General features: G+C 38.3%; 3 protein-coding genes across 3 annotated transcripts; 2 read left to right on the top strand and 1 right to left on the bottom strand.

Moving 5' to 3' along the window:
* Positions 1-13,273: 13,273 nt before the first annotated feature.
* Positions 13,274-15,316, bottom strand: LOC148880837 (E3 ubiquitin-protein ligase Os04g0590900-like). Its single transcript, XM_088962896.1, has one exon. The coding sequence runs from the start codon at positions 14,719-14,721 to the stop codon at positions 13,612-13,614; it is 1,110 nt and encodes a 369-aa protein (XP_088819022.1). The 5' UTR covers positions 14,722-15,316; the 3' UTR covers positions 13,274-13,611.
* A 32,811-nt stretch (positions 15,317-48,127) lies between these two features.
* Positions 48,128-52,727, top strand: GNL2 (GNOM-like 2). Its single transcript, XM_088962895.1, has 2 exons — positions 48,128-49,432; positions 49,531-52,727. The coding sequence occupies exons 1-2, from the start codon at positions 48,357-48,359 to the stop codon at positions 52,610-52,612; spliced, it is 4,158 nt and encodes a 1,385-aa protein (XP_088819021.1). The 5' UTR covers positions 48,128-48,356; the 3' UTR covers positions 52,613-52,727.
* An 11,321-nt stretch (positions 52,728-64,048) lies between these two features.
* On the top strand, positions 64,049-65,692 carry LOC148880835 (protein TORNADO 2-like). Its single transcript, XM_088962894.1, has 2 exons — positions 64,049-64,743; positions 65,190-65,692. The coding sequence occupies exons 1-2, from the start codon at positions 64,246-64,248 to the stop codon at positions 65,499-65,501; spliced, it is 810 nt and encodes a 269-aa protein (XP_088819020.1). The 5' UTR covers positions 64,049-64,245; the 3' UTR covers positions 65,502-65,692.
* Positions 65,693-72,089: the final 6,397 nt, after the last annotated feature.

Raw genomic sequence — 72,089 nt, 5'->3', positions numbered from 1 at the left:
CTTTGGATCCTTCCTTGGGCGTGAACACCTTCATTAGGGGATACTATTTCTCCGTATCAGGTATAATCCTCTTCGACTCCTTTTGGTTCAGATCTGGTTCAGTTTATGGTTCAAGAATTATCATTGAAAATATGATTTTCTAAATAGGGAATGCGATTCCCAGTTGAAGGGAGAGAAAAATTTTGAAATTTGCCCCTTTATTCCGCAAGATTTGGGCGTCCATACGATGGATTTCTCATCCCTTCAGTAGTATCAGAGCCAGGTTCAAATCTTGAACCAATTCATTTTAGATCTGAACCTGCGCAAATGGGCAGAAGGCGTTCTACCCGATTTGCGCAGATATGGGTTTTGGAAAATTTGTTCCCAAAATTAATGAGCGAATAATCTAAAATTAATTTTATATAAATCTGATTATTATTTAGAAGTGTTCTTTATGATTTTTTTTTTATTTATGGGCTGTTCGTACAAGAGGAGATTGAAATCTTGATTTGCGCAAGGAACCTGTGATTTTGCAGGTTTTGGATTGCTTTATTACATTTGGTCTGTAAAATATATTTTTTTTATTTTTTAGACTGAATGTATAGGTATTTGATCTAATGTAATTATTAATAGAAATTAGGATTTCTATTTATTTTATTTTTTGATGGAAGATGGCGGCGCAGAAAAGGAGATTTCGCAAAGAAAGAGATTTTGCAGATTGGAGAATTACAATCTGCGATTTGTAGTTTATGAAACTGCAAACTGTGATCTAACCTTTGTTTTGTAGGATGGATTGTGCGAACAGCCCTGTTTGACTGATTCTTGATTTTCTTTTATCAGTATTTAATTTTAGATTATTTTATTGAATTAAAGATTTAATTAAAGATCAAACCCTAGACCCATTCGAACCAAGATTGGTTCAAATTGTTTGGACCGAATCTAGGGTTTAATCAAGGCTGAAAGTCAGCCCTAATTTTCCCACTAAAGGGCCTGAGGATTGATGTTTAATTAAATGGTTAATTCGGCCCAACCTGTAAAGGCCTAGTTTTAAAAAGTTAAAATTGCTAAAAGCCCACTTAACACAAAGCTATATGGGCAGAACCATTCGGCCCATATACCTAGATAATATTAATGGTTAATATTATGGATTTCAAAATGGGCTTTACAGATAATTAATTGATTGGATCAATTTATCCTTGCATGTGATGTTTGGATGTGTGATGTGCTACGTACATGGGCCATAAGCACTTGGCCCATGCTCAATTGACAGTGGCTCTTGCGCACACCATGGCTGAATGTACATCATTTCCATGGTATCCCTTTTGGTCATTGGATGACCTCCCTCGGTGGTGGGCCCCACACTTCATCAAGAGGTTACGTGCAGAACCCAAGCCGATTTAGGCCCACTGAAATCTGACTTTATGAAAGTTAGTGGGAGCCACTTTGGTTTGACCTAAATCAAATTAGGGCGTAATTAACTATTCCCTCTAGCTAATATGAGTGCATGTGATAGGGAGATTCATATGATGAACTCTCTAAAGGCCTTCCATCATTAGCATTGAGAATGAGTCCTACAGTAACGAGGAAACACACCAGAAAATGGGCTATCCATTTGTTGTTGGGCTTGTCCGAGTGTTTCATAAGATGATAGGGGAATCATAGACTGATGTGGGAGGGGCTTCACCAGAAAATGGGAACTCTCTCACGGTACCTTGACGTTCACGAATATGATGGGTGAGCACTCACTGGACAGAAAGGTTTACCTGAATATGGATCTGAACCTTGTCTAACAGAGGCCAAAGGGAAAACTCATATGATGAGTGGATATGATCCTTCACAGAAAGGTGGTGGGGTTATGTAGCTAAAACAGTTGGCTCCATGCACCCTATGTGATTTCCCACATTTCCAGAGACAACCCGTACTCTCCGTCACTGAGAAAGGAGGGAAATCTTAGAGATGAATAAATGGAAATGGAACGTAGATTAAAATCCATATCTATGAAATGAACATGAATCAAATTAGGTTGTGGACTGATGTTTGCTCTTTTATCAGAAAATGACAAATGGATCATTTGCAAAATTGCTTGATGATAACAAGTTGAAGGGCCTAAACTTTGCTGACTGGTACAGGAACCTTATGCTGGTTCTAGCTTCTGAAATATTAGATAAAGTGGCAAAGAATCCTGCCCTGGAGCGTCCGGGTGATAGGGCTTCTGAGGCCCGAAGGAGAGACTATGAGGAATGGGAGAAGAAAAACTCCCTTGCCCGGTGTTACATCATTGCCTCCTTGGACAACCCAATACAGAGGTAGTTCGATCAGATCGAACATGCCAAGGACATATTGGACAGTCTCAGGATGATGTATGAAGAGCAAAATCATTCTACTCGACAAAAGGTCTTGAAACAGTTCATGACCGCACAAATGACCAAGGGCCAACAAGTTCACGACCATGGTCTTCGGATGATGGGATACATCAACAAACTGGAGGATCTTGGATCCGGGCTGGACCTTGCGACCCAAATAGATGCTATCGTTAATTCTTTGCCTCCTTCCTTTAATCCGTTCATCATGAATTATAACATGAACAAGCTGAATGTCAGCCTGCCAAAGCTCAGCAATATATTTCAAAGAGCTGAAGAACTGATTAAAAAGAATGAGCCCGTAGCTATGCTTGTTGAAGCTAGCAAGACAGGCAAGAGAAAGAGGAAGGCAAAGAAGCCTCAGAAGAAAGCCACTAAGGGCAAGAAGCAGAAGAAAGACAAAGCATCGGATGCCTGTCACTTCTGCAAGTAGACTGGCCACTGGAAAATGAACTATACTGCCGACCTGGAATCCAAGAAAGGTAATTTCGAAACTTGTGTTATTGAAGCCAATCTGTTGGTAGCTTCTGCGTCCTAGTGTATTGACTCCGGGGCTTCAACTCATGCGTGTAACTCACTGCAGGGGTTCAAGGTAAGTAGAAGGCTGAGTGAAGGAGAAGCCATACTCTACTTGGTAACTACTGCAATTGTTGCAGCCGCGGCCATAGGAACCAGGGAGTTACATTTTAGAGAAGGAACAATTGTACTGAAAGATTGTCTTTATGTACAAAATTTAAGGAGAAATTTGATTTCTGTCTCAAAACTGTGTGCAGATGGTTATTCTGTCTATTTTAGTAATACGATTACTATTAAAAGAAATAACAGATTCATCACATACGGGGAACTGGAGAACGATCTCTATGTTCTACACCCTTGTCTAGAAACTAACATAACCGAAACTACGTCGGCTGAAATCCCCAAGAAGAGAGCCCGTGATACAGTTAATCCCACGTGTTTGTGGCATTTCCGACTTGGCCACATCGATGTTGACCAAATCACAAGGTTGGTAAAAGATGGTCCTTTGGATTTTCTAACTGTAAAAGATCTTCCCACCTGTGAGCCTTGCCTACAAGGCAAGATGACGAAACGATCATTTAATGGTAAGCCTAAAAGATGTACAGACACACTTGACCTAATACATACTGATGTATGTGGTCCCCTAAGTGTTAGGACACAGAATCAACATGTGTATTTCATCACTTTCACAGATGATTTTTCACGATATGGTTACGTGTACCTAATGAGACACAAGTCTGAATCTTTTGAAAAGTTCAAAGAGTTTAGACAAGAGGTCGAGAAACATTTAGGGAGAGAAATTAAAGCCCTTCGATCAGATCAAGGTGGCGAGTATCTCTCTGACGAATTCATGGACTACTTAAAGGATAATGGGATAGTATCACAATTAGCTCCTCCTACTACACCATAACTTAACGGTGTTTCAGAGAGGAGGAATAAAACCTTATTGGATATGGTCCGGTCCCTTTTCATACACTCAGAGTTACCCACATCCTTTTGGGGTTACGCATTAGAGACTACGATTTACGTGCCGAATCGGGTTCCAACCAAATCAATTTTGAATACTCCATATGAACTTTGGACCATAAACAAACCAAGTGTTAGACACTTGAAGATTTGGGGTTGTCCAACACACATTAAAAGAATGAGTGTAGACAAATTGGAATCCAAGACTAGTCATTGCCTATTTGTAGGCTACCCAAAAGGCTCTATAGGTTACCTATTCTATGACCCAAGTGAGCAGAAAGTGTTCTGCAGTTGAAATGCACAATTCTTAGAAACCGACTACATCCTGGTTATCCATTGTCAGAAATTTGTTCTTGATGAGGAGAGCTCAGGAGCAGTGGGAGATGTCCCACAAGTTCCAGGTAGTGACTAACCAAGAAGATCCACTCGGGTATCTAGGCCACCAGTCTGTTATAGTTATGACCAGGATAGTTACCGGGTGGAAACCTTGACTAGTGAGGACCCCGTGATTTACGCGGAAGCTATGTTGGACATAGATTCCCAGAAGTGGGTGGAGGCCATGAGATTAGAGATGGACTCAATGGAGACCAATGGAGTCTGAACTCTAGTAGATCCACCCTCTGGGGTAAAAGCAATCGGTTGTAAATGGATTTACAAGAGGAAGAAGGGCCCCAATGGTAGAGTTGAGACCTTCAAAACTCGTCTGGTGGCAAAAGGGTACACTCGGAAAGAGGGCGTCGATTGTGAGGAAACTTTTTCGCTTGTGGCCATGCTTAAATCCATTAGGATCCTACTAGATGTAGCAGTATACCATGATTATGAGATTTGGCAGATGGATGTCAAAACTGCATTTTTATCTTACTGAAGATATCTATATGTAGCAGCCACAAGGTTTCATTGCTGCAAGTCAGGAAAAAATGGTATGTAAACTTAATAGATCCATATATGGACTTGAGCAAGTTTCTAGAAGTTGGAACATCCGTTTTGACTCTGTTGTCAAATCGTTTGACTTCGAGTAGAATCTAGATGAACCCTGTGTCTACAGGAAGTACAGTGGAGATAAGGTTACCTTCTTGGTTCTGTATGTAGATGACATTCTACTCATTGGAAATGATGTAGGAATGTTAACTACGGTGAAAGTATGGATTTCACAACAATTCTCCATGAAAGATCTTGGAGAAGCCTCCTATATACTAGGTCTTCGACTCTATAGAGATAGATCAAAGCGGATAATAGGGTTATCCCAATCTGCTTACATTGACAAAATAGTCAAAAGATATAGCATGAAAAACTCCAAGAAAGGATATGTTCCTTTCAGGCACGAAGTCACTCTCTCCAAGAAGATGTCTCTCAAGACTTCTGAGGAGATTGATGGCATGAAAGACGTTCCCTATGCCTCTGTCATAGGGACCATCATGTATGCCATGCTGTGCACTCGTCTTGACATTGCTTAGGCAGTGAGTGTAGTAAGCAGATTTCAGGCCAACCCAGGACAGGAGCATTGGATTGCTGTGAAAAACATACTTAAGTACCTTCGAAGGACAACAGAGTTTTGTCTAGTATTTGACGGTAGCTCACTACAGATCCAAGGGTATACAGATGCCGATTTCCAGTCGGATCTAGATGATAGAAAGTCTACATCTGGATATGTTTTCACGATAGGATCATGTGCTGTTTGCTGGAAAAGCAACAAACAGGGGTCTACTGCAGACTCCACGACCGAGATCGAGTACATTGCCACAAGTGAGGCTGCCAAAGAATCTATGTGGATGAAGAATTTTGTTCATGAGTTGGGAATAGTTCCGTCCAGCACATCACCCATCCCATTGTTGTGTGACAACAATTGAGCCATTGCTCAGGCTAAGGAGCCACGAGCCCACTCGAAGTCGAAGCACATCGAGAGGACGTACCACATACTCTGGGAGATTGTTGGTAGAGGGGATGTCCTGATTCAGAAGGTAGCGTCAGCGGAAAATGTAGCAAACCCATTGACAAAGCCACTATCACAGAAAGTGTTTGAGAAACACATGGAAAGCATGAGACTCCGGCTTGTACCTGATTGGACCTAAGTGCAAGTGGGAGCTTTTAGACAGTTTTGTATGCTCTTAGCTTCAATCAGAATTATGTACTTTATAAGTTTATTGTAAATGAATAAAAGTGCATATTTGATTCATGTTCCCTTGGTATGTTTTTGTGTAATACCCTTAAATTGGACACTTAATGAGATTCGTGTTAGTTTAGAATGTTCACAGCCAATGGGTCGGTCTGGGGAGACCTATCCTGATAAGGCTGACACTGTGGTGCCACCAAGTCGGTTGGGGTGGCCTATCTCAGCTGCCAGGGTGAGACTCTAGGCACATATAGTGTAGGATTAATTGAATTTATGAACTGGACTAGATTTCCAGTATTGCCTTGGACCTTGGAGATTGATGGCCAAAACTGGAAAGTTACACCCGACCCCTAGACTCGATTGTGATACTGCATTAGGTGTCGGATTGGGCTGTCTTTGATATACCAATCAGTGAGATCCTTAGCGGGGGTCAAAACCTGGGTATGTTGGGACAGTCTAAGAATTCATCTGAGTCGGTGATCATAATGACAGGATCAGCCCCTTTGTCGGACAAAGGTAATGATTGGGGATGCACTCTCACTGATGGAAACCAAGACTACCGGCAGTCGAGAGTGCAACACTGTTCCTTGCAGCCGAGGGAGAGGTCCTCTCTTGTCGGGCAGTGTATGATCATTATGGGCTGAGAGGTTAAGTGTAAGACCATTGAGAATAATACCTAATGGGCTAATCTTGTATCTGCCCACAGTCCTTGGGTGTTACAAGGTGGCTTGGCCCAGGGACCGCTTAGGGTAAGTGTTGGGCCCATAGAGCCCATTTGATGGGTTTCAGGGGGTGCACTGTTCAAAGCAATGTATTCGACCAGGCCTTGTAACAAAGGCTGGGCCGAACCCATGTGGCTGATGTGTAGATCAATGCTTGGGTCCCATGCCATACAAGGAAACCCAACTGGGCAACAGTTAGGAAGGTTAAGTGAGTACATAAGCTTAATGGGCCTAAAGCCCATTTCGAACTAGGCTATTTAATTAGTTAAATATGAGGTGAATTCTGAGATGTATTAGCAGATAGGATAGGGTCTTAACCCTATCCACTCAGAGAGCCCAGATCTGAATGTGATTCAGATCTAGAAACCTCCTAATGAGATTAGGAGAAAGCTAATCTAATATGCAGATAAGATAAGGGTTTATCCTTATCACCTAAAGAGAGGGCTGATCCAAATATGATTTGGATAAGCAGATCCTAATTGGATTAGGAGCTGGTCTTTTAGGTTAACAAAAGGAGGGGGCAGCAGCCTTTAGAAGACACACATAATCAGATCCTCTTGAGAGCTGAAATTATAGAATAAAGAATTAAGCAACCCTGCAGAATTCTTTCTTGCCGCCTCCTTGTTCTTGCCGCCCTGTTTGCCAGTTCGATCTCCAGTTGTGGGAAAAGTCAAGATTCGATCTTGACATCAGTTCTTTGAAAAAGAATTGATAGGAATTTGTGCTCACGTGCCATCCTGTTGTTTCTTGCGAAAGACAGATTTCTTGGAGAAGAACACTGCTGATTCTGCTCCATCCTGCACTACGCCATCTTCAGTGGGAGCAGTCTTTGGATCCTTCCTTGGATTCTCTATATCAGGTATAATCCTCTCCTACTCCTTTTGGTTCAGATTTGGTTGAGTTTATGGTTCAAGAATGATCCTTGAAAATATGATTTTCTAAAGAGATGGAATTTGAATTCTGATCACCGTAACTGGGTCAAATTCATCCAAAAAGGAATACCATTTGTAGTGCATTTTCAGTAAATGAAAATGAATTCCATTGACACATTTGCATGGAGTACTGATGCAGCTTCATTGGTGTATTCCATAAGGACAATAAAGGCAACTTTGCTACAGAAATTGCACCACCTTTTAAGTGATCAAGTAGCAGAGACCGAGGCAGAGGCAAATAGCAATAATGAACTATTCCCATTGTGCTGCTTGGGTTGTTGGATATGGGCTATTCCAATTTTAACTGTTTGGTTGGATGGAATCAAAATCCCATTTCTATTTTTATTGGAATGGTATTCTCCTATTTGAGAGAATGGTCATTTCTCTGTTTTCTCTTGAAAATAAAATCTCATTCCTGTTGATTTCAATTTCCATTCCTATTCCTGTTTGAATCAAACAGACTATAGAAACAGACTATTCCATTTCCAATTCCAGCTATGAACCAAACGGACCCTAAAATAAAAAGCCCATAGCTACATAAATGGTATTCAAATGGATCTTAAACTGGTTAGACATCAGCTCAGATATGTCCCAAAGGACAAAAACAGACCGGCTCACAGTGGTATAAGAGGCACCTCAGGCACTGAGGTCTGAGCTGTATGATCCACCAAGCTGGTTGATTTGACTCTCTACTGCTGACAAGAGGACATGCAGTAGGAACAAAATATATGGTTATCACAGGCTGGAGGTAGTATCTTTTTTCCTTTGTTTTTTCTCTGTAAATACTGTTCTTGCGTGGAGAAGATATATGAGAACATGAAGGGCAGAACTAACCTCAAGATACCCATGAGCTCCATGAGTTTGTAAGGGCCTCCATCTCTGACGAGGAGGCTGGAGGAACAATGCGTGGACCCCAGGTTTGTGGTACAGAACCATAAGGCTAGAGTTACTTTTTTAACATACTTTAGTGGCAGTGGAATCAAGCAAGTCCAGACCCCGTCTGAATTTCATTGCGTCTGGGCTTTTATAAATTATTGTGGCCTATCTTGATATTAACCCTGTCCCACACATATTCGTGGAAAGGACTCAGTCACTCTAGGATTATATTCATTCATTAATTAAAATGCTACTTTGAGCTGGAGAAATAATAATATGACAACAGTCATAATAACAAGTAGCTGAAAATTCTAGATTGGTACCTGTACTTTGGTTTCATATTGCGATAATGTAGTATCTAAACTTTTGAAATGCACCCATTGTTAATTAGACATTAAGTGGCTGTTATCTAATTTTTTATCCCTTTTAATTTTTCCCTCTAAAATCAAATTCTGATCTTCACCATCACATTTTGTATCTCCTCTCGACAGTTTCTTCACCTTTGTCTTCATCTTTAGTACTACTTGCGTTAGCCTGAAGAGACCAAACTGAAAAGTCCTCTTCATTGATTGATTTCTTTGGAGGATCATTACTCCCTTCTTAGTATGTCAACAAACGGATTTTTTTTTGGATCCTGCAACATAGAATGATTACCAGATTCCAAGAATACAAAGTTGATTCACATAGCTCTAACCTAGACTCCAGGTTTTGTTTACTTATTTAATAGTGAGATAGATCACCATAATCTGAAGCTCGTATCCCATGGCATATTTCTGCATCCAGGAACGAGCAGTTGCCTCATACTTTGCTCTATTTGTCTTATACATGTGGGCAATCTTAGGAACCAGGGATCAGTTAGCAGAGAGCAAATTGACAACACCGTCGATATTGTGAGGGAAAGATTCCATTGCACTTTTAGAATGTTAATACAGATTTTCCCATTGTTGTTTGGCGGCTTGAACGGGTAATCTGGTGGAAAATGAATGGTAACAAGGTAACTTCGCTTCTATCCGAGGGCGAGGGTGTCATCTAACTGTTTTGAGATGCCACGTGTTATGATGTCAGTGGAGGGCCAAATCTGCCCTCATCAATTGCCCCCCACTCCTGAGCTGAGGTCAGCTCAGCGAAGGGGATTAGCTTGTTGTAGGTCCTTTGGCCCGGAGTGACTAGTTCGATGAGCTCATTATATTGGCCCAGGTCGCCAAAGCGGTTATAATTTCAGCTGTCAAAATGATGCTAAGCTGGATAAATGGGGCCCGACCTGCATAGGTCAGCCTACCTGTTACAAAGGCATTTTGAGGCCGGCTTAGGGGGTTTTGATGTTGAAAGCGGTTTGGCTTCCCCTTGTGATACATGCGTCGCTATTGGCATTTGAATAGTAAGTCGATGCCACAGCTGCACTATGTTAGTCCCCGAAGGTGCTTGTCTACTCCTACAATAAGTCACTGGGAGCTCAACTTGCGGGGGCAGTTCTACTAATTGCAAGTTGCCAATTCACATGGGAATCGTGAAAGGCTTGACCTGCAAGGGCGACTGCAGTCCGTTGGCCATTGACTCCTGTAGGAGCCGTGAAGAGCTCGACCTGTAGGGGAGACCTTGCGAACAGGGCTGATGAGGCTCATCCAGGCTTGCTCGTTCAAGTCGCCAAAGTGAGTCTTCATCAGGTCGTCAAAATTTGAACAACCCATTTTGCTCTCAGCACCTCGTTCTACAAACACCTCGTCACCTTAGCAGGGCTGACCTGTGAGGGCGGCTTCACAACCTGCTGGCCGTTAACTCCCATGTAGAGAATGGAGGGCTCGACTTGTGGGGTGGCCTCACAATTTGTTGGCTATCAACTTCCACGGGAACCATGGGGGGCTCGACCTATGGGGGTGGCCTCACATTCTGTTGGCCATCAACTCTCGTAGAGAGCATGTAGGGCTCGACATATGGGGGTGGCCTCGTAGTTAGGGAGATTCTGTTCGAGAAAAACTGTGAGAACTTGTTTGGGCTAATCATTTTGATTCTGCCCCCTAGGGATTCCTTCAATCAAGGCGTTATTGTTTTTTGCTTGAGGATGCCATTATTTGAGGCTCAGAGAATGGGTGAGGACTTAGCTTTTGTGTTGGTTTCCCATAGACGATGCCAATTGATGGTGCTCGAATTTGGCAGATCCTCTGCTGGTTGATGACTCAGAAGCTGATTTGTATGGTTCCCTTGTCTGGGCTGAACTAGATGTGGCCGTGCTATATAACGGAGAGCTGTGTAATTTTTTGAGAAACCTACAGGGAAACAATATTAGCCGAGCTGTGCTGGATGGAGCTGGAGATGGCCACGTTGTATTGTTCTGCAAGAGAGACAAAGTTAGAGTGCCCGAGTGTCTTTACCCAGGGATGGCACTCTAATGCTTAAGTCAGAGAGTGTTTTGAAAGTATTTTAGAAAGTGAGAGAGCTTGAGAGCTTGTAATCACGCATACCTTCTCCCGGGAAAATTGTGCATTTATATAGGTGTGAGGGATTAGAGACCTCCTGTAATGGGTCCCATCTTCTCATGGAGCCATTTCCGCATAGTTAGCTAAGTTATTACGTTGGTTACGTGATTTGTGCGGACATTACGGCTTGCCCAAATAACTCTAGTGCAGGTAGGTCAACCTAATGGTCGAGCGTTATTAATCTAGAGAACTTGGTCTTGATAACAGATCTGTGTAATAGGTCGACAAGCACACCTTATAGGTCATCACTTATACCCTACTTAGCTCGGCCGATCTCCAAAGGAGGTCACTCCTTAAGTGGATGTCCTTGAGGTCGGCCATAGGCGAGGTACTACTAGCCGACCTGCTAGGGTGATTTGCTTATTCAATGTCGTGGTGTTACTTGGATGCCATGTGTCTTTGGAGGTAGGTTTTCAGGTAGGTCTCCAAAGGTAGGTCGCCAGGTCGGTGAAGGTAGGTCTCCAGGTCTCCAGTAGGTCTCTGGAGGTAGGTCTCTAGGTCTCCAATAGGTCGCTGGAGGTAGGTCTCCAAGTCTCTAGTAGGTCTCTTGAGGTAGGTCATCAGGTTCGCGAAGGCTGGTCTCTGGAGGTAGGTCGCTAGGTCTCTAATAGGTCTTTGGAGGTGGGTCGCTAGTCTGTAGTAGGTCTCTGGAGGTAAGTTTCCAGGTCTCCAGTAGGCCTCTGGAGGTGGGTCTCTCTAATAGGTCTCTGGAGGTGGGTCTCTCTAATAGGTCTCTGGAGGTAGGTCTCCATCATTTTGGCTAAGGCAAGTCATCGCCTATGTGGTGTTGGGGTGTCATCCAACTGTTTTGAGATGCCACGTGTCATGATGTCAATGGAGGGCCAAATCTACCCTCATCACTTCTCATGAGGGTTTATAGGGAGGAACAAGTGCATTGCGCTGCTAGGGTTTTCATGGAGAGATCAAGTGGAGTGTTCGATAGTTTTCCAGAACTTAGATTAAGAGCTGCTCTAGGAATCTACCTTGATCTCACGAGGGAGGGAGTAGAAATCTACTCAAGTCACATTTGTTTGGAATCTACCCCGCTTTCTTTTTCTTCTCCACTTTTTCATTTGAATGTTCCATATGCACAAAACTTACCTCTGTTTCATCGATGATGAACAGTGTTTTTTTTCATGGGTAATTTTAATATTTTCAAAAGTCTTAAGTAGCACATGATGTCACATGATACATGTACTGATGGCTGGTTAATGGTAGGTACTAGATTGCAACGTTTTGAAAGCTCGGGTATTGGATTGTCATAATTCTCGAAACTGTTCACCCTAAAAGCTTAAACTGTTGGGCGAGGTCATTAAAAAGTTTTCTTTATTCTCTAACAGGTTTCGGCCTGACTCTAATGCCATGGTAGTTTGTCTTGAAGTAAGAGTAATTTGTTAAATGATTTGCACTGATTTTGAGTTTGGAGTTGAAGTCAATTGTTCTGTTTAGGCCAGTTTTGAATTAGCTCTCATAAATTTGGGTAAGACTCTGTTTCATTCTTTAAACCACAGGGATAATCAAACTTTTTTATGAATTTCTTAGGTCAATGCATCAGGTGAATGAAGCCTGGAGGGTGCTTGTTACTGGGATATAGCTCTTGTTCATTATTGGCTCAAGATTCAGTAGGAATATCTCCACTAAAGCTTCAGCAGAGGACGCAACCTAGAGTATTCTTGTACATTGTTTTTTGATAGAATCAAGATAAAGACCCCTAACTGGAAGTTAAAAAACATGCAAATCCAATCTATAAAGGGAGCTTCTGAATGTATTTTAGACCATAAACTTATCATATACCAAAATTGGACTGAGGTCAGTTTAGGATTTCAGGATCGAACTCTCTCTTAAAATACTCTGGTGATAATTCCATTTTAACTCATGCATGAGTACATGAGATCAAATGACTATAAAAATTAAAATAAAATTGTTTCATTCCTGAACAACTGAATATCAACTTGAGTTGACTCCCGAGTTTAGAGGCTGTCAGGAGGATGTTGTCAAACTTGCTCTAGAAAGGCATCAAATGTGTGGTTTGTTGGGACTTGGGAGGTTGGTTCTAGAATGAGAAAGATGTTTGCACTTTGCACCATACCTATCATAGGAAATCAGTTCCATCCCACCATTTCCACCAATCAACCTAATGTCTGCTGGGCCTGATTTGCCATTTATCTGCCATAAGGCTTTTGGCGTATTGGTTGGATACATAAAAGTTGAACTTGAAAGCAAATATGATAGGTCAACAAACAATAGGAATTTCGTAGCTAAGAGGGGAAGCAAACTGTAGCTTCACCAAATCTGCCCAACTTTCATTAAGAATGAAAAAAAAAAGGAAGAAATAGAATAGAGGGAAAAACAGAGAAAGATAGAACACTGTATTACTGTAACATGGAAGCAATTGCATCCAAATCTACATCGTCACAAGCTCAAATAAGGAGAGACTGAATTTAGAATGTAGAACCCAAGAACATATTTCAAAATCTAAAGCTACAAGGGGTTCTATCATTCTTTACAGAAGAGTAACTCCAACGTCCTTGAGTATCAACGTAAGAACACAAACTCATCTGGATGTCCCAAGTCATTTTCCTTTGCTTCTTGCTTACGATTATACTGAATAAAAGAACTCAATTATTTCACCGTGAATCTGTGCTGTCATCTTTCATATATTAAAATATTTTTTTTTCACATGGAAATAATTGAATTTTTTCCCCTTCCATGTCTAGTTAACATGAACCTCCCACTAGAAAATGATCTCTTCATAGCAATGGGACTCGTAACACAGAGCAAGACTTTGTTTTTGCTGTTAGACTTGCTAAGTTCTCCCCAACTTTGCTTTGATGATCCGACCTCCGCTGGAAGCTGATTATCCTCTTCTTGAGAGTCTTCATCTTGGCTCATGCACAACATATCTGCAATTGACAAACGGCCTTGACAAGACGAATCCATTGAAACAGATCGTCTGATCTTCTGAAAGCCTTCATCCCTGATCTCAATTATTGTGTCCCTCTGCTGGGCATCCCCCAGATCACTCATGGCCCGTAAGGGTGTCTTTGGAGCAGCTTGGCCATCCTGGGTAGTCTCTTCTCCACTATCCCACTCTGTATCTTCTAGAGCAACCACTGTGACTGTGGTATTTTCCTGTCGTCTTTCTATTGAAGACACATTCTCTGGGCGAGTTTCTGGCACTGGAGGCAGTGATTGAAGCGGCAACGGATTAGGAGATACAATATTTGCACGGCACAAAGGACAATTCGAGTGAGATTTCAGCCATGTATCAATGCAAGTAACGTGGAAAGCATGACTGCACTTGGGTAATAGCCTAAGGCTCTCATCTTCTTGAAATTCACTCAGACAAACAGAACAATCTGCTCCATCAATCAACCCATCTCCCCTCTTGTACTTGCATACTGTGATGGACTTGATCAGGGCCTCATCCAACCCCCCCGTGGAGACCTGCCACTGTTCGTGATTCAAATTGCGAGTGTCATCGAATTCTTCATTTGGGTCATGATTATTTCCTCTTCTTCGAAGTGAATCCAGATTCCCACAATACTTGGATATGAGAGTATAATAGCTTACAAGTAGGAGAGCACTTGCCAAAATGCCAATGATGGCAATCACTAAAGGGGAGAAACTTGGGCTCGAACTTTCTTCATCTGAGAATCCAAAGGGAGGTGGAGGAGGATAGACAATAAAGCACCACTGTGGGCAATAGAAAGAACAGAAACCTAAAGAACAGTCCTTATCATTTTGATATGGTACCCAAGTCTGTGGACTGCCTACAGATCCCATGGCTAATCTGTATGGTCTGTGTGGGACTAATCCCACTAGCACATGATTCTCTTTTCTTCACCAAGAAGGCAAGCAATTTATCACTCAGAACTAAATCATAATAAAGTTGGACTTGGAGGAGATCATTAGACCGAATTCACAGGCTTGAATAAACAAACTTATACTAAAAGCTTACACAGTTGTGAAACAACAGCAAACTCAGAGTCAGAATTTCAGATGACAGAAATAATTGTACCTGTAAGCTGTACTTCGATCTGAGAGCTTGGGGACTTCCTTGAGGTGACGATTAAAGCCAAATAACAGCCAAAGTTTTGAAGGGCTTTGTAGAATAAGTGACTTGGGATAGGACAAGCAGAGTAAGTAAGAGGTTGGAGATGGAGTTCTTATCATGAACATTTCTTGGGGAAGCCAGAAGGGTGGAAAAAGCAAGAACCAAAGGGTCTTAGATGGAAAGCAAAGCAAAGACAAGGAGATAGGGTATTGATGTGTCTTTTTTCTCTTCTTTACTTTTCCTTTCTTTTTCTTTTCTTTTACTTTCTCGGAGATGATTGTTTGTTGACCAAGTTGATGATGTTGGTTGAGTTTTCATCACGATAATCAATGTTGTATTATCTCCAAAGATAGTTTTGCAAGTGAAAGAAGTATTTTGCACAAGAATTGACATGCCACTTCTCTTAATTGGGATTAATATTTTTTGGCGGTTTCATAAATGGCACACTAAAAATTCTTTAATTCAAGAATAAACTCACAAGTGGCAAACCACAGTTGTGAGGGGTTGAGAATATTTGTGCCGTCTGGATTCTTCCATTTCTAACCTACCTACCATATCTTCAAGTGAGAATCCCTTTTGTTATTACACTGTATGAGATGTGGTCAATTGGTTTGCTGAAAAAGAATAGAAAAGGGAAAACAGGATGACTCTGGTAAAGCAGAAAAGTGAACATAGTATGAGAAATAGTGTCTGTTTATCACAAAGAGTTTTTTATGCATCATCTACTTGAACACTTCAGTTGTTGGACTACTGGCCTACTGCTAGTGAATCTACTAATCTAGATTAGCTTGGAAATTTCCCAAATTGTTTAGAACAAAGCTACCAAATGGGTTGAGGTAGGCCAACCTGAGCCAGATCAAAATTTAGTGCTTTAAAGTTCAAAGAAAGGGATCAACTGAAGAAAAGATGAATGAAACCAACTGGGGTTGATTCAGTTGCTGATCCTGGGCGCCAATGGGATACTGAGCAACCCCCAAAAAATAAAGAAAAAAAAAAAAAAAACCAGCTAACCATGTTTTCAAGTGCTGTCAATGAATTGATTATATGTAGCTAAGTTCTTCATCAAAGGTTAGAGGGATGATTTACACTTTTACAGAATAGAATGTTGAGGATAAATTTGTTAATATAATAAATTATTATTACCTCCTTTATTTTATGATCTACTAAATGGAAAACTGTCTTGGGTCACGAGTCATTGACCCGTTCTCTCTCTGCTGCCGACCAACCAACCCTTTACCCTGCACCTATGGTGGCACCCACAAACCCGTTCATTAAAAAATAAATAAATAAATAAAACAAAATTTGTGTTGAAGGTCATGCCAATTCCATTCCTACCACCTGCAATAATATATTTTATTTATAAACTTATTTGTTTCTTAATTCATTAATTCACCTACCCAGAGTTCTTTCTAGAAAACTCTCATTTTGGAGTCTAGACTATGTTCCTTGTCAATTACAACAATGCCCTTGACAGGAAATCGATTGTTCGCACTTCAAAAATACCTTGAAAAATTCAGATGCTTCAAATTGGTGCAGGCTTATTCTTAGGGTATTTTTGTTACTTTCACCCATAACATCGTGAAGGATACGAAGGAGACGTTTCAGCTTTAGTCGGTGACTGTTGAAAGCAAAGGGAATCCCCACTAATTGATGGCTTAAGCTTTCTTTACCATTTGTTTTCTATCATTTTTATACGTAGAATGACCAAGCTACCCTTTTGGGTTTTTGTGGCATGTGGGAACTTTATCCCTAGTTCTTATATTTTTTTTTTAACTTGTAATAGGTCATTTTTTTTTCAACATGTAAAATAAATAATGTATAATTTTCGAACTATATATTACTTTTTACAAATAATTTGTATTTTTTCTTTTATTTCTGGTCATTTAAGACTCATTTTAAAAGATTCGCATGCATACTACCAATCCAATCCCTTTTCAGATCAAAATTGAGCTACTTTGCTAGTTAACAAAAACGAGTGGCTCATGTAGCTTTTTACCAAGTATTTTAACCAATGCTTTATTTTTTTTTCTTTTTTCTTTTTTTTTGTATTTAGACTATTTTCCACACCCTTTGAAAATATAAACTTGTACTGAATTACTTATTTGCAACGGTGTAGCTATTGATCTTGATTGCAAATGAGAAAGCTATTTCAGTTGATTTTTCATTCATTTCGAGTTTACTTCTTCCTGATCTTACCATTCATCACCCCAAAATTCTCATTTGGTCTTCCCAAGCACTGCTACCATTTATTAAATTCAAGGTCTTATATGGAAACAAGATTAACTTAGTTTAAGATGTGCAGTCTTAAATATTTATTTAGTAGTTATATGTTCTATAACTATGGAGACTAAAGATGCCTAAAGTGATCTAAGAGATCTAATAAATAATATAGTTGAGATGATTTTTCATTGAGTTGAGCAAGAATAAACGAACTTCAATTGCCAAAACATCATTAAATCTTACTGAAATTTTAGTTCCAAAAATGTTTTCTAACATAGTAAAGCTTTCATTTCACTAACCTGACTAAAACCAAATTCTATAAAATTTATATTGAAGCTCTAAGCCATGATACAGAGTACAGACTTCATATCCAAACACAAAGTCTTATTAAATTAAATGAACAGTAGATTTAATCAGAGACACAGACTAACCAACAATATGCAATAATCCATCCCATGTATATTCTTTGCCCCATAGCATTATTTTGCTGCATTTTTTCTCTTGTGGCAGCAAAACATGGTACTGGAAATTCGTAATTAATTTGCTGAAGCCTGAAGCAGCATCTTTAGGACATTTTGGAAATAAATATATGTAGGTGTATTGACCCAAATGCCCTCGGAGATACTCCCTTGTCCGAGAAGGATGCCTGAGCACCATGTTTTGCTGCTGAAGCTTAACCAGCACATCCACAGTCAAAAAGTTTCTTATTTATGTGCATTAAATATGAGATCACTTTATAAGTAGTGTTCCCTCTTTCTGAACTAAATGAATATTGCTCTAACTTTTAATGAATAAGTTATTAATTAGGCAGGCTGTAAGCTCCTTAATGGCATGTTGGGTTGATGATGACGATGCCCCCTTTACATTTTGATTATATGATTTTGTCCATTAAAATACCAAATAATAAGCCATTCAATCCAGTCACTTTAGTCATTATCAAATGGTCCCTTCCCTTCACGGTGAATAAGAAACAGTCTCTGCCGTCAAAGTTGGAAGTCCAATCTAACATCGATGTCTGCTCTAATTTGACAGGAACTCAGTTTCTTTCACGGCTAAGCTTCCTTCTTAATCAGATGTCGACCACCCTTTTGACGTGGGATCATCTCATTGGCCAACACAAGGAAAAACTTGCAGAGATTGACAATTTTGGAACATAAACGTGCAGAAGGAATTCAACCTAAGGGACTTAAATTTAATAGGTTCGAGGAAGGGGTAACAATCGATTACCCCATATGACCAGGTTGAATATGAATTGTGTTCTATTCAATATTAAGAAATAGAATAGGGTTGGGTTGGGGGATCAGGCCACCCCAATTAAGAGCTTCCTTGTCTAATTAACCACTAACCTTATTAGGTAAATATATACAAGTGGATACCATACATTATACATGGCCAGAAACTAACTAAATTTTGATGAATTACATTTCAATTTTAATTGCTTGTTAGATGCAGTCATGTAGATGGGAGGGGTGGTTGGGGCGTTGGCCACTTCATTGGCTAAAATAAAATAATTCTTAAGAAAAAGGGATGAGAGAGAAAGGGGGGGGGGGTTAGGACAGTTGGAGCTTATGGTTTTATTGGTTGGTAGGTGCAGAGGAACCACCTCCGACCCACTTCTGCCGGTGGGTAGGTCAACTTCCGTCCGGCGACAGCAAGAGACCCCAATATTAAACAATAAATCTGTTGAAAAACAAGGGAAAGGCTGACGATACATATCATAGAATAAAGGCAACTGGGCAAGTGTTGATATGAAAAGACTGAAAAGTCCAACAGTCAGTGCCAATTGGATGGATCACCATGTTTTCCTGGTAGGAAATTGGACCACCATGTCATGTCATTGCCTTAACAAGCCAGTCTACTCTGGCCTGGGGAACTTGGAGTCCAAATTAAAGAAGAGGGAAATTGTCTAAAACTCACCATGAGTTTTCAACATTTCTCTTGAATTCACAACTTTTCAAAATGTTTAAAAAAACTCATCATATCAGTAAGTTTTTATTTTTCAAAACTCACCTTCCGTTAATGCTTCTTAACACAGGGTTCATGTAAGCATAAATAACAATTTTCATGACCAAATTACCCTTGAATTGTGAGTTAGAGGAAAATTGGTCTTTTTCAGTTTCAATTTTCTTGTTTTTTTTTTTTGATTTTTTAGCGTTTTGTTATTGTTATAATTTCCAATGTTTTTTATAATTTCTGTTTTTTATATTTTTCTATTTTCTACATTCTATAAATTTTCCTGTATGTTTTGTTATTTATTTTCAATTTCTGTGTTTTTCTAAAATTTTTTATGTTTTTTCTACAATTTTTATTTTCTGATTTTGTTTTTCAATTTCTATAGTTTCTATAATTTGAAAATAATTTTTTATTTTGTTTGCAATTTTTATAATTTTTTATATTTTTTTGTAATTTCTATGTTTTTATGTATTTTATATTTGAAAATATTTTTTGAACTTTTTCCTTTTTCATGTCTAAATATTAAAACGGTAATATATTAACACCTGTTAATTTATTTTGTATATATTTTATTTTTTTCTATGAAGGTTAAAATGATAATATATTAAAACCTGTTAGTCTCTTTAATGTCAATTTAGTGACATGAATTTTAGACATTTTGAAAAATTGAGTTTAAGAGAAATGCTAAAAACTCATGAATTTAAGACAATTTCCCAAAAAAAGTGGACATTCCTATAATTAATGAAGGCTTAATAAATGGTGAAGATGATCTCTTTATCTGATGAACGTCTGGATTGGCCATATGATGCCTCTATCCGACAGAACTAGGGTCACCGCCTAGCTGAAGAAACTTACACTCACCTGTTTTTTTAACAGGTCTTTTTCCACGTGAGTCTGTTGTAACCAAGGAAGAGAATAAGAGAAAAGGGGAACTTTGACTCTTTTTAATGTTTGACGAATAAAAAGATTGTTGAAAGCCTCAAAGCCCATAGAGATATAGTTGAAGAGCGGTGGTTTATTGGGAGTAGTCGCTTTCCCCAAGCACAAGAAAGGGAGCTAAGCGCTCTAATATTCTTATTACACGAAGAAATGAATTGACACCTTTATATCACATTGTACTCTGACATTTGACCCTCAAAGCAGAAAGCAGCAATCTCCCCTCCCATGATATCAAACCCAATTTAGGAGTGAGGAGTGCCAATCCCTGATTTGAACAGGGCCCATCTGTGTGCTGTGGAGTGTGGACCAACACATTTCCCAGGTCACCAACAGGATCAGAACAGGGTCAGATTCAAGTTTACTGTGACCTCACTTCGCACTTGCAAACAATAGTCCCAATCAAGCCTGGCATTTTACTAAAGAACCTAGATGGACTGCTTGGGTTTTGTAACTTTATGCTTATATATCCATTCCTTTTGAATTGATCATTGTCATGTTGAAGTTCAGCAGTTTCTTCATCCTGACTCAGTCTTATAGGTACCTCTATGGCTCTATCCATATATCCACATTCATGGCCCAAATAATGTCATCTACTGATAGATGACAACCATTTCATACCTTATTTTCTGAAAGAATGGTAGGATCCATCTAATGGATGCCATAAAGGTTGCGGAATGGATGGACAAGAATACAATATTCAAGGATTCTACTTGAACCATAATCAAACCAGATCTGTACCAAAAGATAAATGGGAGGAATATACCTGATCCGGAGAAGCAGTATCTCCCAAAGTTGGTGTTCACGCCCAAAGAATGCTCCAAGATCCATTCCTGCTGAAGATGACACAGCTGTGGATGGAACAGAACCAGCAGGGTGCGTCCTACACACTAGATCCTTCACAAGAATCCTCTGGAAACACTAAACACTGAATCCTTTTAGTCTTTGTTGCAAGACTAATGTCAAGAACAGATTTCTTGACTTTCTTTTTCTACAAAGATCTAATCTTGCAAAAACAGATGGCGGCGGCAGGAGGAGAACTCTAAAGCGAAAAGGCTGAACTGCCTTTTTTCTTTTCTGGAGTATGAATGAGATCCTATCTCAATTCGTAGGAGATATCCTATATTCCTTCAAGGAGGTTCGAAATCTGATATTTTTCCTTCTTGGTTAGGGTTTCTCCTCCTTTCTTCTTGATTAAGAATCCTCCTAATTAGGAGTTATCCCAATCCAAATCAGTATTTGGATAGGGGATAATCTTAATTCTATCTGCAGATAAAGTTAGCTTACTCCTGATCTTATCAGGAGGTTACCAGATTCAAATCTAATTTGAATTTGGTCTCCAACAGTGGATAAGGATAAAGGCCCAATCCTTTTACTAACATTAATCTCAGATTCGCCCCAAGGATGGGTGATCATATCAGCCCACCTCGAAATGGGCTTCTGGCCCATTAAGTGTTCAGTGTCTAATTACTTTCCAATCTGCTGCCCAGTTGGGCTTCTTTGTATGGCGTGGGACCCAAGCATTGATCTACACACCAGCCACATGGGTTCGGCCCAGCCTTTAATATAAGGCCCAGCCGAATTCACTGAAAAACTCAATGAACCCCTTGAGTCCATCATATGGACCCTATGGGCCCAACACTTACATTAAGTGGTCCCTGGGCCAAGCCATCTTATAAAAACCCAGGGACTGTGGGCAGGTGCAAGATTAGCCCATCAGGTATTATCCTCAATGATCTTACACTTAACCTCTCAGCCCTTAATGATCAAGCACTGCCCGACAAGAGAGGACCTCTCCCTCGGCTGCAAGGAACAGTGCCGCACTCTCCTCTCACATGGATCCCGGGAATTAAAACCATTTGCAAACAATTCGAAACCGTACATATATATATAAATATATTAATTTTGCAAAACAAAATTCCAACGATTGAAATCAACTGCCGGCAGTTTGGTTTCCGTCAGAGAGAGTGCATTCCCGTTCATTACCCTTTGTCCGACAAAGTGGCTGATTCTATCACTATGATCACCCACTCAGATGAATTCTCAAACTGCCCCAACATACTCAGGTTTTGATCCCCGCTAGGGATCTCACTGATTGGCATATCAAAGGCAGCCTGATCCAATACCTAGTGAAATGTCATAGTCGAGTCTAGGGGTCAGGTGTAACTTTCCAGTTTTGCCCATCTATCTTCAAGGTCCAGGGCAATACTGGAACTCTGGTCCGGTTCAAGGATTCAAGTAATCCCATACTGCATGTGCCTCGGGTCTTACCCTGATGGTTGAGACAGGCCATCCCAACACTTGGTGGTACACCAGCATCAGCCTTGGCAGGATAAATCTCCCCAGACTTATCCAACGGCTGTGAACATTTAAAACTAACACGAGTCTCTATAAATGTCCAGTTTTAGGGTTTTACACAGAATTAAACCAAACAACATGAATCAAACATGCACTTTATTTATTTCCACTAAATAACAAAAGTACATCAAATCAGATTAAAGCTAAGGGCATACAAAAAACTGTCTAACATTTTCATCATTGTCTGGGTCCACTCCTGCAATACAATTAACATTAAAAAAATCTCACACAACCTGAGTGAACCCATCTCTTCATTCCCAACAATTATACAATCTCCAATTAATCCCAATCAATGATCAAGAAAAAGGCCTCAATGATCAGATGGTTTGGATAAGTACAGGCATCAGTAACGACTTGCTAACTTTGTAAAAATTAAAAAAGGAGACCATGGTCGCCTGGTCGGTTTGACCAGTTGAATGGGACAGAAATTGCAACTTATCTTTGTCAAAGATGAACCTTAAACATGCACCGCCTGGACATGCTGATATGCTCATTGAATCATACCATGATGAGGAATACTGTGGTGGAAGGCCAGTATGCAAAATTTTCTCCAAATGTTTGCATTACACTCGCAATGTATCCAAATCTTCGCCACTGCATGACTTTTTTAATCATCATTACCTTCCCTGTTCAACCTTAGACAATGAGAGTTCTATACTTCCAATCTTCAGCATGCATTTAACTGTTTCTTTTCTTGATCTAATTTGTATCAATGAACCTTAAACATGCATCACCTGGACATGCTGATATGTTCATTGAATCATACCATGATGAGGAATACTGTGGTGGAAGGCCAGGATGCAAATTTTTCTCCAAATGTTTGCATTACACTCGCAATGTATCCAAATCTCATTAATGGTATAATCATCATCTTAAGTCATTTCTAAGATATTCTTATGGAAGTGATATGAAAAGTGCAGGAATGCGTGCATGTCAGTGTGTGTGTGAAGCAAGGGAGGTCATTGGACTGAGCAATTATTGACTTGGAAGATCTCATTGGTGGCATAGTTGTCAAGGTGCCCTTGGAGGATTGTTTCGCCTAATCGCCAAGCAGTTTTGTATATTGTGTTATAAAATATTTTTAAATTTTTATTTTTTTAAAAATTATAATTGTAAAATAAACATTATTAAACTAAAATGTTGATTTTGTGTGTTTATATACTAATTTCTTTTTATTATTTTCTTATTTGTTAGGGTTTAATCAACACAGACATTGCTAACTGCTGTATTGAACTCTCGAAGACCTAAAAACCTGAACCCATAAGGAAGAACTTAAATTTTTTTCTAAATCAATACGTTTTCTTCTTCTTCCCATGAATATGTTGATTTTCTATACTTTAACATGAAATTTATACTCTTCTTAAGGAAATAGGGTTATGGAACCTAAGGAACTGCCCTAAGATACATGTTTTTACTTAAAAAAAGAAAAAAAAAAAGAAATCCACTGCCTAAGTGACACCTAGACACCCGCCTAGGTGACTAGGTGACAACTTGCTCCCCTGTCACCTAGCGTCACCTTAACACCTTGAAAACTATGATTGGTAGGCCTCAACTACCCTGAATGCATACAGTATATGGTGCAGAGGCAACAGCAGATTCTTTCTATCCTCAATAAAAAAGAGCTCTCTTCCTACAAGGAAAAGGCTTTTGGTTTTGGGATGTATCATGACCCATGTATCAAACATGTGGTGTTTACCATCTTACCATCTAGTGGCCCAATTGTCAGAATGCTGCAGTGTGGCCAGTAGATTCATATCAATTAATCAGTTCACAATCTTTGGATGTGGAAAATACCTATAAAACAATGGCAACAACAAAGATCCAAAACATAAATTTCAAAATTACAAAAGTTAAGAGGATGTCAACACCAAACATAATCTTGAAAAAAATGTCACTTGAAAATTGAAGGAGCTGAAAATATGTAACAAATATAGGCAAATATATTAACCTTTCAAGAAACAAAGTAATTACTACTCTACATTACTTCCAGATTCCAGAAGAGATGTACAGAAATGGAGAATACTGCCAAAATCATCATGAGGGAGAGGGGAAAACACATCTCTGCACATTCCCCCTCACTGACAAAATCCATAATAGAGACAATGGTGACCAACAGATCTGCCAGAAATAAGACACGCACAACAGTTGAATCAAGAGTTAACACAAAAGTGATTCGTACAAGTGGCACCACTGTTAATGTCTTGTTTGTAGATCTCACCCCATTACTGTGCGTTTCCATCTATGACTCTTCAGGTAGTCCTTTTGTATTATCTGCCTCTCCCTATGTTTGCTACCACATTCATCAACATTCTTCTGACTTAATTTCAAACAGAGAGGTCACCCCAAGAATTCCAAAACCAGGAATATTAAATCACTGCATTTTATGTTATGATGTAATATTATACTAATAAATTAGTAGTTGACATGTAGAAACCTCCCAATAATCCAAGTAAACAAATATCAGGTACCAAGGTAAATGGTGAACCAGGTCATTTTCTTATGTCAAGTAGAAATACACAATATTTGATTTTTCTCCACCTTCACTATGAAGAAGGCTATTACCCAATGTTGGACCCAGCTAGATGGAACCTTGAAAAGGATAAACTGGATATGACTAACCTTAGGCTAGATGGAATCTCAGTGGCGGTTACGCTTGATTTGACAAGAACACCCCTATAAAAGCCTTTTAAGCGGGGAGAAGGACTCTCTCTCGAATTAGATCTGAACTTGCACTCTTACTTGCTCACGAGCTAATCTTGAGATATAGTGATCTAGCGCGATCTACACTCTTAGCCTTTTATACTCTCTCTTCTTCCTCCCCAGCGTTCTAACTTAAGCTTTGGAGTATTCCTGCCGGGCAAACCCCCGGGAATCCTTCTTCTTCATCTTCTCAGGTGCCGTCTGTTGCCAACAAGGAGCCAGCCAGCAACCAGCTAGGAGTGCCCGGATCGTGCCGCATCATTTGGTGCCATCTGTGGGAAACGCTTTTAAAAGCCTTCTTCCAAGCTTTTACAGCACCTTCTTCCAAAAACATAGCATTCTCCATGGCTTTTTCCAGCAATGTCGAACGTGGCAACAGCTAGAACGCTTATGCGGAGCAGCCCCAACTTCCTATTGTCTATATTGGACAGTTTACCGTCCCCCTCTCCATGGACGGAGTCCCCAGTTTGAATGTGCCTCTTATAGTGGCACCCGCCATTACTCCGCTCCTTTCTACAGTAGGAGCAACCTTTGTTGAACCCTCGGTTGTGCCCCCAACGGCCAATCCGGACCAACTAGAGGACTTGGTGCAATGCATGCAGGCCATGCAGGCTCAAATGCAACAATTCCAACAATTCCAACTCTACCAACAACAAGCGCTGCACCAGGTTTCCCATTACCAGTACCAGCTGCAGTTTCCCTCTCTGCCTCAGGCCCAGCTGTCGCTTCCCCCTCGGCACCCGGCCACGAAGCAAGCCAAGCTCTCCCGTCGGAGTGAGCGGCCTCGTCGGGGAGAAGCCTCTCTGGTCCATGATCTAACCTAGAGCCAAGCCTCTTCCCGTAGCAAGAAGGAGAGGCCGGCTACCCCCGCCTCGCAGCCTATGGGGTCAGGGGCCTCTCACCCAACAAAGCCCGTGTCACCACAGCCTTGGCAGTTCGGGCTCCTGCTCGTGGACAATCCGTTCGAGGTCCTGGCAGTGGACTATAGACAGTGCCCTTCGGTCAAGAGTCATCACCAGTAGTCCGAGCCTATTGAGCTCGGCAACACTGAAGCGTCGAGCACCAATGCCAAGCCAACAAAGCAGCAGCAAAGATGCCGACGAGCTTGCCGAACCACTTCCAGAGCCTCTCCTGAGCTCAAAGGAAAAGAGGAGGAATGCTCAGCTGAAGTGAAAGCTACCCCCCTCCTCTCGGTTTCTTCCCCGCTATCTCCAAAACTCCTTGTTGTCCCCATGCCAAATGATTTCAAGCTCCCTCCTCTAGACAAGTATGATGGGTCTTTCGATCCAAATGATCATGTGGACGCCTTCCAGTCCTAGATGAACCTGGCACGAACCAGCGAGTCCTACATGTGTGTGGCTTTTTCCACTACCTTCAAAGGAGTGGCCCACAACTGGTACCGAAACCTCGCACCCGGCTCGATAAGTCGGGCGTAGTTTGTGCAAGCTTTCACCTCCCACTTCGTCACCAGCAAGAGGTGCCCGCGAACTCAGAAGAGCCTCCTCGGCCTAGTGCAAAAGGAAGGAGAGTCCATCCGGAGCTACATCAAGTGGTTCAATGACGCTTGTTTGCAGATACCCGACCTAGATCCCGCAATTCGCATCACAACAGTCAAGCGAGGTATCGTCCATAAGGAGTTCAAGTGGCACGTAGTTGTCAACCAACCCAAAACCGTAACCGAGTTACTTAAGCTCGTAGATCGATTTATTGGGACTGAGGAGGAGATCAACTAGAAGGGCGAGCAGGCCTCAAAAAAAGAAAGAGGGAGCCAGAACCCCCGTCTCAAGGCAACGGCAGGAAGAAGAAGGACATAACTCGGGGGGGCGAGGTCAGTCCAGTCCTCCCGAGCTTCAGCAGCAGATAGGGACTACACGCCCCTCAACACAAAACGGGTTGAGATCCTCATGGCAATCAAGGACGCTCCATACGTGAAGTGCCCACCTCGGCTAAAGGCCGACCCTAGCACTCGAAATAAAAATTTATATTGTAGTTTTCATAAAGATCACGGTTATAGTACCGAAAGTTTTAAAAACCTCCGCAATGAGATAGAAGAGCTCATCCGTCACGAATATTTATGAAATTTTGTACAAGATAATAATAATAATAATAATAATAATAATAATAATAATAATAAAGCACGTCAACAATGGGAGCAAAGTATAGACACTCTTGAGTCTAGCAGGCAAGCAGAGCAACCGCAGAAGCAGCCCCTGAGGAGAGACCAGTTCGAGGGATCATCCATGTTATAGTCGGGGCTCGATCGTGGCGGGCTACACCTCAGCAACAGCTCGTGCATCAGCTCGCGAGACCGGCAGGGCACAACCCTCCGAAGCGACCAAGGACAAAAGACCCCATCTTCTTCACAGAGAACGATGCATGTGGGGTCCACTACCCCCATGACGACGCACTCGTCATAAAGGTGAAGATCAATGACTTCGAAATCAAGCGAGTCCTCACCAATTCAGGCAGCTCGGCAGACATCCTCTTCAAAGCGGCCTTTGACAAACTTCAGCTTTAGGAGAGCGACCTAAAGCCCACAAACACTTCCCTAGTGGGCTTCAGCGGAGAGGAAGTTCGGCCCCTAGGAAGGGCGACAATACCTGTTGACGTCGGCACCTAGCCTAGCATTGTGAGGCTCAACCATGACTTCTTGGTGGTCACAACCCCCTCCCCGTACAACGCCAATAGTGGGTCGGCCGATTACCCATGCTCTATGGGCTGTGGTGTCCACCTATTACTTGGCCATGAAGTTCCCCACGGACTTCGGCATCGGGGTAGCACGAGGAGACCAGCTTGAGTCTCGTAAATGTTATGTCGCCGCCCTCAAGGGAAAAGCCAAGGTGGCCGACGACCTTGAGCTGGAGTGACCCACGGAGCAGAGCGAGGAGTGAGCTACGCCTACGGAAGAGACTGTCTCTATCCCAACCTCGATAGAGGAACCTGCCCGAACGCTTCAGATCGGTGCTTCCATCATGGATCCCCTGCGATCCGAACTAGTATGCTTTCTACTTAAGAATTTAGATGTTTTTGCTTGGTCTGTGGCGGAAATGCCCGGCATAGACCCCGACATCATAACTCATAAGCTTAATACTGATCCTGTAGTTAGGCCCATTAGACAGAAGAAACGCAATCTAGCCCTAGAGCAGTGGAGGGCAGTCGATGAGGAGGTCGGGAAGCTCCTTGCAGCCAATTTTATCGAGGAAGTCCATTACCCGAGCTGGGTGGCCAACCCTGTTCTGGTGAAAAAGGCTAACGGTAAATGGCGCATGTGCGTCAACTACACCAATTTGATCTGAGCTTTCCCAAAGGATTGCTTCCCACTCCCCAGGATTGACCGCCTAGTGGACACGACCTCGGGGCATGAGTTGCTGAGCTTTCTAGATGCCTACTCGGGCTACAATCAGATTAGGATGGACCCAGTCGATGAAGAGAAAATTGCCTTCATAGCCGAGCTCAGCATGTATTGTTTCAAGGTTATGCCCTTCGGATTAAAAAATGTTGGGGCAACCTTCCAAAGACTTGTAAATAAACTATTTGATCCATTGATTGGCCAAAAGGTGGAATGTTATGTAGACAACATGGTCATCAAAACTCAGCTTTCTTACGACTTAATACAAGACTTGAACTTAGTTTTTGAAATTCTACGTAAATTCAATATGAAGTTGAACCCGAATAAGTGTGCCTTTGGAGTCACCTTGGGTAAACTCCTGGGGTACATTGTGAACCGGCGTGGCATTGAGGCTAACCCAGACAAAATAAAAGCCATCGTAGATATGAGACCACCACGGAAAGTGAAGGAGATTCAGAGGTTGAACGGTAGAATAACCGCTCTGAGCCATGTCCAAATCGGCAGATCGCTGTCAGCCTTTCTTTAAGGCAATAAAAAACAAAAGATTCGAATGGACCCAAGATCGTCAGCTTGCGTTTGATGAGCTCAAAAAGTACCTCGCTAGTATACCGGTCTTAACCCAGCCCGAAGAGGGCGATGTTTTAGAGCTGTACCACTCGGCCAATGACGAAGTGGTCAGCTCGGTACTAATAAAAGAAGTAGATCAGGTCTAGCGACCTATCTACTATGTTAGTAAAGTGTTGTAGGGAGCAAAGACAACATACCCGGAGATAGAAAAACTAGCCTACGCACTGGTTATCGCAGCCCAAAAGCTTCGCTCGTACTTCCAAGCTCACACTGTTATCGTCCTCATCGACAAACCTCTGAGGCAAGTCTTACTTAAGCCCGAAGTCTCCGGTCGACTAACGAAGTGGTCCGTTGAGCTCAACGAGTACGATCTCCAGTATAAGGTGTGGACTTCTATTAAAGCCCAAGCCTTAGCAGGTTGCAGAATGCGCTTTCAGCTCCGAAGTCCCTAGGCCGGTTAAGCACGAGGCCCCTAGTTTGGGCGAGACCGAAGCTCCCAAGTCGGTTGAGTCCGAGCACTGTAAGGTTGCAACCAGTGCGACATCTCTCCTAGTTAGGCCAAGCGCGAACTGGGATGAGGAGCCATGGATCCTTCACGTAGATGAATCCTTGAACCAGCAAGGCAGCGGAGCCGGAAATAGTCCTGCATGACTCAAGTGGCACAATGTTGGAGTATGCATTGTGCTTCGAGTTCGCGACATCCAACAATGAAGCGGAGTACGAAGCGTTGATAGTCAGGCTAGCTCTAGCCAAAGAAATGAAAGCCAAGAACATTGTCATCTGCAACGACTCCCGGCTCATGGTCAATCAGGTCACAGGAGAGTATGAAGCTTGTGAACCAACCATGATTGCCTACTTAGCCAAAGTATAGGAGACCCTGCTCAACTTTCAGTCATACTTCATCAAGCAAATCTCAAGGTCAAAGAATGTTGAAGTCGACGCCCTATCCCAGTTAGCCAGCACCAGTGATAACACCATGAGGACTATGTACATAGAGGACCTGCCTTGGCCTAGCATTCTTAGGGGGGGGCAGAGGAGGTCGCTCTCGTCGTTCAAGCAGAGCCGAGCTGGATCGACCCGCTCGTGAGCTTCCTGCTACACGGGACCCTCCCTACGGACTGCAACACCACCAGAAGGGTAAAGCGTTAGGCAGCCAAATGGGAGGCAAGGCCCTACACGCTCCCCTCCCGAAGCTGAGCTAGTACTCCACGACACTCATGAGGGTCTGTGCGGCGGACACTTGGGAGGCAAGGCCCTCGTCCAAAAAGCACTATGACAGGTATACTACTGGCCAACAATGAAAGCAAACACCATTGAGCTCATCAGAAAGTGTGACAAGTGCCAGAGACATGCCAACATCCACCATCAGTCCACTGCCGATCCCAAGTATCTCACTAGCCCATGGCCTTTCGTGCAATGGGGCATCGATATACTTGGACCATTTCCACCAGCAACAGGCCAGAGGAAGTTTCTAGTGGTCGCAGTGGATTATTTCACCAAGTGGGTATAAGCCGAACCCCTTGTAACAATCACAGTCCGAAACGTTCAAAACTTCTTTTGAAAGAACATAGTGTGCCGCTTTGGGTTACCTCGGGTATTGATTTCTGATAATGGTAAGCAGTTTGATGACATCAAGTTCCAAAACTAGTGCCAAGACATGGGGATCCGACAGAACTTCACTTCAGTTGCACATCCACAAGCAAACGGTCAAGCAGAGGTTACGAATAGAACTATTCTTTGTGGACTCAAAGTGTGCCTAGACCAAGCTAAAGGACTATGGGCAGACAAGCTACCCAGCGTTCTATGGGCTTACCGAACCACAGAGAAGACCGACACCGGAGAAACCCCCTTCAACCTCACCTATGGCACCAAAGTAGTCATTCCAACTGAGATTGATGTTCCCTCGCTATGACTGGAAGCATACAATGACAAGGCAAATGAAGATGAGCTACATACCAACCTCGACCTACTCGACGAAGTAAGGGACCTTGCATATATCAGGACTGTAGCTTATCAACAAAGAGTAACTCGGTACTATAACACCAGGGTCAAGAAGCGGAACCTCCGCATTGGCGACCTGGTCCTTCGAAAAGTTATGGTACCTGAGCCCAACGTTTGTAAGCTCGGACAAAATTGGGAAGGACCTTACCGGGTGAAACGAGTTCTCGGAGAAGGAACATACGAGCTCGAAACCCTTGAAGGGAAACAAGTACCTCGGGCATGGAATATTGTCAACTTAAGGCAATATTACCTATAACTACTGAGTAGACCACCAGTCACTCCCAGAGCCTAAGGGCCAAAATGCCGAGCTTACATGACCTCAGCGCAATAAGACCCAGTCGCCTTTATGGCACAGGTGAACTACTAAGTAGACCATGAGTCACTCCCAGAGCCTAAGGGCCAAAATGCAGAGCCAACACGACCTCGGCGCAATAAGACCCAGTCTCCTCCATGGCATGGGCAAACTTCAAGGGTAGACTAAAAGTCACCCCCTCAGCCTAAGGGCTAAAACACCGAGCTAACTGAGACCTCGACACCAAGAAAGACTTAGCCACTTCAGCGGTGAAGGCAAAGTATGAAGTATCAGAGGCGTAACTAGCTCGGGTTTAAACCCACAAAGCATAGCTCGTCTCAATATGTTGGTTGAATTGAGGATTAACCAACAAACACATAGTTCGGGCACACATGGTAATCGCTTCGTAGTACACCATAGAGATGCCTTAAGCGTTAAAGAACAGCTCGGGCATGTAGCTTTAAAAGCTCAAATGACAAGATCGCTTTAGCAAAAATAAAGGGAGCACACCATACTTAGAAAAAAAAGGAAGGAATTTCATTACCATTTCACAAAAAAAAACAATCGAGCAAAGCAGCTCGAGAAAGTTTAGTAGAAAGTAAAAAGGGCACAACCGCCCAATAGGATCTTTTCAAGACCGGGTTTATGGCATCCAAGAGTCACCAAAAGTCAGAAGCAGAAAACCAGCGCCGCCAGCCTCAGGGGTCCACCTCCTCCACCTCGTCCTTGTCCTCCGGAGAGTCAAGCTCTTCCTCCTCCGCCTGGTCCGCCGTCTCGGGAGACAGGCCCTTCATGGTAATGCCGTCGAGGTTGAGCCCAGAAAATTTCTTTCAGACCAACTAGCGGCAGAGCTTGAATCCGAGCGGTACGAGCTCGCGCCATACTCCACTTGGAGGTCGTGATATTCCTGGGAGTCCTTGAAGTCCCAAACTGCCTTCTCTCGCTCGGCCTCCACCATGTTGTCGAAGTTTCGGGTTTGATCCAGAAGAGTGGACTCCAAGTCCCAGACCTGTTGGCGAAGGAGCTCCCTCTCCGCTGCCACCCTCGACGACTCCTCCCTATAGCGTGCACTCTCTTCAGAAATTTTGGCGATCTGTGCCTCCTAGTCTCGGACGAGCAGCTCCTGGGACACACTCCCCTTGCAAGTGTGAATGAGCTCGCCACGAGTCCGGTCAAGCTCGCCCTAGAGCTTCTAAACGATGACCCTCTAGTTGCGAGCATCATTGGAGTGGATGTGCGTCTAGAGGGCCATGGCGTGGATGGCAGTGTTCACCTACCAATAAGAGACTAAAATCGGAAGATAGCAAAAGGAAACAAAAGTCGAGAAGAAGAGAATGACCACTTAAAACCATACAATGAGAGGCGGCGAGCGCGGCAAGATCCCCAGGCTCCATCGCCCCCCACTTGGCGACCTCCTTGTTGTAGATCGCCCTTCGGCTCCTCCGTCAAGCCACAACGAAATCGTTCACACCCTCCCAATTCCCCACTAGGAACTGCGGGTAGGGAAACGACTGAGAAGGACTAAGAGGGACCATCCCTTGCTGCGGGAGCTCGCCCTCCTCGAGGCTGGCCCCGCCAACACCTCCTTCAGATAGAGGCGGTAGAATTTCGGGCGACGGAGAGATGAAGTCTGGCTCAGCAGACCTGAACTCGGTGCCCCCAGAGGTGGGGGTCTGGTTGGGGCGTGACCTCTTCACTTTGCGCTTCTGGTTACTTGAAAGGAGGCGGCGCGAATCAACACCAGACATGGCTGCCAAAAAAGAAACCACAAGATATCAGTTCGGTAAAAAAAATAAAATAAAACAGAGTACATGCATATACACAATATTACTACAAGGCACTACGCGACCTAAAAAAACAACCTACTCGGACTTAGGCCACCCTGCACGAGCTTCTCCTTGGTTAAGTAGTCCGAACAGAGGAAGCCTACCGATGCCCAGGACAGCATTGTTTTCCAACTTTCGGGGTCTAGCTCGGCCCCGGGGTCCTGGATGGCGGCCCTCCAAGAAGTTGAGAAGGGCCACTCCTCGGGGTTACGGACCACAAAATAATCTCTCTTCCAGGCAGGAATCTTATTCGATAGCTCGTACAAGAGCTTATAGTCGCGGCGGGGAGAGAGGTAGTAAAAGCACCTCTCAAATGGAACCCCAAGAGTGGCATTTTGTATACAAAGAATAGAGGCAAAAATGTCAAGGTTCAAAGGAAGATAGTACTCATAACACAAAGATATAGTCCCAACCATGTTCCGAATAGTGTTGGGATGAAGCTGATCGGTGGTGACGTTAAAATGGTTTAACACCTCCACTATTAAGGGGTGTAGAGGGAGACGCAGGATGGTTTAGCACCTCCACTATTAAGGGGTGCAGAGGGAGATGCATGCCAGCCTCGAGCTGTTCCTAGAAGATAACTATATCGTTGGGACCGTGCTCCCAAGGGAAATTGCTAGAGGGGAGGCTGTAGACTAGGTCCCCAGGGAGCTGTCATGGAGGAAGGACCGAAAGTGTCAGGCTCCCTCCCCCGGGAAGTAGATGCTACATCACCAGAGGTCTCCCGAGCCTCCGGGACCTGCTCCCAAGCTCCCCCGAGCTCGAGGGAGCATCATCATCCTGGTTTCAGCCCCGGTGGTAGGTATGGTATGGGTACCCAGACATGATTGACAGTGATTGGGACTCACCGAAAAAGACGAAACGAAGTAAACTGAGGAACTCGGGTAGACTAGATGGATGTGCAACCTCAGAATCCGAAGGCAGCAAGATGACATGAAAGGAAATGAGGCCCAGGGGGTCCTCCTATTTATAGCCACTGTGCCTCCGAATCAATGGCCCAGATCAAGGCAGATCTGACGGTTCGTAGTCAAGCTGACCGCACACCTTCTGAAACCGAAATGTGACTGGCTACACGTATCCCATGATTGAGGTAATGATGACTGCACAACATCCGGAGTTAAGAGCCACTTCAGCACGTAGGCATTTAATATGAGCAGTCAATCAAGTTTGAATTTCGGTCAAATCAATCCGTCACACTTCATGAACTCCTCGCGCTAAGGAAGCACTCTTAGTGCAAGGAGTGGGGGGCAATTGATGGAGGATGATTTGACCCGACCTGCTGAGATGACGACACGTGGACCTGACTCAGCACGAGCAATAGCTCAGCAACATGGCTTGACCGCGACCAAGTAACAAGTCTGTAGAGTAGCTCGCTACTTCATAGCTCTCTATAGGGGTCCCTCGAGATACTGAAGGGAATACTCCAAGATTATTTTAGCTCGCGAGCTAAGAAAACCAGCTCGCTCCAGCACCTGGGCAGAAGAATTTCCCTGAAGACCAACCTCAATAAGGGTCACCTCGAAGTACCCCTAAGAGCTTGCTACAAAGTAGCTTGCTGCACGAAAGGGTAGCTCGCGACTAAGCAACGTGACGTTCTCAGGAAGCTTCTATCTGACAAGACCGTACTCATCAGACTGCACCACGTCTCTCGACTGACGGCGCAGTCCCTGCCCACTTGACAGTTTGACCCACGTCTCTCGACAGATGGTGGCGTGCTTGTCCCTTCAAGATGTGTCACTCATACAAGCGGGTAGTACATTGTAACGATCACCTGTGCAGCCCTGGCAAGTAACGGCTGCGACAGGAGCTCAGTGGTTGTTACGCCTGATTTGACAAGAACGCCCCTATAAAAGCCCTTTAAGCGGGGAGAAGGACTCTCTATCGAATTAGATATGAACTTGCACTCTTACTTGCTCATGAGCTAATCTCGAGATATAGTGATCTAGCGCGATCTACACTCTTAGTCTTTTATACTTTCTCTTCTTCCTCCCCAACGTTCTAACTTAAGCTTCGGAGTATTCCCACCGGGCAAACCCCCGTGAATCCTTCTTCTTCATCTTTTCAGGTTTCGTCTATTGCCAACAAGGAGCCAGCCAACAGCCAGCTAGGAGTGCCCGGATCGTGCCGCATCAAATGTGTTTTACATAATATTGTAAATAACTAATTTCACTTATATCAATTAATAATTTGAGAAAATAACTTTCATAAAATTTAAATTAGTAATGAAATAACATTAATAATAATTTAATGTGTTTTACCTAATATTGTAAATAACTAAACTTCACTTATATCAATTAATAATTTGAAAAAATAACTTTCATAAAATTTAATATTTATTAATAATAATTTTAAACTCTTAATATATATGTATATATATATATATATTATATTTAGGTATACTAATATTAATATTTATTGTTTTTTTAGTAATTATTTATTGTTTATTTTCAATAATTTTGTATAAATTTATCTTTGTTTTGTTGTTTAATAGAATACTTTCAATAGTTATTGGGTTTAACTACTATTATTGAATTTTCTAAATTTCATTTTGTCGTACTTATTGTATTTTTGTTATAACTTATTGATTAATATTTATTAGAAATTAAACTATTATTTGAGAGTATACTATTTACTGATTAATTTAGTATACTTTTAGTACTTATTTTATTTTTGTAATTATTGTATTTTTTCATTTTCAATAATTGTGTACTTTTGCTATAAAAAATAATTTTTATCAATAATAATTTTAAACTATTAATATATATTTATTATATAATTATATATATTAATATTAATATTTATTGTATTTCAGTAATTACTTATTGTTTTTTGATAAATGTTATCAATAATTATGTATAAATTTATTTTTGTTTTGTTATTTAACATAAAACTTTCAATAATTATTGGGCTTAAACTACTATTATTGAACTTTTTATATTTTGTTTATTGTACTTATTGTATTTATTGTATTTCTATTATAACTTATTAATTAATATTTATTAGAGATTAAACTATTATTTGAGATTATACTATTTATTGATTAATTTAATATATTTTTAGTAATTATTTATTTTTGTAATTTTTGTATTTTTCATTATCAATACATTTTCAACAATTGTGTGTTTTTGCTATAAATTTTCAATCATTATTGGAGATTAAACTATTGTTATTTATCAAAGATGAGACTATTAATTTAGTTGAAATTATGAGTGTTCGTGAGTTGGTTTCGTTTAGTTGTACGTTGTTTGGCCAACCAAATGGAGCTAGTCAAGTTGGGGAGTTGGTCAGCTGAAATTGACTGACCATTTGTGAAAACTGACCCACTCAGGTTGAATAGGGTTGGGTCGACTTTTTGGTTTGGTCAATCAGTTCAAAATATTTAAACTTAAAAATTAAATTTTAATTTTAAAAATTACAGTGCAATTGTTAAAAAATAAATTTAAAAATTAAATTTATGATATATAACATTTTAAACTAAGAAATATGGGAAGTTTTCGACTTTTTTTGTATTAAAAATTATATTTAAAATATAAAATATTAATATATATCAATGGTTAGGTCATCCGATTCTGGTTGGTTTACAAATGGCCAAAGCGAAATTGATCCAACTTGGTCGAGTTGGGGAATTTTTGTATAGAAAACAAAATTGACCAAATATAGACAATAGAGTGGTTGCTCGTGTCTTATTAGGGGCAAAATAGTATTTTTATTTTTATTTTCTTTTGATTAAATTTATTTAAGTGAACATTAGGGTCGACTAAGAATGGCAACGGGGCAGGTTCAGGGTGGGGATCATATCCCCCGTCTCCAATCCTCACCGGGGATAAAATTTGTCCTCCATCCCCGTCGGTTCCCCACGGGAACCCGAATCCCCGGATTTTTTTTAGATAAGAATATTTATTTGAAAAATAAATTTACTTAAAATAAATAAATTTTATATATATATATATAATATAATATATATACATAATCGGGGTCGGGGCGGGGCGGGGACCTCAATCCCCACCCCTGACCCCAACCCCGATTAGGGATTCCTATTAATCCCAGTCTTGGTCCCTACCCGGCCAAAACAATCCCCATCCCCGACCCGATGGGGTCAGGGAAGTCAGGTCCCCATTGGGGATGCGGAAAATTGCCATCCCTAAGGTCGACAATGTCATCTAATGGAAGATTGATTAAATCCACTACAGATTATAAGTGGTGTTTTAGTAAAATACAAACTATAGGGTAGGTTTTAGTAAATCCATGAAACACTAGGGGGTGTTTTACTAAATGACCATTTACATTATTTAGCTTTTGCTTAACAAATCCCGTGTGTGGCTTCCCGACCTAGGGGGGACGGATTTGATATGAAGTTTGGATGGAGTTGCCACCTAAATTTCTTGGTGACTCGTTGCCCAATGGGGATGAGATTCTTAGGGTCGTAGGACCAAGGTATGGTGTGGGGAGGTGTTAGGCACCCCACACTCGCCCAATTAAAGCAGCCTCTACTTCACCAATGTTCCAAGGATTATTTAATAATTTTTTTGGCTTTTGAAATTATTGAAATTGCAAAAATAAAAGAAAAGTAAACTAACAATTAAAGAGTCATGCTAAGATAGATGAATAATTAAATGAATGGGCTAAACTAAATTAGATCTTAAAAACAAAACCATTCAGCTAAACTCAAAATATGCAAATGATCTAATCTACCGTAACATGCCAAAAGAGAAAACCAATTAAGAAAATGAGTGAGAGATAAAGGGACTATATTAATGAACAAACTAAAGAAATGATAGGTTACAAAGACTATAATAACAAATGAATAAGAAAAAAGAGTTGAATAGCTAATGCAAATTAGATGACTAGTAAGGAATGGTAGGAAAACATGTGAAATGGCTAAATGTGCAACTAGTAACATGGTTATATCGTGGACATCAGACTATGATCATGTAATTTAACAAAACTGAACTAAAGAAAAGAACAAAACGAACAGCCACCACACTAGATGAGAGCATTGTCCAAATACTAATAGAAAAAGGTGGAGAGGGAGAGCAACGGAGCTAAATAAGTTTAAACATGATGCATGCAAATTATCTAACTAGGTACAGTGCCACTTAAGTGTAAAAAAAGGTAAACAAATAAATAAACATACCAATGAAATACAAAACAAAGAAAAGAAAACTCAATGAATGAAGAGAATATACGTTAAACATGAAATCTAACACAAGCTAGCCAATCTTAAGATGAATGGTGATTGAACTAATGAACTAATCGAAAGAAGAAACTTGAAACCTTAACAACAAAATCCATCTTTGGATAGATTGCTGACTAATCCTACTTGATACTTACAAAGAGAAGAAAAAAGGATGAATAGAAATTATGCTGATGGGGTGCTAACGGGCGTACCTTTTTCAAGAACTTAACTAGCCGGAATGGTCTTTCTCTCCACCGATGCATTCTCTATGATAGATTGATAGCATAGACATTTCCAATGATTTCTACTTGGAGATTTTCATAGTATGTGCTCTTGATCATTCATTGGCTGTTCTTGGGTTTGAATTGTAGCCAAAGCATTGGGAAACATGTTGGATGACTGTAACTTTTCTATAACAGGATATTCACTTCAAGAATGCTTCATGCTTTTTTCTTGAATTAAGGCACGACCCAAGGATGTTATTTGGCTTCAAAATGATATGGGGGACTCTAGGGATGATGGAGAGTGAGTGGGGAGGTTTTAGGATATGGGTAATGGCCGTGGGAGTTGAGCTCTCTCCCCAAGCAAGCTTGTGTAGGTTAGATTGTGTGTCTAGGATATGAGAAAGGGGTGGTATTTATAGATTTTTTGAAAGGGGAATGAAGGGCTTAGATGGGCAATAAGGGAGATCAATGGCTGATGTTTAAATGTTTTTTGGAGGGAGTTTGATTGAGAGAATGAGCATTCAAACATCTTTGTGAGAGATTTTCTCAATCAATCAAGACAAAGAGTGAAAGATTTCACCAATTTACCTAATTTTGACATTCCAAATTTAGGTGATTGGCTTGATTGATTAGAAGCTATAACTCATCAAATCTTAGATTTTTAAGATGTTTCTAGAGGTTGAGGGGAGTTTTGGGTCGTGGAATTCCCTAGGTTCGAAGTTATTGTGAAGATGATTCTAAATGGAGGGCCCGGATCGAGTCTAGCTTCGGGTCTCAAGATGGAGGGGCTAACGGTGTCGGAATTGGACGATCTTGGTACCGTTGGACTTGGAATTTTGAGCTCTATCCATCTATAAGGTTAGATTTCAGATTTTATGGGGGTTAGGATTTAGGATCAGGGATGATCTCGATCGGACGATCGGAATCAGTTTCGGTTTCGGGTCTTGAGATGAAGGGGTAAGCGGTGTCAGATTTTGGTGATCTTGGTGTTGTTGGATTTAGATTTTTGTGCTCTACGTACTTATGGTATCAGATTTTGGATTTGATATTAAATGAGGATTAGGATCAAAATGACTCCAATAGATCCATCGGAATCGGTTCCGGCTTCGGGTCTTAAAATGATGGGGTAAACGGTATTGGACTTGGGTGATCTTGGTGTTGTTGGATTCGGATTTTTGGGCTCTACATACTTATGGTCTCAGATTTTGGATTTGATGTGAAATGAGGATTATGATTAAAATGACTCTGATTGGACGATCAAAATCGGTTTCGGCTTTGGGTCTCAGGATGACGGGTAAACGGTGTCGGACTTGGGTGATTTTGGTGTCGTTGGATTCGGTTTTTTTGGCTCTATGTACCTATAGTTCGGATTTGGATTTGATGTGAAATGAGGATTATGATTAAAATGACTCCAATTAGACAATTAGAATCAATTTCGGCTTCGGGTATCAGGATGAAGGGGTAAACGGTGTTGGATTTGGGTGATCTTGGCATCATTGGGTTTGGGTTTCTATGCTCTACGTACCTATGGTCTTGGATCCTCGAGGCCCCAACTTTTGTAAAATTCCAAAAATACTCCCAGATTGACCATGAGATTAGTTGAAGCATGTTTGAAGCTTAAAGTACTGCAGAAAGACTGAAAAACACAAAATTGGGGTGTCTACACTATGCATTTCATGGCTTCCCGCTATTTTGATATTTATAACATATTTTAAACAATGGTTGTTTTTTTAAACAATGGATGTATTCAAATTATACATGGCATGCAATTTCTTATTAAAATAATATTATAATTTCTTAGAAATTATTATACAATTGTCATGTGATGTACCAATGAAATAGGTATTGCTTTGCCTTAAAAAAAAGGAACAGGTATTGTTTTTAGGTGGTGATCTTTATTGATGCTATTATATTATTTTAATTGGGATATAATTATGGTTTTCAAAATAAAAATGTGGCTATCGATTGAAATAATTAATTATGGTTTTGCAAGAAAATGTGGGTATAGATTTCAACTTTTAGCCATGGTTAGTAAAAAATTATAGATTGACACATTTATCTATGGCCTTACTAGAAATGAAGGCTAAAAATTGCATCTTTGAGCCACAGTTTATCAAACAATTCAAGTATTTAGCTACGGTTTTGGCAAAAAAATTATCGTGGTTATAGGTTGGTATATTAGCTACGGTTTTGTAACAAATTGTGTTTATAAGTGGAACACTTTATCTACGGTTTTTGTGAAAATTCATGTTAAAAGTTTGGATATATAGCTATGAACAACCTAAAAACCGTAGCTACATATATCTTTTAACTACAGTTTAGTGTGTGGCTAAAGGCTCATATAGTTTGCGTTTGTCCTTTAGCTATAGACAACTGCCGTAACTATAGGTGGCTTATAGCCAAAGATTAGTTGAACCATAGCTGTAGGCTATGGCCACGCGAGCATAGGCTACGGTTTGCTATACGTAGCTAAATAGTAGCTATAGGTCTATAGCTACGGTGTTTTACCTTTAGCCACGGTTTTGGGTAGCTAAAGGTCATATTTCTTGTAGTGCTCCCACTCCCTCTATCTTTTGATCTCCTTCCCATTCTCTCACTCTTGGAGTTGTCTCTTTCTATTCAATGATTGTGTGATTTGAAGAAAGGGTTTTACATTTTCTTTGTTAATTTCTTTTGTTCTCTCCATCTCTATCAATCTATCATTCTCCCTCGCTCTGTTTCTCATTTAATCTCTCTTACTACTTCAATCTCCATCGTTCTCTCTCAGTTTCCCATCATCTCCCTCTCTCGTTCTTTTTTTTTCTTATACACTTATATGGTATTAACCAAACCGTATTAAAGAACATAAGACTAACTTGGTATCGTCCTAACTTCCATGACCCAATTTGATAAAAATTGATAAGAAACTCTTGTTATGAAATTTACACCAACTTAATAGAAGTTTATAACTTGATTTTACAAGTGTTCGGTCTTATGTTTTGTTATACGGTCTAATTAATACCATATAAGGGTGTGGGAAAGAAACTGAGAGAGAACGATAAAGATTAAGGGAGAATGAGAGATTGACCAAGAAAGAGAATGAGAGAGATTGAGGGAGAATGATAGATTGACACACACACACACATAGAAATTAACAAAGAGGACTTAAATATAGAAACCGAAAACCATTTTTGTTTATTTTCAAATCATACAATTATTGAGCAGAGAGAGGCCACTGTGAGAGTGAGAGTGGGAGGGAGATCGAAATATAGAGGGAATGGGAGAGAGTCTGAAAACCCTTTTTTATTTTCAAATGACCCAGAATTAAGGGCAATTACAGTATAGGCTTTTTGTTGTGTCCAACATGGGTTAAGAGTCCCATGTTGCAACCAACAACCACATAAGCCTTTGATGACATAGCGGGGTTTTTATAATTTATAATGTTGAGTGGGCTCAGACCATAATTTTCCCTATATTTTTCTTGTAATAGTTAATACTTTTTCTATGTTTAATTTTTATTCTAGCATCATGGTTAAATTTTTTCCCATCTATAATCCTTAAAATGAATTTTAGTTGTTCATTTGTGTGACTTGTATGGCCTTCCTTAATCTATATGTATACTAAAGTAGAATGATGCCACATCATGGCATGAGCTTTTTCCATTACCTCAATGGAGAACTCTCAACCCCTCTCATTTTGAGAGCAGCTTCTGTTAGGGCAAGCCCGTGCCAACACCGTTCCAATGGCCTTTTGCAACTTTGCATTAGGAATAGGATGCTCGAACGAACTTTGCCCCGACCAAAGCCGAAATCTCTCATTTTAGCCTTCCTTGCTACCTCATGAAGCCACCTCATCATCATGCCTGGCCTACCCCTCTTTCCTCTATGTTTATATCTTTGGATATCCCTTCCTAAAACTATAACTAAAATCTCTCTCTACCAAAATCGATTAATCTAGCCAAGTGGCACCACTATCCCCCACTTTCTCCTAAATTATCTATAATTCATATTTATCTCCTAAATTATCTCTAACTTAGTAGAGATTCTCTCCTAAATTATCTCTAATTCCTATTCATCCTCTCCCCCACTTTTCGTGTATATCTATTAAAAGAAAGTTTGAATTAAAAAATTTAAGAATTACTTAAATATTATAATAAAATTATGTAATAACTTTAAAATATTTATTAAAAACACAAAAAAATATCATAGATTTAGTAATATTCATATTATTAATAGTTTTATAATTTTATGAAATTCATAATGAAATTGTGTACTAACAATATAAATTATAATTTTATGAATTATTCAATTTAGATATTATTCAAATAATAAAAATAAAAAATTAAAAAAATATATATTACATAAAAATTTTAATAACAAAATATTAAAAATATTATATATATTTAATATTATGTAATAACATTAAAATAAATAAAATTTAAATAGTTAAATTAACTAAACTATGTAACTACATTTTAAATAGTTAAAATAACTAAACAACTAAATAGCGAAATTTTAAATAATTAAAATAACAAAATTATGTAATAATAGCATAACTTATAATTTTATGGATTATGAAATTCATTAAATAAGTAATATTGAAATAACTAAATAGTGATGTTATTTAAATAAATGGACAATATTGTTAATAATTAATTTTAAATATTTTAGATATTCAAAACATTAATAACTAAATCATATTTATTTATAAACAAATAAAATAGATTAAGTAAAGAAATTATGTAATAACCTCAAACATTTTATCAAAAATACAAAAATAATTGTAATAGATTTAATACTATTTGATAATAAGAATATAAAATATAAATAATTTAAAAATTTTTAAATATTATTGAAATAATTAAAAATATATTAAACAATTTAGAGGTATTGGATCTTTCAAATAGTAATAACTTTTAGAAAAGAGTTTTTAATAGATGTCAAAAAATATAATAATAATTACAATTATTAATGAACTAATAATAAAAACATTATTTAACTTATATCAATTAATAATTCTAGAAAACAACTTTTGGAAAATTGATATCTAATAATAATAATTTTAAAGTCTTAATCCATATTTATTATATATTTTTATATACTAAAATTTATATTTATTGTATTTTTAGTAATTATTTATTGTATTTTTTTTATAAATATATTTTCAATATTTATGTATAAATCTATTTTTGTTTTGTTATTTAATAGAAAATTTTCAATCAATCAATCACTATACCTATCTATCTATCTACACACACACACACACACACACTAAAGACAATGTTTTCAACCCGATGTTGAACCACTAGGCCAAGATTTTGGGTCCAGTTTAATCGAGACCCATCAGACGATAAAAAATTGTTGACTTGGTCAAGAACCATTTGACCCATCCAGTTCAACTGTTGACTTGTTCAACCCGGGGACCAAGTTGCAGGTTGCACACTTAATGCATACAAAACTTTTGAAGGCCACAACTTTGCACCCTGATGTCCGATTGGGGTGATTTTTTTTTATTTTGGGTAATTTTTTGAGATTTATGCATCCCAAGGCACCTCGCCTTGATATTTTCTCAAAAAAAAAACCCTTTTTGGCCTCAAATTGCAATTTTTAATAAATAAAAAATTAAAAATTGAATTAAAAAATATAAATTAAATATAAAATAATATATATAACATATCTAAAACATATTTATACATCATTTATTGCTAAAATATATATTAATGCACATATACATACATACATACATACATACATCATACATTCATTCATACACACACATACATACATACATACATATATATATATATATTTAAAACATTGACTAAAGTAGAAACATGCCATATTATGGCTTTAGCTTTCTCCCTTACCCCAATTAAAAACTCTGAAACACTCTTCATTTTAGTCTTTCTTGCTCTATCATGAAGCCACCTCATCACTCCCTTCTCCCTCTTTCATAACGAATTTTTTAATTTATTTAATTAATTAACAGTATTAGAAATACATTATTTAACAATATTTATTAAATAATTGTGGTATTTATTTAATTAAATACCATAATTAATAAAAATATTGTTAATTAATGAATTACCAATGAATTATATCAAAATTACCATTAATTAATCAATAGTATTTTCATAAATATTGTTTATTAATTAAATAAATTAAATAATTAAATAAATACTGTAATTAATAACAAAAATATCATAATTAATTATGGTATTTATTTATTTATTTATTTATTTATTTTAGGTATTTTGGTAAGCTTGGGGGTTATTTTAGTCAATTCGGATCTAAGGAGGGCAAAACAAAATTCTAATCTAATGGTGGGTATTTTGGGTTTACAAAATGAAGGGTGGAGATGGATTTGAGTATTACAGTGGTTTTGCTTGTATGAGTCAATGAGATTAACCAAAATGAAATCCTTTTATATGGAGGGAAAGCGAGGGTATTTTTGGCTGAACTTTTACAAAGTGGGGTTTTTAGCCATTTTGAATCGATTGGTGAGGTTAGATTAGACTAAATAGGCTCGGATTAGGCAGATCTAAGAGGGGGTAGTGATTTGGTTAATTTTATTAACTTTGAAATAAAATCTTGGTGTGCTAGAGGAAAAATGAGGGAAATTTTTGTTGAAATTTGGTAAGGTAGTGTTTATGAGCACTATGGGTTGATTGGTAGGGTCAAATTGGCCTAATCATGTAGAGATTAGGTAAATTTGGAAAGAACTTGATCCAGTCAATATGAATATTTGAAATAGAATATTGGTGTAATGAAGGGGCAAACAAAGGTATTTTGGGCTGAATTTTTGTGGGTAGGGTTTTTAGGGTGTCTAGGATCTTATGGAAACATTTGATTGATTTTGGAGGGCCAAAATCATGGAAATTTGGGTCAACGAGAGCATTCAAAATGGAATATTTGTTTAATGTTAGGGTAAATAGGGGAATTTTAGGTTAAAAATTTATGGGTAGATGCTTTTGGTGTGTCTAGGGTTCAATTGTATGGTCTAATTGATTCAAAGGTGTTAGGATCAAGGAGATTTTGGTTGTTAGTGCTTTAGGCTAATGGGAGGGTTTGAAAGGGAATCTATGTTTGATAAAAGAATAAACAGAGGGGAATCTTGGGTTGAAATTTCAGGGGTATATATTTTGGGAGGTCCTAGGTCTGATGTCGATGTTCAGGGATTTTTAGGTACTTCAGAAGGATTGGAATGGTCTTATTGGGTGTTCAGGGTAAATTGGGGTTTTGACGACGAATTGAGTAAAAATTAGGTGCTGACAATGGGGTTTCTAGAAGTATTGGTCTCTTGGATCATTTAGTGGGGTTTGATTGGTCCATAAATGGTATGATCGAGGGCATTTAAGAAATGAATATCTTAGCCAATGAGATAACCCAAATTAGTATCTTATTGTAATGAAGGGTTAAATGGGGGATATTTGTGATGAAATTTTGTGGTACAGTGTTTATTAATATCTAAGGCTCTTTAAAAGCCCATTAATTCTAATTTGAAATTTGGTTAAAAAATCTCATGCATCTCACAGGTTTCAACTAGTAATTTTCTATGAAAGAGTGCATAGGTGTATGATAATAGGGAGATTACAGAACCTCATTGCAAGTATGAAATAACAACAGTAGTTGCCAAATTTAGTGAGTTCCTTATAAGGACCTCATGTAGTCACTAGGGACCGTAGTAACCTATCCATGAGACAAAAGAAAATGTGGTCTTACTAAATTTAGTGAGATCCCCCAATAAAAAGTATCTAAATTTAGTGATCCTAATTCATGTTTAATTAGGATCTCACCATTAACATTTCTTTGACATGAGCTGTTTTTCATTAAGTTCTTTCGTTAGGTCAACTTAGAAATGTCTTATGGTGTTGCAGGATGCAAATATGTAAAAGCAATGGTTGGTTCAATACATGTAAATTGATGTAAAATAAGGACAGGCCTAAGACACCCTTGACCCTAAAAAAAAAGTTGACAAATTATGGTGAATTGGAACACCCGTTACATAAGTTCATGCGTATTTTTTTTTAAGGCAAAATATCATATTTCATTGATGAATATAGAGTATTGGTCATAGTACCAAGCAAGAAAGTACATGAAAATAGAAAAGTGGTAACAATACCAAGTAAGAATACAAGTCTCTAGAACAAAATATTTACAGTGGATCAAAGGAGAAAATGAAGAACCTCTGCAATCGACAAAAGGTCAGGTAGAATTACCAACAGGAGATAAATGAGCGCATCTCTAACCACCGAAAGAGGGATTAATACAGTAGCGATTCGTCATAAATTTAACCATTTGGAACCATAACTGTCGGAACTTTAACGAACTGGAACTAACTAGAACTTTAGAAGTCTAGAAGTATAACCACCGGAACTGTTATTACCGAAATTGGAACCAACTGAAAGTTTAACCACCCGGTAAAAGTAACTGTCGGAACTATTAACACCGAAAGTGGAACCAATTGGAACTTTAATCACCCGGAACTTAGACTGCTGGAACTGTTGTTGTCGGGAGCAGAATCGACTGGAACTTGTTGCCAAAACTGGAACCAACTAAAATGTTAACCACCCGGAATTGTAATTGTCGAATTTGTTATCATTGGAACTAGATCCACCCGAAATTTTAAGTGCTGTTGAAGTAAAATAAGGAGGCAGTCACCAACGATGTATCAAAGTAGCGATTAAGGCCACCGCTCAACATTTCACCTCCTGTGCTAAAATCCTTACAAAAAAGAACAAAAGAAAAACAAGGAAAAAGAAAAAAAAAGGAGAAGAAATGAAAGAAAATGGAGGATTGGACCGATTTAATCAAGAAGAGAAGGAGTGGGGGATAGGGAGAAGGGAAGAAGAAAACATAGAAGAAAGGAAGAAAGTTGGAAGAAAATGAACGGCTAAAATAGAAAGAAGAGAAAAACCCGAAGACAATATCGAGATGGAAACTCTCTCAGAAAAGAGAGAAGGAACCTCTGAAAATCTAGAGATGGAGACTCTCTCAGAAAAGTGAGAAAACCTCTTAAAATCCAGAGACAAAGACTCTCTAGAAGAGAGTGGGAACCTCCCTCTCCCCCTATGTGACAGTGGGGTTTTAGAATTAATGTATAAATGAAAAAAAAGCAGGCGTTGAGGTTACAATTAATGTATCATATACAAATTACAAGTAGTGATCTTAATCTAATATTACTGAATTATATTAGACCATATTCGTACTCCTTTATGTAGTAAGTGACAAACATATATCTAGGTCATCTTCACTGATTACTCGGGTATATAATTCAAAAGATCCAAACTTCACTCGTTTATATACAAGTGTGAAGATGGAAATGGCCCTTGACCAACTTTCTTACCCTTTTTCATTGGATGACCTTTGTTTTCTCTCTCGAAAAAAAAAAATAGCAAGATCCAAAAACTAGGAGTATTTCTTTTGAAATTCTTTCACGAGAAACAGGGTGTGAATGAGACATGTGTAGACCCACTGCATCTTAACTTAAGCAACTCCGTTCATCCATACACCTTCCCTTACAAACCGATTAGTTGAATTTGTCAAAGGTCTTCTGTAACACCCAGCCAAGAACTTCCCATCGACTCCTCAAGAATGAAGAAGAATAAATAACTATAATAATAAAAATAAAAAGTTATTGGTGTTTGAAAATTTTGATTATTGAAAATCAAAATTCTCATCACCCTTGTAACTTCTAGTATTATTCTCTAACTGTCTTTCAAACTTTAATAATAAATGGCGTTATTTCTTGCTTCTTAATTTCTTTTCTTTCTAGATAGAAATAATGGCGAGAACGAGAGACCCAACCCAGGAAGCAGAAGATGAAGAGGAGCAAGATCGTTTATCATATCGACAAAGAAGGAAGAAACCCGCTAGAGTTGAGAGGAAAGAGCTTGGGCTGTCATGCATGTTAAACACTGAAATTAATGCTGTTCTAGCAGTGTTGCGGCGTATCACCGACTCCAATTCCCTGGATGAGAGTTATGATTCTTCGTTGTTTAATTCTTTGAAATCTCTACGAGCATTACTCTTCAAGCCAAAGCAGGAATGGCGCTTAATTGATCCCTCTATTTATCTCTCTCCGTTCCTAGATGTGATACAAAGCGATGACATTCCTATTCAGGCAACAGGTATTGCCCTCCTCACAATCCTCAAGATTCTCAATTCTGATATCTTCGATGAGAAGACTCCAGGTGCTGGAGATGCCATTAACGCTGTTGTCATTGCGGTTACGAACTGTCGAATCGAGATGATAGACACGACATCCGAAGATATTATCCTTACCAGAGTTTTGCAGCTCTTGTCAGGGATCATGAAGAACCGTATTTCGTTTCTTCTCACTGATCATGCTGTATGCACCATCGTCAATACCTGCTTCCAAGTCGTCCAGAAGTCTGCCAGTAGAGGGGATTTGCTCCAGCGAAATGCCAGACACACAATGTATGAATTGATCCAAACAATTTTTAATCGGTTACAGGAGCTTGATGTTCGAGATGGAAAGAACGAGTCAAATGTCAACGATGCAGATTTTGGTTGCGACTTGGATTATTCTGGTTACGGAGCCCGTTCTGCAACTGATATCTTCCATTTCTTGTGCTCTTTACTCAATGTAGTGGAAGTGATGGATACTGAGGGACCCACTACTCCAAATTCCGAAGACAATTTTCAGCTATTTGCCCTTGTTTTGATCAACTCCACAATAGAATTGAGTGGAGAGGTAATTCCTAAGCACCCAAAAATTCTTAGGATGATCCAAGAAAATCTGTTCCACTCTTTAATCCACTATGGAACAGGTTCAAGTCCACTATTCTTGTCTATAATCTGCAGTACTGTTCTCAACATCTACCATTTTCTTCGCAGGTAAAATCAATTAGGAATTTCTACCACTCTTTTAATTTATACAAAAAAAGCTACTCATAAGTAAGAAAGTAAAACCCTTAGCTACTTCCACTTTACAGGTATATCAGGTTCCAACTTGAAGCTTTCTTCACATTTGTTTTGTTAAGAGTTGCTAGCGAGGAAACATTGCCTCAGTTTCAAGAGGTTGCACTCGAAGGAATTATAAGTTTTTGCAGGCACCCCAAGTTCATAATTGAGATGTATGTGAATTATGATTGTGATCCTCTCTGTCGAAATGTGTTTGAAGAGGTTGGGAAGTTGCTTTGCAAGCATGCATTTCCACAGGGCAACCCATTGAATGGTTTGCAAATCCAAGCCATTGAAGGCCTTATCATCATGATTCAGAACATAGCTGATCACATTGTTGATGATGAAAGTTCAACCTCTGCTGGATCGTATCCAGTTGAGGTTACAGAGTATAGACCTTTTTGGGTAGAGAAATCCAACAGAAATGAAGATTTAGACACTTGGATTGAATACATGAGGGTAAGGAAAGCACAGAAAAGGAAGATAATGATCGCTGCTAACCATTTCAATCGAGACGAGAAGAAGGGGCTGGAGTATTTGAAAGTTGCACACTTGGTCTCCGAGCCACCAGATCCAAAGGCTTTTGCATACTTCTACCGCTACACTCCTGGATTAGACAAGAACACCATTGGGGATTATCTTGGTGACCCTGATGAGTTCCATCTTGAAGTCCTCAAAGAATTCACCGGAACATTTGACTTTTCTGGAATGATCCTTGACACTGCTCTTCGGACTTTCCTTGAAACTTTTCGGTTACCGGGAGAGTCTCAAAAGATACACAGGATACTCGAAGCATTCTCTGAGAAATTCTACGATCAGCAATCCTCAGAACTCTTCGTGAGCAAGGATGCTGTGTTCATTCTTTGCTACTCACTCATTATGCTCAACACTGACCAACACAACCCACAGGTGAAGAAGAAGATGACAGAAGAAGAATTCATTAGAAACAATAGAGCCATCAATGGAGGGAAAGATCTCCCTAGAGAATACCTCTCTGATCTCTTCCAATCAATTGCAACCAATGAAATAACATTGTTTGGCCAATCAGGTTCATCTGGAGAAATGGATCTAAAATGGAGTGACATAATCAACCGGGCAAAAGTCATGGAGCCCTTCATCCTAAGTAATTTTGATCGCCGACTTGGGAGAGATATGTTTGCTACCATCGCTGGACCTGCAGTTGCATCCATTTGTGCAACCTTTGAGCAATCCGATGAGGATGAAATCCTCCATGAATGCGTTGAAGGGATATTTGCAGTGGCAAGGATTGCACAGTTTGGATTGGGGGACGTTCTTGATGAACTCATTGCTTCCTTCTGCAAATTCACCACACTTCTAAATCCTTATGCCTCTGCAGAAGAGACACTTTATGCTTTCATTAACGACCTAAAGCCAAGGATGGCAACTCTTGCCGTCTTCACCATCGGAAATAAGTTTGGGAACTCAATTCGAGGGGGATGGAGAAACATTGTGGAATGCCTGTTAAAACTAAAAAGGTTAAAGCTACTTCCACAATCTGTTGTTGAACACAATATAACTTCATCGACTGACTATGCAACGAATGCCAAAATAGACTCAGGTGTCATTCTTCCACCTTCAGATAATACAATTTCAACGACTGGCTTAATTACACGGTTCTCACATTTCCTATCCTTGGAGTGTTCTGAAGACTCTTTGACACTTCCAGGATGTGAGTTTGAACAAAACTTGAAAGTAATCCAACAATGCCGAATAGGAAACATCTTCAGTGGTAGCTCAAGCTTGCCGGAGGAATCATTGCAGAACCTTGGACGCTCCCTCATATTTGCAGCTGCTGGGAAAGGCCAAAAGTTTAGCACACCTGTTGAAGAAGAAGAGACTGTTGAGTTCTGTTGGGATCTGATCACCACTATTACTTTAGCCAACATTCACAGGTTCTTAGTCTTTTGGCCTTCTTTCCATGACCACCTTATCGTGGTTGCTCAATTCCCTATTTTCTCCCCTTGCCCGTTTGCAGAAAAAGCCATTGCAGGACTTATGAAGGTTTGTCTCAAACTCCTTTCTTCTTACCAATCTGAAAAGCTATCTGAAGAGCTCATCTTCAAGTCCATAGCATTGATGATTAAGCTTGACAAAGAGATCTTGGAAACATGTTGTGAGAACATAACACATGTCGTGAGCAGGATTATCATAGAGTTTCCTGCAAATGTACAGACTCCAGTAGGATGGAAGACAATTCTTCACATGTTATCATATGCAGGCAGACTCCCTGAAACCTATGATCAAGGAATCGAGGCTTTGATCACGCTCATGTCAGATGAAACACACATGTCACGGACTAACTATGCCTCTTGTATTGAGTGTGCTTTTGGATTCGCTTGTCTCAAGATTATTCCTTTGGAAAAGAGTTGGAAGATACTAGACTTGATGGCAAGTTCTGTGAGCTTGTTGGTTCAATGGTGCCGAAGTGGATACTCTGACCCTGGGAGCGGCTTAAGTAGCTCAAGCAACTCTTCTCTAGAGGATAACATGAAACCGCTAAACTCTTTCAATTTCACAATGAATTTGTTCCTCCGAGTAGCAGATTCCCTTAGAAAGACTAGTTTAGTCCGACGAGAGGAGATAAGAAATCATGCAGTGTTATCCCTACAAAAAAGCTTTACATTTGCAGAAGATTTAGGCTTCACACCGGCCAATTGCACAAGTTGTTTCAACCTCATCATATTTGCAATGGTAGATGATCTACATGAGAAGTTAATCGAATACACAATGAGGGATAACTCAGAGAAGGAGGTCAGAAGCATGGTCGGAACACTCAAGTTAGCAATGGAGCTCTTGACCGAGGTTTTCCTGCAGTTTTTGAAGCCAATATCGCTGACATCGGGGTTCAGGACATTCTGGTTAGGAGTGTTAAGAAGGATGGATACATGTATGAAGGCTGACTTGGGAAACATTGTTGAAACAAGGTTGCAAGTAATGGTGCCTGATTTATTGAGGAAGATTATCACAACAATGAAAGAGAAGGAGATTTTGGTGCAAAGGGATGGTGATGATTTATGGGAGATTACCTACATTCAGATACAATGGATAGCTCCTTCACTAAAGGAGGAGTTGTTTCCTGAAGAAGACTTTTAGTTTTAGAGAAAATAAGAGGAAAAATGTAGAAAAATACCTTTTTTTTCCTTCTTAGATAACATATGTAGATTAAGTGGTTAAGATGATGAAGATGAAATTAATTATTATTGGTCAATATTAGTTTCCTATTGATGGCACAAGTGCACAACATGTTTTTAAAAAACGACCCGAAAATGGAATCGTTCTGGCCACCTGTTTCCAGGTCAACGGTTCAACTGTCTGGTTCGAATGAATGGCATGTTCTAACAAAAATTTTAAAAATAAAAAAATAATTAAAAATACAAAATGGCCAAAACCATTGAATAGGTCGATGATTTGACCGCCCAGGTCAATGGGTCATTGACCGATTCAACGGTTTTGGCCAGGGATCAGGTTTGAGTTAAAATGGAACCGATTGCCTAGATGGTTCTCGGGTGAAATGGTCAGACTGTCCGAGTCAACGGTGGTTCGAAAATCATGTGGCACAAGATAGGTTAATTTCCTTTCCTTCTTTCAATGTAATTTTTTAAGCCCTAAACTTTACTCTCACCAAGGGGTAACCATGTGAAATTTTATTAAGGGTAAAAGACTTAAACCTCCCTTGAGGTTTCTCCTAAATACTAAAACATCCCCTCACCTTTAAAAATGGACTTAGACCTCCCTTGTGAGTGATGTTAATGGGCCCAAACCTCCCTTTCCATCCATACTAGTGAATGGCCCTGTACTAAGTTTTTGTTATATAGTAAAAATATTAACAAAATTTGTAATTATTGAAATATTTACGTAAAATATTTTTTCCAATCAAGTATAATTATTATATAATAGATTTGTTAATTCATATTTTTCATTTACGAATAAAAATTAATGATTTGGCTTAACATTTGATGGAAACGAAATCGAGTTAAATAAATAAATTACCAAACTCAATAACTTTCAGCAAGTAATATTTAGTAATTAAATTTTCTTACTTACAATTTTATATTATTAATAAAATAATTACATGTATTACTGATATTATAATATAGATATTAATATTAATGATTTGAAAATCAATAATGTTCATAATATATTAATTTCTAAAAATAATATTATTAATTACAATTGCTTATATTAAATAATCTTAATTATAAATCAATAATGTTAGTAATTACAAATCAGTAATTAGCATTATTAATGAATCTGAATATTAATAACAGGAATGATTATAATATTAAAATTACTGATTTAATATCAGTAATGGCATTAATAATATTGAAAACAAGAAATTACCAAAAGTGGTTTTCTTATTAATGAATTGACCAAAATTACTGTAAATATCAATAAATACTTATGGCTCAAAAGTTACTGATAATATCAAAATTAATTTCAGAGTTAAAAAATAGATTTAATTTTACTGAAATAAATTTTCCAAAGAAATTGTATCAATAAATTTTAATATTTCAGTAATAATTGACCAAAATTTTCTGAAAGAATAACTAATAGTATCAAAATTAATGTAAATACAAAGACTATAAATTTATATTTATTGAAATAATTTTTCTAGTGAATATATATCAATAAGTTTTAATTATGGAATTTATATGTATTAATATTTTAATTAATTATTAATTTTTAAGTTATCATTTATTTAAATAAATAATTTAGGCACACAATCTGAAATTAAATAACCGAAATCAATAATTTTCAGCAAGGAATTTCTACTAATTAAATACAGCTATTTATAAAGTTATATAATTAGTGATTATAAAATTACTACTGTTAATAATATATTAATTAATGTAAATGTAGAAATGAAATAAATTTATATTTAATGAATTAAAATTTCAAATGAAAATTTATTAATAATTTATAATTGTGAAATTTATATTAATTAATATTTGGATTAATTATTAAATTTTCATAATCATTTATTTCAATAAGTAATTTACACACACTTCCTGAAATTAAAGTACCAAAATCAGAAGTTTTCTGCAAATAATTTCTATAAGTTAAAATTTCTTATTTAAAAGGTTATAAGATTAATGATTATAAAATCACTAATGTTAATGATATATTAATTAATGATCAGTATAACATATAAAGCGGGGGTTTTTTGGATTAATTAACATTATTAATTAATTAATAATATTATTAATTATAATTACTGATATTAAATAATCCTCATTATATATCGTTAATGTTAGTAATTGTAAATTAATAATTAACAATATTAATGAATCTGAATATTAATAATAGAAATAATTATAATATTAAAATTACTGATTTTAATATCAGTAGTGGTAATAATAATATTTAAAAACAATAAATTAGCAAAAGTATTTTTTAATAAATTGATCAAAATTACTGAAAATATCAAAATGTCAATGTTATAAAAATAAATTTAATTTTACTGAAATAAAATTTCCAATGAAAAGTTATCAATAAATTTTAATTATGAAATTTATATTTATTAATATTTTAATTAATTATTAATTTTTCAATAAAAGTTGACCAAAATAACTGAAAATATTAATATATACTTATTGCTAAAAAATTACTTCTAATATCAAAATTAATGTACATGTAAAGAAAATAAATTGATATTTCTTGAAATAATTTTTCTAGTGAATATTTATCAATAAGTTTTAATTTTGGAATTTATATTTATTAATATTTTAATTAGTTTGTAATTTTCAGTTACCATTTATTTGAATAATTATTTTAGCACACATTAAGAAATTAAATAACCAAAGTCAATAATTTTCAGCAATTAATTTCTATTAGTTAAGTATAACTACTTATAAAGTTATATAATTAGTGAATATAACATTAAAATTGGGTTTGTTGGAAACTGAATTGAATTAAATATGAATATTAAATAATTATTATTAACAATGTTATTAATTATCATTAATGACTTAAGCTGGATTTAGTTCAATACCTAACTAATTTAATTAATGTTAATTATTATTAATTAATGTTAATCATTAATTACACCGGCATTTGGTTTAAATGCATTAAACCTAGGTCCCTTGGAAACTGGGTCGGCTTATATACATATATGATATAATACTTTAAACCAAACCTATTAGATAATAAGTAAAACCCGGATTCGTATTTTGTTCAGACCTGACCCACCTGATCCATATTGCATCACCTTCTTAACCTGAGTCTTAACTCGACAGAGCGAAGGCAACAAATGTACAGTGGCCATCGAGAGGTAAAAGAAGGGTGGTTTATCACCCATTTCAACAAAAATATGTGTTAAATATTCAAAGTAATAAAAGAGAATGTGAATGGAGGAAGGAAAAATGAAAAAAAGAAAAACGTAATTCGGTTGTGATCTCAACCCTAGTGAATACAATTGATCGGTGTTTAATGGAAGCCACTACACAACCATTTCTGACTCAGTTGATCCATCGTCTTCTCAGGCATTGGTTCCTACTGCATTCAGAAAACGGCATGTATCCTATGAACCTCCTAGCCATTGCTTGCTGGGCATGGTCAGCGATCATTTATAAATAGTGTAAAACTTATAATACTAATTTAAAACAGTAACAAAGGAGTAGCAATGAACTTCTAAGTGAAAGGCAAAAACTGCTAAAACTTACTGATGCAAGCAATTAATTTTGTATTCGATAGAATATGAAACACGAAACAACTAAAAAATAGAGCATGTAAATATACTAAACGGATTGAATTACGGCTTCTCTGAAGTTACAGTTTAAGGAACCCAATTGAATGTCTGCTTTCTCTAAAATTCCAGTTTCCAAGCAGATTGAACTCAATATAGAGGTGCAGCAGTTCGAATGATAGGATTGAAAGTTTGAAACCTGACCCATAACCCATTAACCTCTCCTCTTCCTACAATTTAGATATATGGCTTTCAACCAACTACATACTACAATGGAATGAGGGGTTTTGGTTTGCTGAAACACAGGTAAGTGACTTACTAAATAACTAAACTCTCTCTACATGTAGTATTATATGGCCACGTGTGTGAATGAGGAATTGAACATCCACTTCTGAGATGGTAGCTGGCTTTGGGCATTGTTAGTGGGCTCTATTTGTTTATGATTTTCAAAGTACAGGTGTCTGAATGGAGGAGAGCCATGTGTCTGACTAGGGGGGCTTTGGCCTGAAATCCTTTCATTAATATATATACTAGTGAATGAACCCGTACTAAGTACGGGGAAGCTAATATCATACATACATACATACTTATATATATATATATATTTAATAGTATTAAATTCATAATTAAATTATATGAATACCATAATAAATAATGTTAATCAATATAATTTTGATAAATTTTGTCAATAAATGTTACTGTTAATTACTGTTAATTATTAGAACATTATCGAAACACTGGAAATAAAAATTACAAACACGTGTAGATACCAGTAAGAAATACTATTTATAAGGTAAAGTTTTAAAATATAAACTGCTATATTAAATACTATTAATTAATATTGCTAACATTTAAAGAATGTATCCGTATGGTGCATGGAGTGTTGGATTTGGCTTTTGCTAGTTAATCATCTTTTTAATTAATCATATTTAATTATTTAATCATATTTAGATTTTTTAGCAAATGACATAATGTGCAATTTCAGTTCTTTGAAAAATACAATTTTACCCTTTATTAAATTATTACCCATTTTTCCTTCAAGAAAACTTTCCCCTTTAATTTGTTGTGTCTAATGTAAACAAAAACTTTCCCTTTTCTTGCAACTTCCTCCACATAAAATGTAGGAAGAAAACTAGTCATGCAGATAAGAACTCTTTGCGAGCAAGGAAACAAATAACGGAAAATGTAATCGAATAAGATGAATCGGCAGGAAAAATAAGTAGGGTTTGTGAAGATAACACTGGAGGGAAGCAAATAGCTGTGGAGAGCAGAGCAGGGTGGAGGAGTTCTTCCGTGTTCTCTGGCGAATACATGATGCCATTAATTATTTTGAGAGGTGAAGGCAAAAGAAAGGAGTGACTACTAGATATTTTACCAGTTTTCTATTCATTTTCTTGTTCGGTGATATGGAACTGCAACTATTTCTCCAATTATGTTTCCATTCAAACAATACAAAATCAATGAAAATGTAAAACCCAGAACACATTCTGACTTTCCCATAGATAAAAAAAGAATTGAATTTTTTTTTGGAAAACCAAGGAAAATCACACTGATTTCCCCATATGATTTCCTTATAAAAGTGCTGATAATTGATCCATCAATCTTTTGCTGGAGAAACCCAAGAGTAATATAAAGGATAATCAAGTTTTTAGTATTCCAATGGTGTAGATGGTTGGAGTCTCTCACTCAATTTATTAGACCTATTTAATTCAGGGGTATATTAGTCATTTTTCTTCTTCTATTAAAGAAAACATTTTATGGATCTAAGAAGGGATGTCTAAGTCTATTAACTCATTTTCTTTCTTTGAATAAACTAGTTGAAAGACATTTTCTAAAAGCAAATTCATGTTGCATAAAGTGATTGTTAACTGGGCCACGTTAGCTCAAACCTAACTTTTAGGGTTGAAAGACATATATAGGGTTGAGGCCTTGGGCAGCCTGACCCAACCCCGATTCCAACATGTCTTCACATTTGCATATATAGAGATTATGCCCTTATCAAAATCCATGTAACAAAGACACACAATTAAAGTCCATCTAACTATGATATCATGGGTTGATCCATTTGACTTGATAAGTACATATCATCAAAATGGGGAAAATGGTTTACTTACGTGTTGGTTTTATATTTTGTATTCCATTTCCATTATCAACAAAAATACTTCTTTTTCATAGTTATTTTTGTTTAATTTGAATTTAAAAAATTACCTTAAATATAGGAGTATTATTAAGAAATAGGTAACAATTATAGAGGTTAAGGGTTATTTGGGAAAAGTTGTCTTAAATATAGGAGTTATTGGAGAGAAAAGGAGTAATTATAGGGGTCCTTAATGAGAGATATAGTGCAAATAGATTTTAATATTACAATTCGTGTGTATCAGCCAATATATTCAAAGTATTGGTCTTATATTAGACGATATAAACCTGAAATAAGATGATATGGGTAGGAATGGCAACAAGGTAGGGTAGTGTTGGGTTTTACATATCTTGTCCCCAACCCCAAACACTTATACCGCGCCTTAAACCTCGATGGAGCTAGAAATCCCAGTCTAAACTCCATATCCATAGGGAATGGGAATCCTTGAATTTACCCCACCTCTCCAGCCAGCATGGTTTCATTCACATTTTAGGTTGGATTTGAGCTTGACCCTATCCAATTTAATTTACTTTTTGGTAAATTATTCTAAAAGTTCTAATATCTTTGTGTTTTAATTTTTAAAGGGTATGGCAATGATTTGATTTAAGAATTTTCAAGTAGGTTTTAATATATCCATTCTCAAAAAATAATATGTATATGTATATTATAGCAAGCTAGGAATCCATGCATTGCATGGGCTTTATTAAAAGAATTTGAGGCAAAAGAACCTCGGATGCAACTTGGATGGGTCCAACCCGAGCCTAACTTAGCTCAACCAATGCTTTTTCATAGGTTGGGCATGAGTTTTCGAACTTCAAGTTTGGCTTGGGCCAAAAAGCTCAACCCCTAACCTAAACTCAGGTTGGACTTGAGTTGAGGCCTTAGGTAGTAGCTCGAGCCCGGCACACTCCCATCTGAGCCCGCCCAACATTTTATGCTATACATATCTACATATTATCAATCTATTCTATTTTAAAAGTGGGCTAAAAAGCTAACAAACCCAAGCCCACTGGCTTAACTTTGAGCTGAGCCACGTTTGAGCTCGAAGTTTTAGAATTAGGGTTGGGCTTGGGTTGACTCTCAACCCAACTCAACCTACCCATGTTTCACCCCTAGAAGGAGGATTGTGACATTCCAAATTGTATTAGTTTTTATTTTTATTAAGTTGTTTGAACCTTTATTAATTTTTATTTACTATTAATTTTTCTTAATTTTAAATGGATTAGGGGATTTTAAATTTATAATAATTAACTATAAAACTAATAATTTTGTTAATTTTTTAATTTTGTCAACAAATTTGTAGTATAATTTTATTTTTCACATGAAATTTAAATGAATATCAAAATATAAGGTTTATTTTTGAAACTAAAATTTTCTTACTTTTTGGTTTTTTTTGTTAATAAACATGGACCAATTTGTATTAACTTTATTTTAAAATAAATCTTGTATTAATAAAAAAGTATTAAAATATTTTGTATTAATTCATATTATTTTTATCTATAACTTTTATTAAATAATTAACTTAATTAATTAACTAATTTATTGTGTTATTAATTAATTATTTAGCTAATTAAATAAATTATAGTAATTATTTTATAATTAGTTAACTAATTATATAATTATCATTTTAATTATATAATCATTTTCTAATTTAAATAAATTTGTTAAGATAATTAATTAAAAAAAATAAATTAAATAAATTAAATTATAAAATAATTGTCTACTCTTATGTATTTCTATTATCATAGATTCAATTACAAAAGGCAAATATATCATTTTTTATGAAAATGTAAATATATCATTTCTATGTCTATACTACCATATCTATGTCTATAATCACAAAAAGGAAAATATATAATAATTTGGAGATAAAATAACTAATCTATATATCTATATCTATACTACCATAAAAAGTGGCAATAGCTCACCAAGGCTTTTGGACTTTTTCTTGACTAAAATTTTCAGCCCATTCTATTTCCTCTTGTTAAATCCCATATTTAAGATACTAATGTGTCCATTTTCTTGTCTAATTGTTGGGTTAGTGGTTTAACCATGTGAGTCAAATGAATAAACATATGATGTCATATTTAAATAAAAAAAAATTAAAATAGAAAAGATACGAAAAATATGAAAAGTATAAAAGTAAAAGAAATTTAAACACCTCTCTAATATTATAAATTAATCATATTAACAAATAAGTTTGATAAGGAAGAAACATTTTTATAAATGATGTAAATGAAATACAAAATTTTTAAAATTGATCTCAAAATGAAACTATTTTCCTGTCTTGGTGGTGGGTCAATGGTCCAACCATTTTAGATCAAATGGGTCAGCCCATGATGTCATAATCAAAAACTAAATATTTAGAAAAGATAGAAACAAAAAAAATATATAGAAATTTTATAGAAAGTATAGTACATCTATAATATTTTAAATTTACCATATTAAACAAATGAGTATGAAAATAAATTCTATAATATTTTAAATTTTATAGAAAGTATAGTACATCTATAATATTTTAAATTTATTAATGATGGAACTAGAATACAAAACTTAAAATTTACTCAAAAGCAAAGTGGTATTTCTATCCAAGTGGGGTGCCAACAGTTCAACAATCTAGGTTAAGTAGGTGAACTAATGATGTCATAGTTAAATAATAAAAAGTAAAAAAAATACACAAAAATAATAAATTGTAAAAAATATAGCAATTTTATAGAAAAATATGAGAACATATCTGGTGATGTGCGATCCGGTGTTCCCTGCTAGAGGACAACTCAGACGTCGGGCTAGTGAGGTCGCCTGGTCGAACTCCAAGAAGACAGGTTAGAATGTCCGGGTTGCTTTACCCGATGTGGGCATTCTGATGCTTAAGTTAGTGAATTAGAGGTTTTAGAGAGAGCTGAAAGTAAGAGTGCTAGTATTTGAGAGTTATATTCCGCATACCTTTTTCCTCAAGGAGGAGATGAGACCCTTATATAGGCGTTGTTTGGTGTGGGATTCACGCACCATGTCCGAGGTCTCCAGGAAGGCGTGCATGACCGGTCCGAAGTCCTCGGAGGTAGTCGTATACGTAGACTACCTAGCTAATTGACTTTAATTCTCAACATGGATAAATTTGGATAAATTTACCATTAAATTTCTTATTCATAAAAGAAAACATTGACTTAATTAATAACGTGGTGACCTAGCTAATTGAATTATTAAATAGATTGGCTCACATAGTGGGGTCATGAGTTAGACATTAATTCTCATTTCCCTTAATTTTTTATTTTATTTCCATAATTAAGAAAAATAATTTTTATTTATTGCATTTATTTTTTAATATGACCAATATATAAGATTAGATATTGATGAGGAGTAATTTGGCCCGACCTATAAATACCCAGACATGTGGAAGCGACTTACTGATTGGATGATGAAACGACATTTCCTGCCACCTTAGTGGGCCAAGTCACTGCTTATCACCCCATAAGCAACTAAGCCACTCTTTAATTTCCGATAAGAAGTGAAATAAATTAGTTTTATTATCTTTATTGTAAACATGCAATCTAAAGAAATGCCATATTAAAATTAATATGTTCAAATAATAACATTAAAAATTAATATTTATATTTATAAATGAAATAAAAATTCTACTAATTTATATTTATACCAAAGGTTCACTTTCTATTCCCAATAAATTTATAAAAATAAAAAAATTAATAATAGAATAATTATTTTAGTACTTAAAATTCATACATTTGTACATATTTATTATTAATTGATATTTTAATATATTTTATAAATTATTAATTGATATTTTAATTTACACTAGATAATAACATATTTATTATTTATAAAAAATATATGTTTCAAGCATACAATCTTATATTGAATCTATCAAATCCACTAATTTAAATTTACATCAAAAACGATTTTTTATTTTAGAAAATTTATTGAAATAAAAATGTTAATAATGGAATAATTATTTTAGTAATTAAAAATTATGAATTTTCATATGATATTATTTTAAAAATTTTAATATATAGATATGAAATATTTTTAAGTTAAGATTATAAATTTTATAAATTATCAATTGATATTTTAATTTACATTTTATAATAAAATATTTATTATTTACAAAAGGAAATATATTATTTATCAAACACGTGTAGTAGTTTTTCATTTTGCTTGTAGACGTACTAGCATTCAAGCCATTGCGTGGTAGCGCAGTCGTTTTCTTGCTGCTAGCATGTAACACCTTGAGTGCGTCAGCGTAGATATCAAGGGTTCCTTCTTTCTTCTCTGCTTTCAATTGATCCTTCAGATTTGAATCGTTTAGCTAGAGTCCATTCCGTGTCTTCTTAGAGGTTAAAATTTTTTATTTAGTTGACTTTTTTGTTACTGTTGAAAAATAAAAATAGTAAAATAGAAAATAATTGATATAATAATTAAAATATAATAACTGCATATATTTTGTGTCTTGGACTTAAATAAAATATAACATAATAATGGTTTTATGCATGTGTTAATTTGTAGAGATCTAAATAAATATAATATGAGTCTTGGAATCTTGATTGATGGATTATCAATGTGATATTATTTCATCCCATTATAATATTTGTAATATATTTTTTAATATATACCATAAAAATATACATTTCTTATGTATTTATACCTTATTTGTGGTTATTTTGACCTTAAAGTTAGTGTAATTGATATATTTATGAAATTTGTTTGTATTTTCTTAATGTATTCATGTATTTTCATATCTTTCATCCATATTCATGCATTTCCAAAGCATATCCATATCCATATCCATATCCAAGTTGTATGATATGATACACAATACCAGTACTTTGATCCTTGATGATAACTAGGTACCCATGACTAAAAGATTTGGTGCAAACTTTAATTTTTTCCCCTATTCAGGCGCCCTCGCTTTATGATGAAATGTCCAGTGATTTTCAATAGAGATCTGAAAGTGAAGGCATCTATAATCTTGTGAAGTGCACTTGCACCATCAGCAGTGTGGGTTGCATGATGCATTTTGGCGTTGGACAATAGTAAATTTCCACATGGATAGAATTAAAAAATAAAAAAAAAAAGCAACTTTGGAAAAGGATATAAAGAAGACCCAAAAAGTTGCTGGGTAGAGACCTGTCATTCATACATCGAAAACTTGGATCAAAATTTTGGATTCCGAAAATCATACTCAAAACAATATCCAAAAATAAGTTTGGTTGCTTTTGAATTTCTTTGCAATTGGATTCTGATGATGCTTATCTTCATAACAAAGTTTTCATGGCATTTATCCATCGTGTTTTAACTTTTAACATGATATTTTTGGGGGGCTAAGTTAATGTTAATCTACATTTTTGTACCCTTTCAAAGGGAGGACTCAATTTAAGGGCATCAAGGATTCAAGGGGGAAAGAAGGGTTTTCAACTAATAGTCACTTAGTTAGAGGAATAAGGCATTCATCAGAAAATTCGCACGTGGACCTCTATTGATATTGATTTCTAAATCTTAGGCTGTTCTTGAAAGAAACTTTCTATATAGAATCATGGGAATGATTTTCCTTTCAAAAAAGTGATTACAAAGAGAGGATACACTAGTTCAGAACAAACTTTAAAGCTTAAACATTGGCTTCCAAAGAAAAAAAAAATAGAAAATTATGGAGGAGGTTAGCTTTTGTATCTTTTCTTTTTGCTGGACCCAAAGCAAGAAGAACAGTACAGAAAAGCTAATGGGTTTGGAAAGCAAAGCAGCTGCATTCCCAGGTCATCTGGTTTCCACATCCATCTATTACTATTATCGTTCCCATTTTATCCATAAGCCATATTAGCTTCATCAACAATTTCGACTTCCCTGCTGCCACAAACAAAAGCTTTGAGTTGTGATCTCAAGTTTGGTCTCACCAATATGGCCCCAAGCAACAATGCTGTCGGAGCTATCAACTTCGTCGCCATGCTACTCTCCATCCCAATTATCGGTGCCGGAATCTGGCTTGCAACAGAAACCGACAATTCTTGCGTCAAGATTCTTCAATGGCCGGTCATCATTTTAGGCATCTTGATGTTGGTTGTAGCTCTTGCAGGCTTTATAGGAAGCTTCTGGCGCATCCCATGGCTCCTCATCTTCTATCTCATCGTCATGCTCATTCTTATAATACTACTGGCGAGTCTAGTGATCTTCATCTACATGGTTACTGTTAAGGGCTCAGGTCATCTTGCTCCTGGTAGGGTTTACCTAGAATATCATCTGAATGACTATTCAGGATGGCTCCGTCAAAGGGTACAGGCTTCTTTCAACTGGAATCGTATCAGGAATTGCCTTAGCTCAACCAGTATGTGTTCGGAGTTGAATCAGAGATATCATTTTGCTCAGGATTTCTTCAATGCACGGATCAGCCCAATACAGGTAATTGCTTATACAGATTTCCCTCTTATTTACATATTAATTCTTTTCTAGCTAATTTAGACTATCAATCTAGTCAAGAACAACTTAAGATTACACTGTCTTTACTTTGGTTCATACAAAATTAGAATAAGAATGTTGGAATTCTACAAGTGTACTCTTAACCATAGCGACGAGGCTATAGCTAAGCTCCACACTGGTCAAGGCTGTTCATAAGCTATCAACCTAATTCTGTATTTTGATTTAAAAAACAGTTTTTGTTTTTTTTTTTCAATTCTAAGGAATCCTTAGTGACCGTTTGGGAGGGCTTAAGCCCAAGTCTACTAAAGGCAACCATGCAAAGTACAATGTTTAGATTCTTTAGCATGTGGTGTGGTGATCACTAAGCTCCTTTTTGACTAAATAGACCCCTTCGTTTTTTTTTCTTTTTCTTTTTCTTCTTTCTTCAGTCAGGGTGCTGCAAGCCACCGACGGAGTGTGGGTACACATTTGTGAACCCAACGTATTGGATTAGCCCCATAAACACAGCAGCTGACATGGATTGTTTGCAGTGGAGCAATGATCAGACACAGCTCTGCTATGCCTGTGACTCATGCAAAGCAGGGTTACTAGCTAATCTCAAGAAGGAATGGAGAAGAGCAGACATTATTTTGCTCATCACCCTTGTTGCCCTAATCTGGGTTTACTTAATGGGGTGTTGTGCCTTCAGGAACGCCAAAACAGAAGAATTGTTTCGTAAATACGAGCAAGGTTATGTTTAATTAGAATTTCGACTGAGTTAGAAACATATTATCTCACAAATTAAGCTTTTGTGTGGAGTGCAGTATGTCCGGTTATTTATTCGTGTACGAGGCTTTTCTGTAGTGCTGTGCTGATATGTCATATATTTTTATTACCTAACTGTGTGATTTTATTCTTTATTTAGCTGAATAAATAGGAAAAATGGGCTTAACATCTGGATGTGATTTACTGGATGTGTCAAAAGTTGATGGCTCCCGAAGTAGAATCATAGAACAAAGCTGGAATCATTGATAACAAGGTAGTGCACCAAAAAGTAAAAGCAATTTGCTTTAGAGTAATTAACCAACCATTGTTTAAAGCATGACTTCACCATTAAGAAACTTTTAATCAGTAGTTCATTTGTTATTAGGCTGTGTTTGGTTTGATAGAAAATAAGAATAAAAAATGTCCTTAAGAGCTTTCCCTCAATTTTCTGGTTCTCTCATATTTTCTATCAAACAAAAGATCGAACAGGGTCCACGTCTCAGGTCATATTTTGGGCTCGTTTAAAAGGTGTCCAAGAGAAGAGCGGGCCTATGAAGCTCTGATTCATAACTTGAATTAAGTGGGTATAAGAGATTGGAGCCCATTAAAGGCAATCTGCTCTCGGCGCTCAGGGGTGGAGAAGAGAGGGAGGAGGTTGGGGTAGTTTTAGCCGCAACTGCAAGGATGAGACTCCTGATCTCCTGCCCACAGAAACTCTGCCCACGTCTACCCACAACACACTATCCCGTTGAATTGGGAACATCTTCCCCTGCATAATACTATGTAGGAGGATGAGATATTCTCTATGTGTGGCTGTGATGTTGTGTGGGTAGACATGGGTAGAGTTTTGGTGGGCATGAGATTCAAACTCGAAGGGAATCCAGATCTCCTACCCATAGGCAGGGTCATATTTCAAGTAGATTTCTAGCCCAGTAAACCCAAATTTGGGTAAGGCTCATATCCCTTAAATATGGAAAACCAAACAAGTTATAAGACCCATGCCATTTAATTAATATTCCTATAGTCCATGACCTAAGCACTCTTTAGTAGTTTTCCACTATTAAATGATGAGCCAACAAAATCGGCTAATTCTATATGGATCAAATCGTACAGCTACGCCCTGTCATTTCTTCTAATGATGTGCGTTTTGGCAGGTCCCGACTGGCAGGTGACTCAGATGCCTAGTTGAACAATCCCTACCTAGAATGTAGTTTGGACGCCTAGCTGAATGGTTCCTAACTAGAAGGTGGCTCAGATGCATAACTGAATGGTGACGAGCTGGGAGGTGGCTCTGACGCCTAACTGAATGGTGACAAGTTGGAAAGTGGCTCTGACACCTAGCTGAATTGTCCCTAACTGAAGGTGGCTCTGACGTCTACCTGAACTGCCCCTAATTGAAGGTGGATTTGACGCCTACCTAAACTGCCCCTAGCTAAAGGTGGCGAGCTGCATAGTTTATTGGTGTGACCTGCAAGGAAATAGTGTTAGAGTGCCCGACTTTCTTTACCCGAGGTGGATACTCCGATGCTTAAGTCAGCAAATTAGAGATTTTGTGAGAGAGCTAAAAGAAAGAGAGCAAGAGAGCTGCAAGAACTATATTGATCATCTACCTTCTAAGGTTGGAGGTAAGGTCTTTATATAGGCATTGTTTGGCATGGGCATCATGCACCGCATCCAAGATCATCGGGAAGAGGTGCCTAACTGATTCAAAGTCCTCGAAGGTAGTTGTGCATGTAGGTCAACTTTTGCGCCTTACTTAGTTTCCTCTAAAACATTCGGTGTGAGAACTAACTTCCAATACTTATGAGGTAGCACAGGTTGGCCCTGGACAAGGTATTGTTAGCCACCCTGAGTTGTGGACGAGGTTGCCAGCTAGATTTCCGCCAGGTTGGCAGCGGAGGCAGGTTGCCAAGTTGGCGGTAGAGATAGGTCGCCAGGTCGGCCATAGAGACAGGTCGCCAAGTCAACGATAGAGGCAGGTCACCAGATCGGCGATAAAAGTAGGTCACCAGGTCAGTGGAAAAGGCAGGTTGCCAGGTTGGCGGTGGAGGCAGGTCGCCAAGTCACCAAGTTGCCAGTTTGGACTCCATCATTTTGGCTAAGGAAAGTCATCGCCTAGGTGATGTTGGGATGCCATCTAGTTGTTCTATGATGCCATGTGTCATGATGTCAATGGAGGGCCAAATCTGCCCTCATCAATTACCCCCACTCCCGAGTTGAGATTAGCTCAGCGAAGGGAGTAGCTTTATTGTAGGTCCTTTGGCCTGTTACCAACATATTTTGAGGTTTAGCTTCCTCTTGCAATACATGTGTCATTGTTGGCATTTGAATAGCGGGCTGGTGCCATGGTTGCTCTGTGTCAGTCGTCGGAGGTGTTGGTCGTCTACTCCTACAATAAGCCATAGGGAGCTCAACCTGTGGGGGCAGCTAAACTAACAGTAGGTTGCCAAATCGCACGGGAACCTTGAAAGGCTCAACCTGCAAGGGCGATTGTAGTCTGTTGGCTACCAACTCCCGTAGGAGCCATGAAGGGCTAGACCTGTAGGGGCGACCTCGCGAACAGGGCTGACGAGTCTCATCTGAGATGATTACATGTGTCACCAAATCGATGAAGGAAGGTCTCCATGTTGGTGGAAGTAGGTCACCAGGTTGGCGGTGACAGGTCTCTAGGTTGCTAGGTTGCCATGTTGGTGGAGGCAAGTCTCTAGGTCACCAGGTCGGTAGAGGCAGGTCTCCAGGCCGTCATGTCGGCAGAATTTTGATAGTCCGATTTTGCTCTTAGCACCTCGGCCTATAGGCGCCTCGTCACCTCGATGGGATTAACTTGCGAGGGTGAATTCAAAACCTGTTGGCCATCAATTCCCACATAGAGAATGGAGAGCTTGATCTGTGGAGTAACCTCACAGTTTGTTGGCTATGAACTCCCACGGGAACCATAGAGGGCTCGACCTGCAGGGTGGCCTCACATTTTGTTGGTCGTCAACTCTCGCAGAGAGCACGTAGGGCTCGACCTATGGGGGTAGCCTCATAGTTAAGGAGACTTTGTTCGGGTAGGACCACAAGAACTTGTCTTGGCCTTTTGATTCTACCCCCTTGGGGGGTTCTTTTGATCAAGCATTGTTGTTGTTGCTTGATGATGTTATTACTTGAGGTTCAGAGAATCATGTGGAATAATACTATGTAGGAGGATGAGATATTCTCTATGTGTGGCTGTGATGTTGTGTGGGTAGACATGGGTAGAGTTTTGGTGGGCATGAGATTCAGACTCGATGGGAATCCGGATCTCTTGCCCACAGAAACTCTGCCCAAGGATGGAGGCAGAGGAAGAGGGTGAGAAACCATTTAATGGTCCTATAGGCCCATGACCCAATCATGGGCCTAGGCAGGGTCGTATTTCAAGTAGATTTCTAGCCCAGTAAATCCCAATTGGGGTAAGGCTCATATCCCTTAAATATGAAAAACCAAACAAGTTATAAGACCCATGCCATTTAATTAATATTCCTGTAGTCCATGACCCAAGCACTCTTTAGTAGTTTGCCACTATTAAATGATGAACCAACAAAATTGACTAATTCTATATGGATCAAATCGTACAGCTACGCCCTATCATTTCTTCTAATGATGTGCGTTTTGGCAGGTTCCGACTGGCAGGTGACTCGGATGCCTAGTTGAACTACCTAGAATGTAACTTGGATACTTAACTGAATGGTTCCTAGCTGGAAGGTGGCTTGGATGCCTAGCTAAATGGTGATGAGTTGGGAGGTGGTTCTAATGCCTAGTTGAATGGTGACGAGCTAGAAGGTGGCTCTGACGCCTAGTTGAAGTGTCCCTAGCTAAAGGTGGCTCTAACGCCTACCTAAACTGTCCCTAGCTAAAGGTGGAGAGTTGCATAGTTTACTGCTGCAACCTGCAAGAAAATAGTGTCAGAGTGCCCAGGTTGCTTTACCCAGGGTGGGCACTCCAACGCTTAAGTCAGCGAATCAAAGATTTTGTGAGAGAGCTAAAAGAAAGAGAGATAGGGAGTTGTAAGAACTAAATTGCGCATCTACCTTCTAAGGGTGGAGGCAAGGCATTTATATAGGCATAATTTAGCATGGGCGTCATGCACCACATCCAAGGTCTCCGGGAAGATATGCCTAACTGATTCGAAGTCCTTGGAGGTAATTGTGAATGTAGGCCAACTTTTGCACCTTACTCGGTTTCTTCCAGAGCACTCAGTGTGAGAACTGACTTCCGAGAGACCCAGGAGTGACAGGATGCATGCAGAGTTGGTCGGTGAGCATGTCTCCACCTAGACCTTAATCAGGTCAGTAAGCCTTTGAGGGAGGTTACTCCTCACGTCGAGGTCACTTCAGCCGGTACTGATGAGGTTGAAGGGAAGGGAGATTCATCAAATGGATGGCTGAACCATGTAAGGTGGCTGGGCAAAATTTCAAAAAATTTCTTCCTGATTTAGAAAATTTGCATTTTTCAAGGTTCGTTCTTGAAACAGATCGGACCAAATCTGAAACCAAGATTAAGGAAGGGATATACTTGATACGGAATCAACAGTAGTTCCCAACGGATTGGGATAATCCTATTGGCAAGATAAACCTCCCTAGGTCTATCCAACGGCTGTGAAGATTCTAAACTAACACGAGTCTCTTAAGTGTCCAGTTTAAGGGTATTACACAGAAACACACTATAATAACATAAATCAACTATGTACTTTATTCATTTACAATAAACCTCAATAATGTACATCACACTGATTGGAGCTAAGGGCATACACTGTCTAATAGAAGTAGCACAGGTCGGCCCTAGACGAGGTTCTACTAGCCACCTTGAATTGTGGACGAGCTCGCCAGGTCACCAGGTTGGCGATAAAGGCAGGTCGCCAGGTCGGCGGCAGAGGTAGGTTGCTAGGTCGGTGGCTGAGGTAGGTCGCTAGGTCGGCAATAGAGGTAACTCACTAGGTCACCAGGTCGCGATCATTTTGGTTAAGGCAAGTTATCGCCTAAGTGATGCTAGGATGTCATCCAGCTGTTCTACGATGCCATGTGTCATGATATTAGTGGAGGGCTTTTGGACTGGCACAAGGTTTCCCTTAACTTACTCAAATTTGGACCAATTGATAGTGGCTCACTTGGTAGGATTTCTGACTTTGTTGGGGAGGTGGGGGTTTAATTTAATAAAGTACGGTCAAATACCAATGCTGGAACAGATTGAACCACATGGGGTTGGAAAATCCCGGGTCTGAACGAAGTTGGAATTTTGTTCCTCCTAATAGACTGATAACCAACCCAGTTGAATCCTTGTGGTCCACACCTGCAGCATTTTGGTGGAAACTTATGTTGATAAGGTGCATTTTGTGGGATTCGATGGAGTTAGTATGTTTCTCTCTGTGATTTGGAATACCCATTTACATCTGTAAATCCAACTACACTTTGGGAAGGATGTGGCATACAAGTATCCATATATCATTCTTGTAAACAAGGCTTTGAATTGCTACTAGCTTCATTGCGTGTCTCCAGATCCATGGGCGTGGGGCATGGAGAGTAATAGTAATCAAATGGAGTTATTGGGTTGGGTTGTTTGATTTGGGGGTTCATGGTTTGTGGCTATTGGGTTTCGAAGATGGATGACTTCTTCTGGTTCTGGGTATGGTATAATGAGGCATGAGTCTCAATAGGGTGAATGGTGGGTATAGTGCACTTAATGATGGAATTCTGATACTGTGAATGAAATTGAGGAGGTGGTTGAGGTTGGTCGACATGGATAATTATGCTGAGATAGGGATGGTGATGAAATCTTGCATTGCAAATGAGATCCAATTGACTATGCAAAATTTGATCCTACATCATCAGCAGTTGTACTCGAATTAGGAAAGCATTGAGAAACCTAATTCGATGATATGAAAACTAGTTTTTTGGACTACGACTGTAATTTTTTTTTTCCTTCTTTTGACAACAATGGTGAAAATTTTCAAGGGTGGTTCATCTGTTGATACAGTCACTAATTGGCAAAGTACATTAAATCTTGTGTCTTCTTTTCTATATTTTAGTGCATTTCTTTCACGTTTTCTTGGTTTCTAGCATGATCGAGATGGGTTGAAGAGGAGTTAGGTATAAAGTGTAAATCAGAGAAGAAGCCACTGGACCAAATCATTATAACACTCCTGACAATGTAGAACCTTTTAGAAAAAGGGACTGAAACAAAAATCTAAGCTATGTGATTGGTGCTGTGGTCAAGAAAGTTGCACTGTTTATTACTTTAGTCTAGTTTGTGTATGAGTATGTGGCAATAAATAGCAAGCGCTCCCAAAGGTCCACAAGAAATTAATTAATAATCCAGGTCATTGAGCAATTGCTGATCATAAGGACTCTGATTCTACATGATGAATTTGGATTAATTGCAATTGAGATTTATTAGTTAAGTAAACCACAGAACACACCTTAACACCTAAAATTTCTTTCTAATGTAGCGTTGATGTGACATCGTTTTTAATTTATAGGATGAATTGTTGACTCTTGAAACAAAAATAACTTCTTCTCAATTATTATATGTATGTTTGGTCAGTTCAACACATGAATACAATTAACCAT

The sequence above is a fragment of the Nelumbo lutea genome, chromosome 1 (genome assembly GCF_056320005.1).
Source record: "Nelumbo lutea isolate HS-2025 chromosome 1, American lotus-T2T, whole genome shotgun sequence".
NCBI lineage: Eukaryota > Viridiplantae > Streptophyta > Magnoliopsida > Proteales > Nelumbonaceae > Nelumbo > Nelumbo lutea.
This window is presented reverse-complemented; position numbering and strand designations above follow the sequence as displayed.

Coding starts and splice junctions, on each gene's coding strand:
- LOC148880837 (XM_088962896.1), bottom strand. CDS start 14,721: ATGGGATCTGTAGGCAGTCCACAGACTTGGGTACCATATCAAAATGAT.
- GNL2 (XM_088962895.1), top strand. CDS start 48,357: ATGGCGAGAACGAGAGACCCAACCCAGGAAGCAGAAGATGAAGAGGAG. Junction 49,433..49,530: donor ATCTACCATTTTCTTCGCAG/GTAAAATCAATT, acceptor TCCACTTTACAG/GTATATCAGGTTCCAACTTG.
- LOC148880835 (XM_088962894.1), top strand. CDS start 64,246: ATGGCCCCAAGCAACAATGCTGTCGGAGCTATCAACTTCGTCGCCATG. Junction 64,744..65,189: donor CACGGATCAGCCCAATACAG/GTAATTGCTTAT, acceptor TTCTTTCTTCAG/TCAGGGTGCTGCAAGCCACC.